This window comes from Muscardinus avellanarius (genome assembly GCF_963383645.1).
Source record: "Muscardinus avellanarius genome assembly, chromosome: 13".
NCBI classification, from domain to species: Eukaryota; Metazoa; Chordata; class Mammalia; order Rodentia; family Gliridae; genus Muscardinus; species Muscardinus avellanarius.
This window is the reverse complement of record NC_137799.1, coordinates 97,525,099-97,596,770: the sequence shown is the minus strand read 5'-3', so window position 1 is coordinate 97,596,770 and position 71,672 is coordinate 97,525,099. Positions and strand designations below refer to the sequence as shown.

At 46.8% G+C, this 71,672-nt stretch overlaps 2 protein-coding genes across 2 annotated transcripts; both read left to right on the top strand.

The window, feature by feature from the left end:
• Positions 1–17,676: 17,676 nt before the first annotated feature.
• On the top strand, positions 17,677–25,138 carry LOC308272289 (spermatogenesis-associated protein 31E1-like; the record flags this gene model as incomplete). Its single annotated transcript, XM_080709031.1, has 7 exons — positions 17,677–17,745; positions 18,414–18,638; positions 19,552–19,609; positions 19,666–19,814; positions 20,244–20,317; positions 20,464–24,203; positions 25,059–25,138. 7 exons carry the CDS (start codon positions 17,677–17,679, stop codon positions 25,136–25,138), a joined length of 4,395 nt encoding a protein of 1,464 aa, XP_080565157.1.
• Positions 25,139–42,093: 16,955 nt separating this feature from the next.
• LOC308272288 (spermatogenesis-associated protein 31E1-like) lies at positions 42,094–60,628 on the top strand (the record flags this gene model as incomplete). Its single annotated transcript, XM_080709030.1, has 8 exons — positions 42,094–42,237; positions 43,280–43,337; positions 43,394–43,542; positions 43,778–43,938; positions 44,183–47,964; positions 48,789–48,856; positions 58,565–58,808; positions 60,522–60,628. The coding sequence occupies 8 exons, from the start codon at positions 42,094–42,096 to the stop codon at positions 60,626–60,628; spliced, it is 4,713 nt and encodes a 1,570-aa protein (XP_080565156.1).
• Between the last annotated feature and the right edge of the window lie 11,044 nt (positions 60,629–71,672).

Genomic DNA, 71,672 nt, shown 5'->3' with positions numbered 1-71,672 from the left:
GCTTGTGGCCTGGCAGTTGCACGTGTGGCTTCTACCTCCAGTTGTAACAAAGCTCATCATAGAAGGAGTAAAATACAGCCCCGTGCTGTAAGTCTAGCCACGTGCTCACTTCATACGATGAGATTAGTAAAGGAAAAGGCAGAGGATGAATACTTGGACACATTGGTACTCTGATTTAGAAAACTTTTCTCTTTAAACAGAATTGTTTCTAGAAAACGAGAAGAAAAGGCATAAAAATGAACATTTAAATCTTCTTAGATGTAGAATAACAATGAGAAGATTAGTAAGGAAAATAGCATTTGCTGTTTTCTGGAAACCAGATCTGTACTATGATCAGAGGCGTGTATCAACGTGCTAGGCTCTCTTTAATAGACCACTTGCACACTCGATCAGAAGTAGTCATGTGAGCTATGCTGGCGGGGCCCAGAGTCCCATGCAGTTTCAGAGCTTCCCAATTTATTCTAATAGCTATCAGAATGTCAACCCTTTGGTGTATGCGTAGTGGTGTAAGCTGTCATTCCAATTACATGACAGGCCCTCAAAGCCTCTGAAATCAAAGCAGAACATGGAAGCCCAGGCTTCAGGGGAGTCGTGTGAATAGGAGAAGTGGAAGAAGAGAAGTAGCAATCCTGAAAGAAACGTGTTCATACACAGAACCGGCCACCACAGCCTCGCCCAAGGCCAGAGCAACCTGGGCGACCTTTCCCGCGAGCCAGGAAGACTGCGGGAGAAGTTCCCAAGCCCACATTTCTCAGCGAGCTTCTCTGTAGAGAAAGGCAGCAGGTTCTTAAAACTCAGGAGGAGCCGGGCATGGTGGAGCACGCTTGTAATCCTAGTATTGGGGAGGCTGAGACCTGGAGGATCGCTGTTCGCGGACAGCCTCAGCTACATGGTGAGGCCCTCTGCAACTCAGTGAGACCCGGTTTCAAAATAAAGAATAAAAAATAGGGCAGGGGGTGTAGCTCGGAGGTCAAATGCCCCTGGGTTCCATCCCCAGACCCGCAAAAAAAAAAAAAAAAAAAAAAAAAAATCCTGTCTCCAGGGGAGATTAAAAATAGCGACTGCAGGATGCAGCATATTTCAGTAGCTGTAACAAAATTCAACTACTGAGAAGGCAGAATATTGCCAAGGGAAAAAAAGCAGCAAAAGATATTCACAAACGGAAACACAAACGGAAACCACGGCGGAAGACAAATCCAGTACTCTGAATGTGAGATCCACCACCAAGAGCAGGGGTGTGTGACTGAGTACCTGCTGTGGCAGCCAGGGCGGCGCCATCTTGGCCGACAGCTCGAGTGGTGATTGCTGGCCTGGGCACCACAGCCCCAAGAAGGGCTGACAAGAAGTCCAAGAAACTGAAGTACAAAAAACAGTGGCAAGAAAATCAGTCCTTAAAGCCGGGCGCGGGCGCACGCATGTAATTCCTGCGCTTGGGAGGTGGAGACAGGTTTCCAAATAAAAATATAAAATAGGTCTGGGAGTGTAGCCTGGAGGTAGAAGGGCTTCCAGGAACCCCAGTGCCACACACACACACACACACACACACACACACACACACACTTCATTTGGAACAACAAAAATCCTAGAATAGCCAAAGCAGTTCTCAACAACAAAAACCATGCAGGAGGAATCACAATACCTGACTTTGAACTATACTACAAAGCCACTGTAATAAAAAGAGCATGGCACTGGCAAAAGAACAGATACATAGACCAATGGAGCAGAATAGAAGACCCAGAAACATATCCACACACTTTCAGCCAATGGATTTTTGACAAAGGGGCCAAAAACATACACTGGGAAAAAGCCTGTTTAACAAATGGTGTTGGCAAAACTGGTTAACCATATGCAGAAAAATGGAAATTAATCCCACTTTCTCACTCTGCACAAGAGTCAATTCAATATGGATCAAAGACTTGGAAATTAGACCAGAGACCTTGAGGCTCCTTGAAGAGGGCATAGGTCCAACACTGCAACACATAGGCACAGCTAAGAACTTACTCAACAAGACCCCAAAGGCACAGGAAACTAAAATGTGAATCAATACGTGGGATTGCATTAGACTAAAAAGTTTCTGTTCAGCAAAGGGAACTGTGAAGAACCTCAATCGAGAGCCAACAGAGTGGGGGAAGATTTTTGCCACCTACACCTCCGATAGAGGGCTAATATCTAGAATATACAGAGAACTCAAGAAACTCAGCACTAAGAAAACAAGTAACCCAATTCAAAATGGGCAAGTAAATTAAATAGACACTTCACGAAAGAAGAAATTCAAATGGCCAATAGATGCATGAAAAAATGCTCAACATCACTGGCCATCAGAGAGATGCAAATCAAAACTACCCTGAGATTTCACCTAACTCCAGCTAGAATGGCCATCATTCAAAACACAAACAACAACAGATGCTGGCGAGGATGTGGAGAAGTGGGAACTCTAAGACATTGTTGGTGGGATTGCAAATTAGTGCATATTAGGGATATGCACTAATATCCCTAATATGCTATTAGGGATACTTTCCCTAATAGGCGAAAGCTAAGGGGAAATGGGTAACAGGAGGAACTCTAGGTGAAGAAGGAGATCCTATAGAGGAGAGGATGAGAGGGGGGAAGAGAAAAACTCTCTAAAGCCTATGATGTACTTAACACACATATCAAAGTCAATCACTAAGCCAAGCGTGGGTAGGAGGGATGGGAGGGAATGGGGCGGGCATTGGGTAAGGGCTAATTGGGTGATGTGTGCATGTATGTCTCCACAAGTCTTTTATCCCATTAAGATGTACGACTACAATGCACCAATAAAAATATAAGAAAACAGTGGCAGAGCTCCAACATCTTAAGCAACCAGCAACATGCTTCACAGAGGCAGAAAAAGATCCCAAAGCCCATTTGCTCACTAGAGGCCGGCACCTGCAGCAGCACCCCTCAGGTCCTCAGCTCTGTGCTTTCTGGGTATGGGCAAGTGAAAGACATTGGAATATACTCCAGAATCTACCACAGTGAACAGACATACAGTTATTATATGAGCCCAGGGCCTATTTATATAAATTAGCAGGATTGCTGTTTTTTGTTTTTTCTTTCATACTATTGCTAGTTCTTTTCATTTATTTGTTTTGTTTTGTTTTGTTTTGTTGGTACTGGGTTTCCTGGAAGCCCTTCTACCTCCGGGCTACACTCCCAGACCTATTTTTATACTTTTTTATTTGGAAACAGGGTCTCTTAAGCCAGCGCGGCTGGCTTCGAACTTGCGCGATCCTCCTGTCTCTGCCTCCCAAGCATGGGGATTACAAGCGTGCGCCACCACACCTGGCGTAACATTCATTGCAACTTTAAGAGTATAACTCTGGAAAAATAACCTACATAAAATGATAGGACTAAATAAAATACTATCCATCCACCCACGTGACACAACTTTTTACCTTTGTCATGTTTGTTTGTTTGTTTGTGTGGTACTGGGAACTGAACTCAGAGGCATGCTATCTTCAAGCTACATCTCCAGCCAAATTTTTTTTTTCTTAGTTAGAAACAGGATCTCACTGGGTTGATGAGAATCTCACTTGCTGAGGCTGTCCTGGAACCTGCAATCCTCCTGTCTCAACCTCCCAAGTACTGGGATTACAGGCATGTTCAACCACACCCAGCTGGCATGATGTTTTAACATGAAAAGTCAATACTTTTTAGTTCTTCTATTATCTGTTATGTTTTACAAAAGCATAAGTATGGGATGATTGCTGTGGAAAAAAAAATTCCCTGTGACAGAGAGATGCATGTTGGAACTCAGATGAGCAATCTTTTGGTACCAACGCCATCTGGAAGGACCATCTCCCTTTTGATCGACAACATCAAATGTGGCCTGATGTGGTATGGGCTGGAGGGAGCTGGGCCTCTTCCTAGATAGAGCCTGTGGAAACCGAATCCTACTCTTTGAAGACCTGCCAAAGCCTGAGGCATGGGTCCTCATAGAGCTCTGGCAAGGCAGGTGGACCCGTGCTGCTCAGCACCAATGGAGTTCATGCTGCAGGAACCTGGTGGGCACAGCTGCTCAGGGGCAGAGAGGAGCTGGGGTTCCCATCCTGCAGCCTTGCAAGGGCTTGTGTGTGATCCCCGTGTGTTGCCTCCACAGGGCACAGCAGCTGTAGCCCCTGCATGTGCTGATTTCCTTGACAGCCAACTCTGATTACCATCTTCCCTTGGTAAAAAGAGACTGGTTCCAAGACCCCCAGATACCAAAATTTGTGTACACTCAAGTTTTTCATATGAAGTAACACGTTATTTACAAAAGACCTAATTACATCCTTCTGAATGCTTTAAATCCTCTCTTCGGTATCTATATCAACATCAGTGCTATGTAAGCAAGTCACTGCTTAGCAAATAAGGACAAGGAAAAAAAGTGTAAATGTTCAATACAGATGTGAGTTTTTTCCTAATATTTTTGTTGAATTCATGGATATGAAGGGCACAGTAGCTATTTAAGGGGACTTTCAGTTTCAAAAGAGTTAAAATATTAAATTCCAAAATAAATCTGAGTATTTTGAAATTTACATCAAAGTACATGCCTACTACAATAATTTTAAAGTTATTGTTTTGTTTTTCTTGCTTTTGTAATTAAACCCAAGTTTCCGGTCAGTTTCAGAATGAAGATTTGTCCTTTGTAGCATAACTAAATGATTTTTCTTTATTATTTTAAGTTTGTGAAACCTCTACTTTGATCATCAGTATGAACACTTTTAATGTGCATGTATCACCTATTTTTGATAAAATGATATCAGCTGCAGTCTTTGATTTTGCACAAGCATCAGTGTGGTCCTTGGAGACGATAATGTAGGGATGCTGCACTGACAAGGCTAAGGCGTTGCCGGGGAGCCCAAGAAGACGCAGCTCCCCGGCTAATTTACCACAATCTGAAGGTCACATACACAAGGCGGTGCTTGGGTACAAAGACATGATATATGAAAATGCAGTTTGATGACAGTCAAACTTGTATCGTATTGTCTAGCGCCATTCATTTTCCTGCAAATGACATATTTTTGTTGTCCCTTATGGCCGAGTAAAATTCCAGTTTGCACATGTACAGTTTTGTAACGCATTCATCTGTTGAAGGACACCTAGGCTGGTTCGCTCTTTGGGCTAGTGTGAATTGTGGTCCACAGTCCCTCCTGAGGGGGATGAGCCCACAGGTACCCCTGAGGGGGCTCCAGGTCTCCCTCCTGCATGATCCTAAGAGGACTCAGGAAACATCAGCATCCCTGTGGCCTAGAAGCCATTATGATAGATGAGATGGCCTAGGCAGGTACGTGCCGTGTAGGAAGTGTGCTGACCATGAAGTATCTGAGTATCTGTAGAAAGACAACGGAAGATAAAAGCTGATCAGATCTCAGCCTTCAAGCACAGCGCAAAGACCGGAAACCTGGGAAAGGTGCTGAAGGAGGGGCCGCATCAATCACTTCCACCTGTGGGATGCAGGAAGCTTCAAAGAGAACGGTTTCCAGGAAGTAAGGATGAGTGGTGTCCAATGTCACACTATTTCAAAGGACTCACTGCGTGTCATTCAAGAAAGCTGAGTGTCATCGTACATAAAACGGTTTCAGTGGAACAGCAGAGCAGAGACAGAGGGGACCCGAGGGGCAGAGAAGGGTGAGGTGCCAGCGTGGCTGTCTCTTCTCTGAGGACTGCACCCCTCTGCCACGGCAGGCGGTCTGCAGGCCTCGGATGGACCTCTCCCCAGGGCCCAGACCACCGGGCAAGTCTGAGCCCAGGCAGGGACGGCCACGCCCCGCTCACACACATCCCATACCTGGAGCCTCTTCTAAAGCACCTTTGCCTCACCTTTCTCTTCATAGATTCAGCTCACTAGGGGAGCTGAGCCTGGCCCACACTGTTGTTAGGATCGCAGGGAAACCAGTGTGTGTGTGTGTGTGTGTGTGTGTGTGTGTGTGTGTGTGACTAAGTTGCTGAAGCTGGCCTCAAATTTACTACTGATCCTCCCTTCTCAGCCTCCCAAGAACGTGGATCCCAGGCCTTCACCATACCCGGCATTCATCTGATTTCTAGTGATATGAAAAGGTTTATTTTATGGTCTTATGTTTTGTGACACTGCCCAAAAGAAAAGGAGGGGTGCTGCAATTAACTCACCACAAAGGTTTTGTAATCTAGGTAAAAAAAATTAGATTATTTTCTTTGCCTAAGAACATCTAATTCTTAAGATACATCTTCTCTCCGGAGGGTGAGGTCCTGACCTCCAAGAAAGTCCCTTAAGTAGTTCCTAGTCATGCCTGCTGGAGCGTAGCTAAGATCTCTGGAAGCCTGTGATGGTACAGGGTAAATAAGCTCATTAATCCACGTCCCAGGGGCCCTTGTCCTCATAGGGTCTGCTTTTCCATTCCATTCACTGAAATGTCCTGATTTCCATCTCAAGACCAGAGCAAGGTGGGGCCGGAGCTCTTCAATGCCCAAGAAGGTTAAGTTTAAAAACTGACTTTGAGGTATAAAATGAGATTTTAAGAATCATTATACGAAAAATAATGATTCATAAAAGCACAAAGGTTAATATGGTATACTGTTTACCCAGAAAGAAATTATTATTTTGCAATATTTGCTCCTATTTTAATAAAAAAAAATATCAATAATAAAGTTGAAATCTTTTCACTTGAGACACGAATATAATACATAACCTCCTTATTCATGGTTTAGTACATTTTATCTATACAACTGACTATAGAACAATGCTGGGGTTGAGGAGGCTGATTCACCCTCTACCAGCAGTCCAGAATTTGAATATAGCTTTGGACTTCCCCAGAATTAATGATTAATAGCCCACTATTGACCAAAAACCTATCAATAACACTGACAGTAGATTAATATGTATTTTTATATTAAGTGCATTAGATATGGTGAAAATGGCAAAGAATTGAGAGAGACCACTTTTTCCTGTGATAGATGATTCCCTGGGGAGCCAGGCCTGGTGACACACACTTGTAATCTCAGTACTTAGGAGGCTCAGACAGGAGGACGGCAGGTTTGCAGCTAGCCTTCGCTAGTTAGTGAGGCCCTCTGCAACTCAGTGAGACCCTGTTTCAAAATAAAGAATAAAAAATAGGGCTGAGAATGAAACTTGGAGGTAGAATGTCCCTGGTTTCAATCCCAAGTACCACAAAATAAAGAAAAAGATAATTCACTGGACAGATGAACAGCTCACTTGGAGATGGGTAGTGTCCCTCAGCATCTTAAGCAAATATTCAGATACTTGCAAAGACTTGAGTTCTTTGCAGCAGCTGAGGGAGGTGACTACAGTCTTACTGCAATAGTACAGCAAACACCACAGGCAGCGTTACGCACCTGACTCCACACTGCATCGTGACACTGCCTTACACTTCTCACTGCAGTAGCACTGTGTGCAGTATATGTGCTTGCACATAAATTGTGAGAAATATTAACTTTTTAACTATAATCTGTGTAGCAAATGATCAAATAGACTATTGCCTACATAAATGTTATACATTCATGACATACCTTTTTTTTGCGGGTCTGGGGATGGAACCAAGGGGCATTTGATCTCCAAACTACACCCCTTGCCCTGTTTTTTATTCTTTATTTTGAAACAGGGTCTCACTAAGTTGCAGAGAGCCTCACTAAGTAGCTGAGGCTGTCTGTGAAGCACGATCCTCTGGTCTCAGCCTCCCAAATGCTAGGATTACAAGCGTGTGCCACCATGCCCGGCATACCTTTCTTTCTTTCTTTCTTTTTTTTTTTTTGATGTTTATGGGATGTGTGTCTTATCTGCAAGTTTTTTTCAAATTGTTGAAAATCTAAAAAAAAAAAAACACAAAAAAACAAACAAAATAAACACAGGCATGGTAGCTCATTCCTGTAATTCTAGTACTCGTTACTTGGGAGGCTGAGATAGGAGGAACACAGGTTCAAGGCCAGCCTCAGCAACTTAGGAGTCTCTCAGCAACATAGTAAAACTGTGTTTCAAAATAAAAAGGCCTGGTGGTAGAGCTGTTCACCTCATGACACCTGAGAGGGAGAGGGAGGAGAGAGAGAAAGAGAAGGAGGAAGAGAGGGAGACAGGGAGAGAGGAAGAGAAGAAGAGAGAAGGAGAGAGAAAGAAAGAGGAGGAAGAAGATGAGAAGGAAGAGGAAAAAGAAAAAGGAGGAGAAGAAGAGAATAAAGGGAAGAGGAGGGGAGAAGAGAGGAGAGAGCAGAGAGTGCTGGGACCCAGTGGCCCCTCCAAGGGCGCGCTCCAGTAACCTAGCTTCCCGTCTCTAGACTCCACTTTTTAACGGTTCTGCCAGCTCTGACAGCCCCACAGGCCGGCAGCCACGCCTTCAGCACATGGACTTTGGGGAGATAGTCACGGAGCACAGCGCTGTTCTCACGGTGTAGCCTCTGATCCCCCACCCAAGTCTTCTTTGCTCTACAGAGGTTAGGCGTCTCTTTCATACCTTTGCAGGAAACAATTCTGATAGCTAAAATTGAACGTCCAGTTCTACACAGAACACTGTGGAGGATCCCCCAGAAGCAGGACTTGATTTACTGGTCAACGTTACAGAGCAGAGCGTGGCCAGTGCTGTTGGAGCTCAAGTGCCAGGAGTAGAAGGCCTGGGCCCCCAGGGCAGAAGGTGGGCCCCACACTGGCAGGAAAACAGCTGTGCACAGACAGGAGGAAGGAAGGGTGTGCTGAGTTCTCCTTGGGAGTGGAGCCGACTGCACTTAGACAAGGAAAACCGAAGCAAACATAGGACAGATGCCCAAGAGGCAGAGCGGTGACCAGGCCTGGTACCTTGAAGAGAACACAAGGAGCCAGGAACCAGGGCCGCTGGCCTCCGCCCAGGGCTGCCCTCTCACTCTCCCTCAGACACCGGGCTTCCTCCACCTTCTGCAACTTGGTGGGAATACTTCCTGAGTTCCTCCCAGAAGAGCTTTCTGCAAAACCACACCGACTTCTGGCTTATCTTCATATCCCGAGGAAAGTCCACAACTAAAGCCATGCAAACTATTTTAAAATATTTCTTTTTGGGATTAAGAAATATTCAGATAATGAGAATTTAAAACGCCTCATGATAACTCTTTCACTAACAAAATCATTGGTTTCTTCCCCAGGGGACAGCTGCTGATTCTGGAGCAGTTGCTGAGCTCTCGCTGTGTTTCTTTCTTCTGCTGCTGTTTTTTTTTGTTTTTTTTGTTTTTTACTTTTTTACTATTTCAACATGACATTTTTGGATTGGAGCTGCGGCTCAGTGGTAGAGCACTTGATTGGTATGCGCAGCGCCTTGGGCTCCATCCCCAGCACCACAATCCCATTCTCTCTCTATTCAGAGATTGCAGCGCCCAGGGAGACTCCCACACTGGCAGTCCAGAGTTGAGAGCCCATTTCAAGTGCCCCCTCCAGGATATGTGTGTGCAGTGTCCTCACAGAAGGCAGGAGATCAATCGAAACAGCTGTGAGTGCTCAGTGTAGTTCTGAAATCAAGTATAAAAAGCAGGTCTATACCACATTCTGCCCTAGGTCTTGTTCCAATTTAATCACATTCATAAGAACAATGATATTGATTTCTTTGAGCAGTTTGTAATAGCTGGAAGTACATACCATCAAGAGGAATTGCAAGGCTAAGCAACATTGTGCAGCTCGGAATGCCATCAGAGGCACACCGACACTCAAGAGAGGAGGTTATTTCTAACCACATGCGCCATACTTGCAGACCTACAGCAAATAACTGTACTGGTGTTAAACAGAAGCCATGCCTTCCTTTAAGTAAAGAGACGAGATTGAATCTCATGTCATATCTTAAGCAAAAGGCCAGTGTTTGAATCTAAAAAATTGTCATTTCTGCTTTTTTTAGAAAAGTCCCACAGTTTCTCACCCTGTGTTGCTATAGAAAGCAGAGTACTTGAGTCAGGGTGATCAGACATTCAAGGTCAGTCTCAGCAACTTAGAGAAACCCTCAACAACTTGGTAAGTGCCACCGCCTCGACTTCCTCGGCGTCTGCGCGCATGCGCCTGCATGCATGACGTGGCAATGCTTAAAGGAAGCAGCCCCGAGGGAGCGTGGTCCCTGGCCAGAGCACTCCTTGCTCTTAGATATTCTTTTATAAGCTTTTGTTCTTTTGGTAATGATTCTATACTTATGGCTCCAATGGTGTGAAACGAGTTCAAAAACCAGAACTTTGGGATAAATTTTCTGGTAAAATATGTCTGAGCCCTCAGACTTTCTCTGCCTTGCTCCAAGCTATAATAAAACAGTCAAAGTTTAGGAGCTGTATAAACAAATAGGCAGAAAGGGCTGCAAAGTTCCCTTCGGTCTCTGCCGCAGATCTGGCCCTGAGGGGGAGGCTGCAAATTTGTCCTGCCTCCAAACACAGGCTCCTACCTTTTGTTTCATCCCCCAAGAGGTGTGAAATTGTTTCTCTGGAATCTGGGCCATCTGCTTCTCTTTTAGAGATGCAGGAGGGCATGGACAAAGCCTAAGAAACGGAAGGCTCCGAAAGGGCTAAGGAAGATCCTAAAGGCTGAATGTGATTCCTGCCTTTCCGGACTCTGCCCCCTAGGGCTCATCTGTGAGGCCAGAAATCTGATCTCAATCACAAAGCCAAGGGGGCTGACTTTAATCACAAGGTTCCAGACAAATCTTAACCTGTGACGCCACAGGTCCTTCTTTTATCTTGCTTATCTTGTTTACACTTAATGCCTCACTATTGTTCTTTGGTGGTTACACTTTGCCACTGGGGATAAGGGTATAAATCTTGGTTATGGAAAATAAAACTCCGTCAGTTGCACGAGAGAGGAGGCAATTGTCCGTGTCAGTCATTTCAGATTTTTCCCGGAGAGGAATCTCCACTTTTAGCATCGTAAACAGAAACTTGAAGGAGTTTATTTAATAAAAAGGGAAAAATCGCTGCAGAGAAGCCTCTGCAGAACTACAGCCGAAGCCTTTGCCCCACCTTCCAGGAACCCTGGTCCCAAACGGATCTCAGCACTCCGACCGAGCTGGTCCGTCGCAGGTTAAGATGTTGTTTCAAAGTTAAAAAACAGAACTGGACTGGAGGTTTATCTCAGAGATGGAATGTCCCTGACTTGCAGTATCACAATCTTCTCTGCAGTCCTGACTTTATGATTGGGGAAGAAGATGTTGATGTCATGGGTGTGGCACTGATCGGCAGTTAGGAACCTTATCTTCTAAACATAGAGAAGAAACTAAGTCAACAGGAGAAGCGAGTCAGACAATTCTGATTTACGTTTGAAAATCCTGAAAGGCACGGCTTTGGCACCAAGATGGGGAGATTTAGAAAGGTATACTCAGACCCTACTAATAGACCACAGGGTTTGTTTTTGGCTAAACAGAATTCCTTATTCTTTTGCCAGAAAAAAAAAATGTTAAAAATACTTGCTTAACAAAGGGTAGGGGTGGGAGGAGTCTAAGGAGAGTGTTGGAAAAGTTTTGTGGGAGATATTCATTCATATACATAATATTAATGTATTTTCCTTTTTCACTTTAAGCCATGTTTTGCCTAATTTTATTGATGTACTTAAAAGGCTGTGCAATATGAAGGTTGTTCACCTTTGATTGGGTAGTTGTCCACTTAGGGAATGGGCAAATGAAGGACTCTGCAATTAAAAAACAAAACGAAATAAAGTAAATGCCCCCAGCTTAGTCACCAGTAAAGAAAAAAAAAAAAAAAAGCAAAACCAAAGACGAATTAGCTAGGTGTGGTGCTACATGCCTGGAATCTCAGTAGTTGGGAGGCAGAGTCAGGAGGATTGCAGGTTCAAGGTCAGCCTCTGCAACCTAGCAAGACCTTTAGCAACTTAGTGAGACTCTATTTCAAAATAAAAAGTAGAAAGGGCTAGGGTATAGCTTAGAGGTGTAATGCCTAATGGGTTCAATTCCCTAGACAAAAAAAAAAGAAAAAGAAAAAGAGGAAGTGAGGAGGGAGTGCCTGGGGCACGCCCTGAACATTTATTCTCTTGTGCCCAGCACCCCTCCCTGCACATAGCTGTCTTGAGCGGAGCAGCTCTCCTCCGCCATCCCCTTCCACCATGATGTTCTGCCTTGCCTCAGGCCCAGAAAAAGGGAGCCGCTGACCATGAGCTGAGACCTCCGAAACCATGAGCTTAAATAAATCTTCCTTCCTTTGTTTATGTCAGATATTTTGGTCATAGCAACAAAAAGCCGTCCAACACATGGCTGAGGAGGACCCCAAGGTAGGTATATACCGTGTTATGCTTGTTGGTTCACTTGTTGGTACACCACTGTGTGACGGGCCCCGCCCATCAGCCAATAAGTCCGAGAGCTAAGATGGCGCTGAGCGGAATTTCCCCAGAGCACTTAGGTGGTAAACAGCTTTCAGGAAGTGACGACAAGAGCATGAGATACACGGGAACACCGCATGCCATAGGGCAACAGCCAATGGACTGGCTGTTGCCATGAGTTGTGCACGTGAACAGTCTGCTGATTGGCTGTTGGGCTCTATATAAGGGGAAGATTTCTGGGGGGAGAAAATCGACGGGAGAAGATCTACGGGAAGAAGTTTTACGGGAACTGTACAAGAACCTGGGGTAATAAAACTGCTTGAGGAAGATCGTGTAAGAGTCGTCACTGCGCCCGACAAGTGGTGGCCCGTACGGGGACCTTCGCTTTGATCAGAACCTCGGCAGTCCAGGGCAGCCGGCTGGTAAGTACTCCTTGACTCCGAAAAGGGAGGAGGAGGCTCCGTTTACGGAGGGTTATTTTCCCCGATCAAAGGGGGCTCCATTAAGGAGGGCAGCTGGCTGGTAAGTACTCCTTGACTCCGAAAAGGGAGGAGGAGGCTCCGTTTACGGAGGGTTATTTTCCCCGATCAAAGGGGGCTCCATTAAGGAGGATATTTTTTAGTGTAAGCAAGTTAGAGAATCGGGCTGGTCCTGATTCGATTTTCTCGAGCAAATAGATAGGGTAGCGCCATGGTTTACAGTATCAGGGAATCTTTCTTTAGCAAGCTGGGATAAATTGGGAAGAGACATAGAACGCGCCGAAGAGCAAGGTATTGTTACAGGAGGGACTCGGCCGCTTTTTCGGCTGATTCGTGCCTGTTTGGAAGAAAGGCGCTTTAGAAAATTTGTGCAGGAGGGCCAGGCAGCTTTAGACGGTGTAAAAGAGGAACGTTCAACTTCCTCTAAAGTGGCCAGTGAGGAGGATTCAGAGTCAGAGGGGGAAGATGACTCTGAGGAGGAATTAGAGGCCATTTGTAAACAAGTGAAAGCTTTTGAACTGATTAAAGAAGAAATTTTGCCTCCTCCGTATAACCCTTCTGCGCCCGGAGCAGGAGAAGGTGTTTCTTTTAGTAGTCAGATGTGGAGAGATGCGGGAATTGGGTCGTCAGCTGCTTTCAATATAGCAATAATAGAGAGTTTACATCGCTATGCCATGACCCCAGGAGACTGGCAAAATTTAGTTAGGGCCACCTTAAATCCTGGCCAATACTTGGATTGATCCACAATGGGGGCTTCTGACTGCTTTTCCTTTTCCATTGCCTTTGAGTCATTCTGCTCAAGTTTTTCCCCGCTTAATCCTTTTACCTTTTCCCCTAAAATTGGCACAGGAGCAAATTCTACTTTTGCAGGCTATAATTTTACTTATCAGAGCCCGACCATGGCCTTTCATTTTAACCCATTTGATCTGTGGCTTCTTTGTGGGATAAATGGCAGTTGCACGGATTTAGCTCCCCTTGTCATGATTAATGATAACGCGTCTATTGCCGCTAATATTTCTTGCGAGCTTTCTGCATATCCTACAGATAACTGGTCATCGAAATTTGACAATTTGACAAAACAGTTGCGGTTGGAGATCATCAAAACCAATACTACTCGAGTTGACCCGGTGATGGCCCACACCTTGATGTCCTGGATCCAACAAGCAGCTCGTCATTTAAAAGAGTGGGCTGGACTGGGTGCTCTTGGCCTCTGTCTGGTCTTACTGTGTATCTTATGTCTCTATTGTCTTAGAAAACTAATCCGTCAGCGCGCTACAGATCAAGTGCTCATAGCTCAGGCATTTGCAGCCATGGAGTTGGGACAATCCCCTCAAATATGGCTTGCGGCGATGGGAAAGTCTTAATGACAGGATGCCAGCTAGGACTGCACTCGGGACCCCGGGAGGGTGCATCCCGAGGAGGGCATGCTCAACTGCATACGGGTTGCCACTGATTCTTGTCCCGTCCCTGGCAAAAGGTGGTGGGCCTAGAAGCCCCTTCCAAACATACAGGGGTTGAGTCCTCTGTCCTCTCCTGTCTGAAAAAACAAAAAAGGGGGAACTGTGACGGGCCCCGCCCATCAGCCAATAAGTCCGAGAGCTAAGATGGCGCTGAGCGGAATTTCCCCAGAGCACTTAGGTGGTAAACAGCTTTCAGGAAGTGACGACAAGAGCATGAGATACACGGGAACACCGCATGCCATAGGGCAACAGCCAATGGACTGGCTGTTGCCATGAGTTGTGCACGTGAACAGTCTGCTGATTGGCTGTTGGGCTCTATATAAGGGGAAGATTTCTGGGGGGAGAAAATCGACGGGAGAAGATCTACGGGAAGAAGTTTTACGGGAACTGTACAAGAACCTGGGGTAATAAAACTGCTTGAGGAAGATCGTGTAAGAGTCGTCACTGCGCCCGACACCACTGAGCTAATTTCAATATTTGACTATTGTAAAAAATTACTGTTAAGGACAATTGTGTCAAGGTGTTTTCCTGGACACAGGATTTCATTACATCTGGGAAAACACCTGAAAGCAGACTAGCTAGATTTGATGTTAATGAATCATTACTAGATTTTAAGGGAGCACCCAGCTGGTGTTTCTTCTTGTTAGCCATGTACATGAACTCCAGTTCCTCTGTATCTCTTTCAGTCTTTCAAATTTCAGCCATTCTAATAGTTGTGAGTAACTGAGATATCTCAGTATGGTTTTAATTTGTGTTTGCCCAAAGTCGAAGATTACAATTGACCTCTCCAAGGCACGATGACTATATTATAATAAATAACATAGAAGAATTAATAACCTTTGCTAATCTGCAGATTTTTAAATAAGATTATCCTGGATCATCCGGGCGGGCCTGGGTTATCCAAAGCATTCTTTAAGGTCAAAGGGGAAGGCAGAAGAGTACGTCAGCGTAACGAGTCACTGTGGAGAGAACAAGAGTCTACAAAGCTGGTAAACTGTGCCAGTATTGGGAACGGCCTGGAAAGATTTGGGAAAGCTCTGATTATTAATATATTTCAAAATAGTTGTGTCAAAATGGCGGCAGACATGGGTAAAGAAAGGACTTGATTCTGCCTAAAATAGGCAGCTATTCCAATGTAAATTAACCTAGCTCAAAGCAATTAACAAGTCAATAGGAGAGGAGAACTAGGTCTGTCTCTAAAGACAGATCTTAGTTGAGGAGAACTAGGCTTTATCTAAAGACAGATCTACATGATTGGATAAGCTAGCTAAGATGGTAGGAGGGGTCGACCTTCATGGAAGGAGACACCACCACACCTTGCTAGGGGAGGTACCTTACAGGGACATTCACTACGTCAGAGTTACGTAAACAAGATGGAGGTCATGGGTATAAAAGGCCAAGTTCACGTGTAATTCCTTTGGTGTATTCATTTCGAGTCACCCCCTCATGCCATTTTGGCATGGGGCTGTATTTCTATCTTTCTAATAAACTTCTTTAAATCTTCAGCAACTGTCCAAGCTATGCATATTTATTCTTAGCTTAGGACAAGAATCCACGTTTTTTTCTTCTGTTTGGGGTCATTTTGGGTTTGTTATGGGTTGGGGGAAAGTGTGTCCAGGAGCCTAGCAGGGGTCCCTGGGGAACGGTTTCCACAAACCATATTCTCCCAATCTGTAAAATAAACATTTCCCCTGGAGGCCCCAGGGAGACATGATTTGAGGGCCCCAGTGCGCGTACAATCTGCAAAACTGAAAGAAACTAAATTTGTGTTGTTTCAAGCCACTGAAATTTTCTAACTCATTACATGAGCAATACAAAACCAATACCGGTACTGAATATATTTTTAAGTGCTTATTTTTTATCCGTATGTCTTCATTGGTGAGGTTCCCTATTATATCTTTGGCCCATAGTTTTTATTGAGGTATACTACGTCAAACATTAAATGCACCCATTATAACTGTAAAAATCAATGACTTTAGTAAACATCTAGATTTGTGCCACCATCACGACAATCCAGTTGTATTTTCCTCATTCCCCAATAGTTCCTCCTGCCTTCTTGAGTCAATTCTTTTTTTTTTTTTTTTTTTTTGGTGGTACTGGGGTTCCTGGAGGCCCTTCTACATCCGGGATACACTCCCACACCTTTTTTTTTTAACTTTTTTATTTGGAAACAGGGTCTCTTAAGCCACCGCGGCTGGCTCCGAACCTCCTGTCTCCGCCTCCAAGCGCGGGGATTACAAGCGTGCGCCACCGCGCCCGGCTAACAAAGGTTTCGGTTCCTTTTCCAAGTTTCCAACTTCAGAGCTAGTTGGGACGGCATTTTCAGATTCAACCGCCCCTCTCCATCCTGGAGAGGACTCTTGTGAGGAAAAAAGGGTCTGAGGTTTTCCTCTGTCTGAATAGAAGGGTGGATTTTGGATATACTTTTTACATTGTTCTATTTATTTTTTAAATCAAGTTAGGGAGGGATATATGAAGGAGGTGAGGCCAAGCTTGTCTTAACATGTCTGTTCATCGAGTGTAAGAGATAATTCACCTTGGTCATTTTCTGGGGATGGGTGAGATTGAGTATTCTGGGTTATAAAGAGAGAACACATAATTAAGGGGATTCCATTTGGATCTTGTATGTTCTATTTTTCCCTGAATTTCACTTTGAGAAGAAACAAAACAATCGGCCCTTTCTACAGCAGAGAACATAATTTCTTCTTCGGTAACTGGGCTTTTATCATCATTAACATATTGGAAAAATAACTGTCAAATACCATCTTCATCAGACCTCAACGTAGGCCTAAATAATGATGAATTTAATATACATTATTAGGCCCTGATGAAACGGCAATATTCTATCAATCATTGCTTCTTTTTTTCCTTTTGCCCTAAGATTATCTCCCCAATATTGAAGCATGCATCCCAGGGAACTGTCTAGGCAAGTTCTGTCACAATTCCTTCTCCCTTCTCCCTGAATCCCACTTTTCCAAAGGAGAATGCCTATCACCAATTCTAATCTTATGATTTTATATTCTGAACCGAAGGCTCAATCCCCCCTTTTCACTGAAGGTTTATTATATCTATAGTCACTTTGTCCATCTCCAGCCATTTCCCAAAGAAATATGCAAAAAGAGGGACTTGTAGCTACGGGCAGGTTGATATAAAGCCCTGCCTTGGTCCAAAGAACTGTGCTATGCCATATGAAGTCATCAGAGAATATTAACAAATCCACAGATCAGGATTTTACATTCACATGATGTCCAGGGCACATCTTATCTACATAGATATGATCTCCAGAATGATCAATCCAACCACAAAGGAAATACTGGGCCACACCTTGAGATGTTTCTTAGGTTATACTGTGCATGAAGTTACCTGATTGCCACAGTGCTGGCTTGGCCTAGTCTGCATTGCTGGTCAACTTTCAACATCGAGTTCTTTGCCAGCGTGGGGGTGGCAGATGCTTCCTCATCCTCAGGCTGCCAAAACATGGCAACAGGACATGTCTCCTCTGGAGAGGTTCCCTAAGGACTGTCCTGGCAACTATTCTATCCTGGATGAGCCCCCAATTGTGAGAAAATGAAGTTGGTGATAAACACTAAAAAATTATCCAAAGGCAAAATTTACATTTACAAAACAGTGCCTGCTACAGAAAAAAAAAAATTAAAAAAGAAAAACCGGGTAGACAAGCACATTAAGCAGGAATCCCACCCAGCTGCCTACTTGATAAAATCCTCTCCATGGCCTGATTGGTGAGGGTCTGGATTTACAACCCTGCAATTGGCTATTTGGACCAAAGCATTACTAAATTTCTAACCTCATCAGCCTAGAGAGCTGGGGACTGAGAGTTTCAAGATTCTGAGAAATGGACAAAATAGGATGTCGTAAAATGGAATCAATACAAAATTGGGAAACAAAAGAATGTTAAAAAATGAAAGTTAATACAGGATGAGGACACACAGGATGTCATGAGATGGATAATACTAGTGGGCATGTCTTGTTTGGGCTTAAAGAAAAGATCTTTTATCTCTTACAAGTCTGCCTTTGACAGTTTGAGCAAGTAGAGTTGGGAGGAGGGGGCAGGAGGCCCAGCAGGGTGGAGGTGCAACTGGGCTGAAGGGCGGGGGAGGGGTGGCGGTGGCCTCTGCTCCTGGCCCTTCCCCCACTGCCAGGATCCTATTGTGATGAAAGGTGGCGGGTCTGTGGTGCTGGCCTGGGCCCCTCTCCCTGTTCCAAAAGCAACTCTCAGAGCTGTCTGTGGATGAGAGTGGGATTCAGACAATGGAGAATCCTCTCTTTCCTCTGAGAAGCACTAGTGCCATGTGGCTGAGCCCCGGTTCTGCAGCCTGGGCAGTGGATATGACCCTCGCCTTTGTGAGTGGACTGCTGCTCTTCCTCCTGATAACCCCTTATCTCCAGAGCAAACCTTCCTTCCCATCAGCTCAGAAACAGAACATCAGAAGGGTAAGGAACCTGTGGTCAAAACCCAACAATGATTCTGTTCTCTTTTTCTACTCTTTCCACTGTTCCAAACCAAGTACAGAAACTGCTGACAGGGGCCTTGTTCAGAGGCAGACCATCATTCTTCAGTGTCTGGCAGACAGGGCAGGGTGAGGGTGGGCACCTGGAGTTCTGTAGGCGACAGGGTGTGAAATCAGACACCTGGTTCAGAGGCCCAGCCCAGGACTTCTGAGAGTTGGAGACCTGGGTTGGCACAGGCCTGAGCAATGGCTGACCAGCCACCAACTCAGGGCCAGGGCCTCTGGGCCAGGCCTTTCCTCTGTGTTGGGCTTAAGGAGGCTGTGCTGAGTCTCTTTGGGCCCCTGTGGAAGGGTGGAGTCATGTCGGGTCTCAGAAAGCAGAACCCAAGCGGGAAGCTGAGTTTCAACTGTAGGAATTTGTCTGATTTCCTGAGCAGAGCATGTGACACAAGATATCGATGGCGAAGACTGTGCAGAAAATCCACTTTGAGATGAATGTGGTGGTACACAATTATAATCCTAGTACTCTCAAGTACTAGGAAAAAGTACTCTCAAGTACTAAAAAAGCAGGTTAAAGGCCAGCCTCACCAATTTAAGGAGACCTTGACAATTTTAGCAAGAACAAGCTAGAAAAGAAAAATAGAGATGGGAGTGTGGGTCAGAGATAGAATGGCAATAGATTCAATGCCCAGTACAAGAAAAAAAAAATTACTCCTTTTGTGATTTTTGAAAGAAAAATTAAAAAGAGAATTCTGCCACTTTAAAACTGAGCTCTGATAAAATGTGCTCTGATAGCTAAGTATAAAAGTTGTGTAACTGAGCAAAGAAGGATATCTAACTTGTCCAGGGGGAAGAAAGTGAGAACCGGCCCAGCTTCTCTTTCTCTCTTATCTCAGCATCAGATCGCAAAGAGAGGGCACAGCAAGATCAGGAAAACAAGTGGTGCTCACAAAGGTAAGGCTTTGCACGTCCACCCTGAGATGAACTGACCTCTCGCTTTTGTGCTGGAGGGACAACTGCCAGGTCCAGAGGATGTCTGTGGCAGAGCCCTGAGAGGAGGGCACCAGGGAAGTTCTATCCAAGACATGGATCAGGACAAAGCAGTGACGGGCAGGGAATGGATGGTGTCCAGCAGGGGCTGGTGTATGCCACCGTGAAGGTGTGAGGCTGGATTCAAAACTGGGAATCCTGGGTCCCACTCTGAACTGAACAAGCTGCCTGTTTGCTGAGGCAGGTTTCTCCTGGAGATGACATGCCTTTTCCCCCCACAGGGAGGTTGTGAGGACCTCCCAATCTTGAGGACCTTGAATTCGGGAGGCACCCTGACATAATAAAGTGCAGCTCCTCCCTGTAACTGGCATCGCCGTGAGGGGTCCTGGTCCTCCTCCAGGCTCTAATCCCCGACGTCTCCCCTCGAGGACCTTCCACTCAGGCTCCTGTAAGATCCAGAGCTCTTCTCTTCTCCACCACAACCCAGTCTCTATTTCCAGCTTGTAGAGAGTGCCTGAAGGAAGTACAGGAGGCATGGGACCTGACTTCCCTTCTTCACAGGTAAAGATGGTCCAATTCCCCCTGTCCTTCCTATCAGGATCTATATTGTTACCCCAAGGTCCAGGATGACCCAGGGCTGACCTGGGGGGAGACCCCGAGTTGGGAAGGGATGTGAGTGAAGCCCAGGGGGAGGGAGATCAATGGCTTTGTGAATTCAGGGCATGCTGCAGCGTGGAGTGAGCATGCGCCAGTTGCCAAGCTTGCCTTGTCTCTGGAATCCTTATGACAATGTAGTTCATGACTTTGATCTCCTGCAGGCATCTACAAAAGCTCTACAAGAAGAAATGTCATCAGCTGTTCCATGAAGGCAGCGCAGGTGAGACACTCCAACATGGGCCTGCTATGGCGCACCAGCCCCCTAGGCAGCATCAGGAAGAGCCTGCTCCAGCCACCTCGCCCCCACTGGCTTCTCTGGTTCCTGTGCCTGAGCACCCTCTGCCTCAGGCCTCATCCTTATCAGAGAAACCTAAAGAAATGCAGTCTGCCTTGAGCGGCGTCCCAGTGGGTGATGCTCCACAGAGGTCCCCTCTAGGTAACTCCTACCTGGCCTCGCTGATCACAGCCATCCCCGGCCTTGACCACCTCCACTGCTCCACTTCCTTCATCTCCTGGTGGTGGGCGACTGCCAAGGCCTTGTTTTTCTCCACTTGGGTACCTGGCAAACCCCAGCAAGGACATATTTCCCACAATCCACCAGAGGCATCATGCTGGGGAGACCCCAGGCACTGGCAGGTAGAGGCTGGGGGCGCCTCTTTCATCCGCCCTGATATCCAGAAGCTGCTGGAGATGCTGATCGCCAAAAGAGTAGAACTGAGAACGTGGAAGGAAAAGGAAGAGGGTGGGTCCTTTTTCAAACCCACGAGCCTAGAGTACGGCCTGGGTTCTTTGGGGAGCATGCTGAGGTCACTGGGTTTCAAGAGAGACACCACTGCACAGCCCTTCTGTAGCACGAAAGGGGGAACAGAGCAGCTTCCTGGTGCTCAGCAGCTACCGTACCCCGAGGAGTCGGGGGAACGTTTAGAGCCTAAGTACAGCCAGCTGTTGTGCTGGGGTCTGCCTTCCCTACACAGCGAGTCCCTCGTGGCCACTGCCTGGGTAGCCAAGCAGGCTTCCAAGAAACGAGCCTCTAAAGTTAGCTTCAATGAAGTTACCAAATCTTTTCCAATTGAAAATTATCTTGATGAATCTCCACAGCCATCCCTGAAGGAGCCCTTGCCCCAGGTTGTGGCCAAACCCCAGCCTGAGATCAAACCCCAGCCTGTGGTCAAACCCCAGCCTGTGACTGAAGACCTGCCCCCACCTGTGCTTCCCAATGCTCAGGTTCCATGCTGTCCTCCACCATCTCCACCCCCAATTAGTACATGCCGGGGAACTTGTCCAACCTCTAAGCAAAAGGCACAGTCTTTTATCCCAGTCAAAGAGCAGCATTTGGAATGGCCTCTGCAGAACAGAATGAAATGGAAGAAGACTTTACTGTCCAAGATAAAACAATCTCGTGAAGCCTACGGCCAACCCAGTCCCGATGCTCTCCAGGATATCTGGGGCTCCCAGATGACTACGCTCAGCCCTTCTTCTCCTGGGACTCCTAACAAGCCTCAAGGACAGCCAGAGCAAGGCAGTCAAAAGAGATTCCTCAGACATGCACCAACTCCAGACCCTCCCCTCAGATTCCAAGCATCTTGGGAGCCCAGGCCATCTTGGGGCCAATTCCTTGGGACTTGTTCCTCCCGGGCCAAAAAGAAGCATGGCCCGTCCCAGTTGGCCCAGCCCTCTGTTCTTGCTAGTGAAAACAACAAGGGCAAACTGAAGAAGGATTCTGATCAGCTTGAGAAAACTGGCAGGAAAGGCAAGGTAACATTCAAACTAGAGGACCCAAGCAAGGATATGGAGCGAGATCTGAAGAGGGAATTGGAGGATCTAAAATGGAGTTTAGGAAGAATCGCTGATAAGCAGGAAATGGAAGATACAAAAAGCAGCTTGAGGCGGCTCAGGAAAGGAGACTCAGGGCATCACTTAACCAGGGACAAGACACAGCTTGAAAAAATCCTGCAGCCCCATCTCGGGAAAAAGTTGGGGCAAATGAATGAAGGCTTGATTCCTGTGAGTTTACATCAATCCTGGAATATCCCCAGTCACACACGCCCCGAGCCCACAACTCACCCCCAACCCCTCAATCTAGAGTCCCTGAAGGGTCCCCGATCTTATATGAACATTTCCAACACACTTTCCTTCCTGAATCCCAGAATTTGTGAGCTCCTAGAATCGGATATCAGGTCTCGTGCAAGGAACAGGTGGCCACCCCCACAGACCCTTGACCCCATGGATCTCAACTTAAGGAAGGCTCCAAACTTGTCTTTTTCAAAACCTGCTCTTTTCTCATTGGGATCTAGAAAACTTAAAGCCAGCTCCATTGTGAAAGTGGCCCATTTCCTGGAAGAACTCCCTCAGAAAAGTCCAGGAGAGACTGTGATTAAAAAACTCTCAGTTCCTCCTTTGAGGAGTCCCCTCCCTGCCTCCTCGCCTGCAGAGGTGCAGAAGGCCTGGAGAGAAAAAGCATATGGTGGCAGCCAGGGGACCTCCGGGACCCCTCCACCTGCACAGGAGGGCCCCCTGTCATCTCAGCCACACAAATACAGTCTCTTGGAGAGAACCCAGCAGAGCAGGGTTATCAGAGGGTCTGGGAGATGTGGCCTGGAGCCCAGGGCAAGCGTGGCAATGGGCATTCAGAAGCTACAGGAGGAGAGGAGCCTCATGGCCTCAGTAGATCCCAGCGGCAGTCAGCCCAGGGCGGAGATCAAAATAGGAAGCCCATCTTCAACAGCTGGAGAGGCCAGGGAGACTGAGGTGGAGAAAGCCCCTGAGTGGGAGGTGACAGTGGGCGCCAGTGTGATGGCCAACCACCAAACCATCAATGTGAATCTGAGGAGCGTAGGGTCTGTGGTGAACAGCACAGGCCCCCCACCCTCTAGAATTTCCATTCCCAAGGAGTCAGGGGACCAAGGCCTGAAGGCACAGGTGGCTGGGGGGGTTGAGCTCAACCTGCAGGTGGGGTCACAGAAGCAGCCTCGGGACTCAGCCCTTGGCTTCCTGGAAGACACTGGCGCACCCCACACCACAGCCAGCTTGCCTTCTCAGGCCTCTCTGTGCAGCTGCCAGGGCGGGAGCATGCCAGCCGTACCATGTGAGCACCCCAGGCCTCTCTGTGAAGCTATTAATAGCAGGATGGCAGCCTCCCTGGGTCAAGACAAGGAACAGGAGCAGGAAGCACCCACAGAGAACGACAGCCCAGAAAGGAAGGACTGCAACATACTAGATCCAGGTGATGCTGTGGAGGACTATGAAACACCCAACCCAAGAGAGGAAGAAAGGATTGAAGAGGACAGAGCCTCCCCAACCATCGAGCTCAGCTCCCCAGCCGAGGTCAGTGAAATGGACGGTGAGGGGTCCTCCTCATGCCCTGCAGAGGGGCAGGCTCCCCCAGGAAGCCAGGTCAAGAAAACAATGACAGACTTTCTGCAGTGTCTTCAGCCCAGGAAGATAGGCAGAGGGCAGGTTTCCCCGCGGATTCCCCGTAAGTCCCCACCTGCCACTGCCCAGGTTCACGGCCCAAAGGCATACAGGCTCTGCAAAGAGAATGGGACCAACAAGGCTCAGGCACTCACAGCTGTTGTGGGACACGTCCTAGTGGGTAAACTGGGGCTTCGGAATGAAAATAACCAATTAGAATTAAGTAGGCACAAAAAAGACCAGGTCCTGCTGAGTAAGGAATCCTCCTGCCAAAGGGGTCCCTGCAATCCAGAGCAAAGTAGCTTGATAGGAGACAAGGTCTGTGGTCAGGAAGCCAGCCCCAAGGGCCAAAGCCAACATGTGTGTCCGGAGTCAAATCAGCCGTGGGTCAGAGACAAAGACTGCTATCCAGACGTGCCATTGAAGAGGCCTGTGGGTCTGGCCACACCCTACGTACAGAGGCCAGTGGGGGCCGGGATGGCCAGGCCCCGTCAGCATTATTCAACTTATTTGTTTCAGAAAGGTGTCCATGGTGGTCATCCGGATGGTGTCTCTCCTGAATATATTGAGGAGAGATTATTTTTGTAGAAAACATTCATGTAAAGAAGAAAAATGTTTTGTCTTATGTAAGCACATATATATGTGCTAATGATGGCTTCCTACTAGGTGACCAGTGCTTCCTAATACATGTTTGCTCTCATGTGTGGTAATGGCTTCCGTCTGTGCTGCACTGGACCATAGAGAAGGGGCCAATACCTGCTTTCCCCAGGGATGCATCCAGCAGGGACAGGGCAGGCAGGAAGTGAAGGGGGCCTTGACCGCCACACACCCAGACTCCCCACTGTAGCTGTGTTTATCGCTCAGGTCTTACAGAAGCAACAAGAGAAAGTCCTTGGGATCAGTCAGGACAAGGCTGCCCAGGAAGGCCCACCCTGGTCTGTCTCCACCCATCTTCCCCTGACTCTCTGTAGCTGGAACTCTGCAGCTGTGGTGGGAACACTGAGGCTCTGTGGGCCCACAGGCTTCGCATGTCACAGGAGAGCACAGGAGGGTGGCTGTGGCATGCTGGCTCTGTGATCGTCCGGTCCACCTGGATCTACTGATGGGCAGTAGCGGAGGCCTAAGCCCCAGTCCTTCTTCTGCTGGTGGAGCTGGCAAGGCCGTCTCCCTGCCAGCCCCTCTCAGCTCAGCCTTGAGGACAGCTCAAGTCATCCACCCACCCGGCCTTCCTCATCTCTAGGGTGCAACTTGCAGCTCTCCCTGTTCTCTCTGCCTGTGGGTGGGAGCCACAGGGTGGCTGCTGGGGACTGATGGCCCCTGCCAGTCACCTGCCTTGTCCTTGCAGAGACCTTCGACCTTGGGGCTCGTGGGTCTAGTGTGGTGTGGAGAAGAGCCAACAAGGTTGGAGCCAAGGTGGGAGGTTGAGTGGCACGGGGTCCCCGAGGGATCCAGACAGGGAGCCCTGCCCTCCCACTTCTGGAAACCAGCTGGGGTGGTGGGACATCAGGAGCCCAGCTGCTCACCTTGGTGCCACCTCCAGGCACCCTGCTCTGGCTCCCAGATGAAGGGTCTGGAGAAGCCCTCCAGCTCCCAGCTAGATTGGGGGAATCAGAGCCTTGAGACGGGGAGACTAAATTAGAAGGGCATGTGTAATCGGCCTGCATGTCATTGCTACTCGAGTTCCTGGAGATGTGCTGCCAAGTGCTGGAAGAGCCAGCACCTGGAGACTCTGGCTGGGACTCCAGTCTGGTGTCCGGTAGACACGCACAGGGCCCCAGCACTTTGCCCAGAAGAACAGTGAGACTCAAAAGGGCTGAGGGCTGCTCTGGGGTCGCACAATCTGCAGGCATCAGGAACCTGCTTGCTCATGGACGAAGAAGAGAAGCCATGAGACAGGATCTGAGCACACAGGGCAGTGACCTTCCAAGTGCAGGAGCTGACTGGGTGCAGACACAGGCCAGGCTTGGTCCCAGCTCTGCTTCCAGCACAAGCTCCTTCTTCCTAGTGGACAAGGGGTCCCAAGGCAGGGTGGGAGGAACCCATGTTGTGCCAGATACCCACATGGGGTGGGTCCTGGGCACCACTCGAGGGACCTGTGAATGCCCCGGTGTGGAAAGTCCTGAGCCAGGGGGACCACTGAAGCAGAGGACACAAGCACCCACATGTATGACCAGGGGTGTGGGTTCTGCAGGCCTGGTCCTGTCACCTGTGATGGACCGACAGCCTCCACAGTGGGGCCAGGCCCAGGAGGCACTAGAACAGAGCTGGGGTCTAGAGAAGGCCCGTTCCCCCCAGGACCCCAAGTGGCAAGTTTGAGTGCAAAGGAATCAGACCACAACCTCCGGTGTTTGGAGGGGACAGGCGTAGACTGCGGGAGCCTAAGAGCCAGAAGCAACGGGGACCCTGTGTTCTCCGGGTCTGGCCTTGTCCTCCATCAGAGGAAGGAAAGCCAGTGACAGGGAGACACCACAGGGACTCCTGAGGAGCACACAAGACCTCCACAGAACCCTAAGTACACCCAACATTGAGACTCCAGAGACCCACAAGACCTCAGAGATCCCAGTACACAATGCCAGAGACACATTGAAAAGGTCCCCGCAGAGCCCTCCACAGACACCCACATGAAGACCTCACACGGGGACTTCAGAGGCCACTGCAGAGACAACAAGCTGAGAAAGCACGGAGGCCCCCACACACTCTTAGAAGGCTGAGCAGGAACAGGTCCTCTGCAGGGGTGCGAACGTGCCCACCGCCCGCCCGCAATGCTCATGGACTTCGCCTTTTAAATGTCATCACGTTTTCTTAGGAAACATGCTTAGTTTCCACAGGCAATCCTGTAAAACCCTTTCTCAGATTTTCTTTTCTTTTTTTTTTAATTTAATTTTTTATTGGTGCACTGTATTCATACATCATAGTGGGATACATACTTTTGTAGACATACATGCACACAATGCCCAGTCAGCCCCCACCTGATCCCCACCCCATTCTCTCCCTATCCCTCCCTCCCATGCTTGGCTTAGTGGTTGACATCTAGTATTATAGCAATTTATCCAAAATTAAAAATGATAATCTCACATAACAGTTTCATTTGTCTGATACCAAGCTTTTGATGACTTGAAGATAACATTTCAATATTTCTTTTTGCTTTCTTTCTTACCAGAGAATATTTTTTTCTATTTTTTTAGGTGAAACTATCATATATTTATATATTTATTTTTCAGAAAAAAAGATCTATCCTAAAATGGAATATGGACTCTAGGTACCCAAAACGATCTTGAAAAAGAACAAAGCTAGAAGATATATATTTTCTGATTTCAAACCATATAAAGCTACAATAATTGAAACAGTGTAGTACTATTCTAAAGGCAGATATATAAACCATTGGAGTTAAATAAAAGCCTAGAGCTAAATTCTTCCCTATGTTGTCAAGTTATTTTTGACAAGGTTTCCACGAACATTTGGTGGTGGAAATAATAATCTTTTAACTAAATATTGTTGAAAAATACTAATTACATGGAAAAGAATAAAATTGGACCCTTACCTAATCCCATATACAAATATTAACTCAAAATAGATAAAAGACCTAAATATAAATCTTAAGACTATAAACTTTTAGGAGAAAATCTGGGTCATAAAACCTCACAACATTGAAATTGGCAGTGATTTCTTGGTTATGATTTCAATGGCACAGGCAACAGAAGAGTATACAAACTCCCTAAAAAATAAAAAAAATATTGTATATCCAAAGACAATGTAAACAGAGTTAACAGTTGCTAATAGAATGGGATAAATTATTTCCAAATGCTATATCTGAAGGTATATTAATGTTCCAACTAGAAATCCTAAAAATTAACAACAATAAAGGCAAACAATACCCTTTAGAGATAGGTAACAGACTAACATAAATAATGAATCTCCATAGATAACCAATCTTAGTTGTCTGTTGGATGGAAAATCTTGTTTCTCTAGTTCTGGAGTGTGTTACCTATTTCTTCTTTGTAGTTAATCTCTTTGAGTATTTTCTTTAGTGCTGGTTTTGAAGACATAAATTCCTTCAGTTGCTGTTTGTCATGGAAGCTTCTTATTTCTCCATCTAATTTGATAGAAAGTTTTGCTGGGTAGGAAATTTTTGGCTGGAAGTTGTTTTCTTTCAGAGTTTGGAATATGTTACTCCAAGCCCTTCTGGCTCTCATGACTTGGTTTGGGAAGTCTGGAGTGATTCTAATTGGTTTGCCTCTGAATGTCACTTGGCCCTTTGTTTTTGTTGCCTTTAAGATTCTCTGCTTGGCTTCCACATTGGTCATTTTGACAATTATGTGGCGTGGGGATCCTCTTCTCCGATCCTGTCTAAAGGGAGTTCTATAAGTTTCCTGGACCTGTGTATCGACCTCTTGCTCTATGTCTGGAAAATTTTCTGCTATTACTTCCTTGAAGAGATTGTTGATCCCTTTGGTTTCACTTTCTTTTCCCTCCTCTATTCCAATTATTCTTAGGTTAGCTCTCTTAAAATGGGCCCATATTTCTTCAATATCAGATTCCTGCTGTTGGATATTTTTTTCTAGATTAGAAACTATGCGTTCATTTTTGGAATGATCATCTTCTAAGAGCGAGATTCTGTTCTCCATGTGTTCTAATCGGTTGTTTGTGCTTTGAATTGAGGCCTTTACTTCATTAATTGCATCCTTTATCTCTTTTTGGCTCTCTCTGAGTTCTTTTCGAAGCACCTCTATTATTTCTACAGTTATTTTCCTGATTTGATCTTCTAGAAATCTTTGATTTTCTGTTTTATTGGGTTCTGATGTTGTGGGGTTGTGTGCATTTATTGCTCCAGTATTATTCCTCTTTCCCATGATTTCGGATGTTTGTGCCTTCTCTGGGTTCTTCCCTTGGGTCACTATGACTTCACTTAAGGTGTTCTGGATCTCGAGTCAGTAGTATCTCAGACCCCACTACTGCTTTACTGGGTTGTATCACAGAGTCTCCGACCCAGAGAGTCGATAGAGGCTGCTTTAGACTGTGGGGGGTGTGCCAGGTTGCCCGTTCTCCTATGGTGTGATATCTCTGCCACCGCCCCTCCCCCACTGGGTCAAGTCCCAGGGAGTACAGTACTGGGATTTCTCCTCTGTGGCCCGCAATTTGACTCACTGTTCTTGAGTACGCAGATGTAGCTGTACTGAATTCGGTGGCAATATGGCGCCGCTGCTACGCCCTCGGCTGTGGGGCTGGAGTTTTTCTTCTTGGTTTTGATTTCCACTCTGAATCCCTGCAGCGTGTGCTGAGCTCGGTCACTGGGAGCTTTAGGTGATGTCTGCGCCGAGAAATCCCGCCTGGCTGTTCCGCAGTGGCTCAACTCAGCTTGCTGTAGCCGTCCCGTGAATTTGCCGGTGCCGCCGGCAATATGGCGCTGCTGCCGCGTCTGCCGCGTCCTCGGGCACGAGGCCAGTGTATCTCCTCTGTGGCTCTGTTCTCAGTCCGCTTTCTCTCTGGAGCCTGGTGATTTTTTGTTTCACTGGTGATGGTGTTTTCTGGCTATGAAAGGTGCTGATTTTGTGGTAATGGAGATTTGTTGTTAGCGGGGCTCTTAAGCCCCGCTTTTCTCGGTCGCCATCTTCCCCCCTTTCTCAGATTTTCATCAGTGTCAGCTGTGACCCATATGTGCAGATTTTCACAAGCTGAAAATCAGGAGCAAAGTCTGCCCGCATTTAATGACGGAATATTGCTGATTGATGTGGGGAGCGCTGGGCATGGAACCCTGGGCCTCAGTCACACTAGGCAAGTGGTATATTGCTGACCTATACCCCAGCTCTCTCATGGATAGATCGTATTTGTGTAATTTGAGGAATCTTCCGTGCAAATGGCATCAGAAACCATATTTTTTGTTTTATTGGAGATAAGCGATAAAGTCCTTTCCTTTGGAAAATGGTGAACTGGGCCCTGGTCCAAAGGACTCTAGGAGCAAAATGACCCAGCAAAGAAAGACTGACCCTACCTCACTCCCAAAGTACTGTGCACTAGCAGAGTACCTGCTGTGTGACGGCTTCTCTTCATTGTGTTTACAGGAAACAAGCCACGTTAGCAAACACATGAAGCTGTTTCATAAGGGGTCAGATGTCTGGAAATAAGTCGCACGTCCTTTGTCCAAGTCATACAGAGTAAGAATATCCAATGGAAATGATGTGGTTTCCTTCTTTTCTGCTGCTGCAGCTTCTTTTATTTTTATTTTTATTTTCGATGTTGTGGGAATGGACCCCAGGGGCATTCGACATCCGAGCTACAACTCCTGTCCTTTTTTTATTCTCTTCATTTTGAAACAGGGTCTCACTGAGTTGCAGAGGGCCTCACTAAGTAGCTGAGGCTGTCCGGGAACAGCGATCCTCCAGTCTCAGCCTCCCAAATGCTGGGATTACAAGCTTGCGCCACCACGCCCAGCCCTCTTCTCTGCTTCTTAAAATGTGGTGATATCCTCACCTTTAGCTGCTGAGATCAATACTTAAGGAGGATTTGTTATAAAAACAATTCCAAGAAGTATCCATTTTCCAAGATTCAGGCATTCAAGCCCTGGATTACAGGGTGACAAAGAGAAGACACTGACTTGTTTTGAAGGCTAAGAAATCATATCACTTAATTGGCCCTTGACGTTCATACTGTCTCCATTACATTGGAGCTGGCCTTTCAGTATCTTCCAATCAGCTTTAGATAGTAATTATAGTAGCCACTGTCTCACTATATTCCAAATACTTTCCAGACACATTTAGCTGAGCCGCACATTTCTCACTGTTCTAAGAATGCGGCTGCCTGGGGTGGGAAGTCAAAAGGCGAGCAGACGTCCAGTGCGGGTCTCTAAGTTTTGAGCTCACGCAGTGAGATGACACCGTCTTGCCTCCTCCTCATGACAGGAGTGAGCAGGTAGGAGGGCCCTCTGCTTTCTTATGCTCCTTTAAGAAGAAAACCCTTTCAGACAGTAGTATAATTTACTAAATCCTAGCTAGACACTTTTTAAAAATTTGCTCACTGCCAGGCCCTCAGTTCAATGCCCAGCACTGAACAATAAAAGGGTTAAATATAAATAAAATAAAATTTAAAACATGTTAATTGAGAAATATATCAATCTACTTTGTATATGAATCATACCAGTGTAATGACATTTTTAAAGAAACCAATATCATATTTAAGACTAATCTGTAAATGCAAAAGAACATTAAAACTTCAATTTTAATGGTGCAAAGTCCAGATTATCACTTATTTTTCAGGTCAAATATTTTCTTGTACCTTCTGAAATGCTGCCATGTAAAATATCAGAGCTTACAGAATACAAATTAAAAAGCAATTTTGCTTTACCATATTCCTTTATTTACACTCATTTAAAAAACCATTGCCAAACGAGGTATTTCTTTAAAATAATTTAAATACGTTACTACGGCAGATCCATATCTTGTAAACCTATGGTTTGGAAAACAAGGAACAACTGTCTCTTGTTTTATCACCTAACAGGTACCACAGCTCTCATATTAATCTATTTGAATCTCTTTCCCATTTTTCCAAGTATTGGAGACTGGACCCAGAGGCATTCTATCTCTGTGTTATACCCCCAGCCCTATTTTATTTTTTATTTTGAAACAGGGTCTCATTAAGTTATAGAGAGCCTAAGTTTGCTGGGACTGGCCTCTAACCTGCAATTGTTCTGTCTCATTCTTCCAAGTGCTGGGATTACGGGTGTCCCCTACCATGCCTGGCTGAAATAGTCACTCAAGGAGTGAGTCTTAATAGAGGTCTTTCAGATAAGCCCCTCTCCTGGATGATCCAGGCCTCTGGAAAACAGCCACAAGATAATGTCAGATGAGAAACAAATTTTCAGCTGAGCCTGCCCAAATATGGGATTATGAGGAAACCTAATTGCTCTTTTCGGCCACCAAGTTTTGGTGTAGTTTGTTTTGCAGTGAAAGATAAAGCCATTTTCCTTAAAAAGTACTGATAATTAGGATTTTGCTCAATTTTCTCATAAAACTTCTATTTAACTAGCTATTTTTTTTATCAACCACAATGTTACATAGTTTTCAAGATACCTAAGTTGATGTTTTTACTTCATCTTCAAACACATGTGTGCGGTACTGGAGATTAAACTGAGGTGCATTCTACTTCTGAGCTACTGTTTTATTTTAAACTTTTATCAGGGTCTCGCTGTTTTGATAAGAGTCTCACTACTTGCTGAGCTTGTTCTTTTGAACTTTTTATCCTTCTCAGTTTCCCAAGTACTGAGATTGTCAGCATGAACCATCATGCATACATACATCAACAGTGTTGCAATATAGTCTCACATCCAAATGTAGCTCATAAAACTTGGTTTATAGACATGAAATAGTAAGTTAGATTTTTCCTAAAACACTGTTATACTTAATATATTAAGTAGTATTCCTTGTTTTGCACACAAGTTGCCTTGTATAGCTTGTATTAGCTGTGTACTCTGTTGTAGTTATGGTCCTGGAAATGAACTTCATATAATGAATGAAACTCATGTTACATAAAAAATGTAATTATTTGGCTATAAATATTACGAGTAACATAGAAACAACAGCAGTCATTCTTTAAGTTCACATTACTATCCAGAAAAGACCTACAAGCATATCTTACTGTATCAATCTGCAAAAGCAAGTGTTCATCGAAGCTTTTATAACCAAAAAGCATTTAATTTTGTCATCTGTGTCTTCTAGTCTTCCTGCTCATGTTTCTAAGCTTTTCTTTTCCTTTTTGTGGTGCTAAGGATGGAACACAGGGGAATTCTATGTCTGAGCTATACCCCCAGCCCTATTTTTTATTCTTTATTTTGAAACAGAGTCTCATTAAGTTGCGGAGGGCCTCAATAAATAGCTGAGGCTGGCCACAAACCTGGACCTTCCTGTCTCAGCCTTCCAGGTACTGGGATTATAAGTGTGCACCACCACACCTGGCTTAAGCTTTTGCAAAATGCAAAATTATTTATACTATCTACAGAAATTTATCAATATTCAGCTTTTTAAGCTGTGATGATATATAGAGGACTGGGGGTTATAGCTCAGTGGTAAAGCACTTGCTCGGCATGCACAAGGTCTTGAGTTTGATCCCCACCACCACCAAAGAGGCGGCGGGTGGGGGGGGGAGAGAAAGAGAGAGAGAGAGAGAGAGAGAGAGAGAGAGAGAGAGAGAGAGAGGGAGAGAGAGAGAGAGGAAGGAGAGGAAGAGAGAGAGGAAGGAGAGAGAATGGAGAAGACAGGGGAGAAGAGAGAGAGAAGAGAGAGAGAAGAGGAGAGATTTATGTGTGAAATGATAATGTAACAACCTATTTTGGGGAAAGCATACTGTGTACTAGGGGAGACAGAAGAGGATATAACATTTTATGAAAATAATCCATTTTCATCAGCAGCCTGCAGATGAAACTCCAAAGAACCAAGGGGCATCCAAACTGTCTCAGGAAAAACAAACATTGAGATGCCCAAGGTCCAGGCTCAGTTATACACAGAGACATACTTTTCAAAGAATCAGAGATTAAAAATTAAGAGCAGCATTAAGTCTTCCCTAGACATGAGATAATCTAAGGAGAAATCCTAGCACTTACTTTTGAACTTTTAAATAAAAAAGTGGGGTAGACATTCAAGAATATACAATACAAATTGATCCATCTTGAAAACATGCAAGTGGGTCTAACATCTTCCAGGCACAGAATGATGTCTTTCTAAAGTGGCCTGAATTTTCTCTAGGGAATATGGATTGGACATTTCTGGTTGTGAGGGGCAAGCGGGAGCCACAAGAAACTGACCTGCTTCCAGGTAGACGATTTCATCTTTCTCTATACAGGCAGGTTGGGCTGCCGACAGGCTATTGCCATGACGCCAAAGATAGTTAAAATAACACCGACTTGGTCTCCTGCCAGTAGACAAGCCCAGTGCTGTTCTGTTGCCATGGCAACAAGATGGGATACCAGGACACTGAGATCTAGAAAGTTACAGGCCATACTGGCCATCCTTCGCAAGATAAAAGACTAAAAGGGGATTTAAAGAAACATGCGTCCCCTTTGTAGATGCTGGTACAAAGCAGGCATAAAAAAATAGGCCAGCTAAACCTGCATTCAGTGAGCTGACCAAAGATAAAAAGCGGGCCAAGGTCTGTTGCCATGACAACTGGGGTAAACTAGACAAGATAAAGACCCTATTTAAGACCGGAGATTCCAGGAGATGAGCAGTGCCCTGGCCGTCCACTTAGGTCTATTAGAGGCCTGGCACTGCTGCGCTTTCTCTTTCTCTTTTTTCTGTAATAAAAATCCTGCTGTTTGCAACTGGAAGTTTTCAAGCTTCTTATTTCTATAATAGTGAGGAAAAGGACCCACGGTGATATCCAAAACTGTAATAGAAGTCACACTTTATCTTCATTAGAAATAGTAAAAAGCAAAAGGGGGCGGGGTAGAGAACAGAGGGAATTCGGTTTCAAATCTGGCTATTGGGGGCTGCAGAGTAGAAACCAGAGGAAAAAATGGGCTTTGGCTCCAAGCTATGACCAGCAACCGAACACTGCAAAAGACCAATACAAACACACCCCACACCAGGACATGCATGCGCGCCCCAGTCACCCTCCCCTGGGCACGTGCACCCACAGACTGCCCCAGTGGCCAGTGAGGGACCCAGGAGGTGGCCAGGAAAAATAAAATGACTAAGTGACCACCGAGTCCCCTCCACGGGCCAGCAGTGTCAGGTGCAGAAAGGGTGTCCCTCAGGTACTGATCGGAAGAGACAGGGAGAGGTGGGGGAACTCGAGGCTGGCAGGGCAGCTTCAGGAGATGGAAAGCTGGTTCTGGAGTGGGAGGCTTGCTGCAGGAGAGTGCAGGAGATGACGCAGAGTGGGGAACACCGCATGGCTTTCTGCCCCGGTACACTGCAGCCCGGGACTTCACACTCACCCCAAAGCTGTCACCCAGTAGCCACAGTGGCTGGCCCTGTTGACCACTAACCTAAACTCGTGGGCTCATGGTGGCCACATGCACCTGAGAAACGAAAACCTCACACTGGCCTTCCAAAGAAGTTAAGCCTGCCTCTCCATTGGCCTTCTGCCTCATGCTCACCCTGACCCAGATCCTCACCCACCATCAGCTAGGAGCCCCAAGATACTGGCTACTGGTGGAGGGACAGTGGCACAGCACTGCCAGAGCAAATGGGAGAAACTTCCATGCCTAACTGGAGAATGTCAATACAGGAGCAGAGTGGAGTGGCTTGAGGGCACACATGGTTTCCCTGTGATCTTTGCCTCAAATAACCATTAAAGTTTTTTGTTGTTTTCTTTTCTTTTTTTTTTTATTTTTTTTGGTGGTACTGGATATGGAACCCTTCTACCTCCGGGCTACACTCCCAGATTTTATATTTTTATTTGGAAACAGGGTCTCTTAAGCCAGCCAGGCTGGCTTAAACCTGCGTGATCCTCCTGTCTCTGCCTCCCAAGCATGGGGATTATAAGTGTGCGCCACCATGCCCGGCTAAAAATTGTTGTTTTTTAAAGAACTGTATGCTTGCAAACTTGGCTTCCATGAAATTTTCCACACTCCTATGAATTGAATGCTATCACTACACCTAACCTACATATGTGTTCTATGTAAAGACTTTTGAGCTGTATTTTCAGGAGGGTTGTCCTGCCCAGATAGGGATGAACACGGGACTCCCCACCTCTACACATACACACACGAAAAGGGACAGTCACTTGGACATCACCTAGACAGATTCAGAATTAGGCAAATAAAGCAGCCTAAGGTGCCCTAAGCCCAGCATTGAGCAGCGAGTCAAGTCCAGGGCAACTCAGACAGCCTAAAGGAAGCAAAGAAGACCTAAAATCCCAGAAGGCTTGAGCACGCTAAGAGTCATGCACGTGTCTAGAGCCGAAAATTCTTTCCTCTAATGCCTTCCTCAAAAAATATTATTTTACAACATCCCTTAAAAATGTCAAAAGCAACTATTGGTGTCTAGCTCTTGTAAATTGCCACTGAGCAAAAATGAGAGCATTATTGTGCATCACTTCTACCTGTCACCTGAGGACCTACAGGTCCTTTTACCCTGAAACTCTACAGTACGTTCCAAAGGACTGAACATCAGCATACTCTTGGTTTATTAATTACACGGTCACCTGTCTCTCAGCTGCTACAGTACATTAGTAGGCATGGTGCAACGTATTAGAAAGATGATATAAAATGCATCATACTTGCTCTAAAATATTTAGTCACTGAACTTGTCTCAAACCTGTGATCCTCCTGTTACAGTGTCCCAAGTTCTGGGATTATATTCATGTACCACCATGCCTGGTACTATTCAATATTTAGAATATGACCAAATAGAGCATTTTTAAATTTTTTTTTATTGTTGCATTCTAATCATACATCTTAACTGAATAAAAGATGGTAGAGACAAACATGCATACATCACTCAATTAGCCCTCACCCAATTCCCACCTCATTCCCTCCCCACCCCTCCTTCCCATGCTTGGCTTAGTGATTGACTTTGATATATTTAAGTACATCATGTGCTTTAGAGAGTTTCCCTCTTCCCCCTTCCCCTCCCCTCAGTTAAGTTGCCTTATTTGCTCCTCTATAGGGTCTCCTTTATCATCTAGAGTTCCTCCTGTTACCCATTTCTCCTTAGTTTTCACATGAGGGAAAGCAGTGATTCCTTATTTTTTGTGACTGACAAATCCCATTTAGCATAATGTCCTCCAGTTCCATCCATTTCCCTATAAATGATGTAACTGTTTTTTTTTAAGTCTGAGTAAAATTCCACTGTGTACATATCCCACAGTTTTGTAATCCATTCATCTGTTGATGGACATCTTGGCTGGTTCCATAGTTTGGCCATGGTGAGTTGTGCAGCTATGAATATAGACACACATGCATTCGTTTAGTAGTTTGGTTTCCTTTCTTTGGGGTAGATACCCAGAAGTGGTATTGCTGGATCAAATGTAAGTTCATTCCCATTTTTCTGAGAATTCTCCATACTGTTTTCCAAAGTGGTTGCACTAATTTGCAATCCCACCAATGTTTTATTTTATTTATGTATTTATGTATTTATTTATTTATTTATTGGTGGTACTGGGGTTCCTGGAAGCCCTTCTACCTCCGGGCTACACTCCCAGACCTATTTTATATTTTTGAAACAGGGTCTCTTACGCCAGCGCAGCTGGCTTCAAACCTGCACGATCCTCCTGTCTCTGCCTCCCAAGCGCGGGGATTACAAGCGTGCACCACCACGCCCGGCCCACCAATGTTTTAGAGTTCCCACTTCTCCACATCCTCACCAGCATTTGTTGTTGTTTGTTTCTTGAATGATTGACATTCTAATTGGAGTTAGGTGAAATCTCAGGTTAGTTTTGATTTGAATCTCTCTGATTGCCAATGATGTTGAGCATTTTTTTCATGCATTTATTGGCCATTTGAATTTCTTCTTTCATAAGGTGTCTAATTCACTTGCCCATTTTTTATTGGGTTATTTGTTTTCTTAGTGCTGAGTTTCTTTAGTTCTCTCTATATATATTCTAAATATTAGTCCTCTATTGGAGGAGTAGGTGGAAAAAATCTTCTCCTATTCTGTTGGCTCTTGATTGAAGTTCTTGGCAGTTTCCTTTGCTGTACAGAAGCTCTTCAATTTTATGCAATCCCACATATGGATTTGCATTTTAGTTTGTTGTGCCTTTGGGGTCTTGTCGAGAAAGTGTTTATCTGTGCCTATGTGTTGTAGTGTTGGACCTATGCCCTCTTCAAGTAACCTCAAGGTCTCTGGTCTAATTTCCAAGTCTTTGATCCATCTTGAATTGACTATTGTGCAGGGTAAGAAAATGGGATGTTTCCTTTTTTCTCAATATGGTTAACCAGTTATGCCAACACCATTTGTTGAACAGGCTATCTTTTTTTCCAGTGCATGTTTTTGGTCCCTTTGTCAAAAATCAGTTGGCTGTGTGTGGATTTGTTTCTGGGTCTTCTATTCTGCTCCATTGGTCTATGTATCTGTTTTTGTGCCAGTATCATGCTCTTTTTATTACAATGGCTTTGTAGTATACTTTAAAGCCAGGTATTGTGATTCCTCCTGCATGTTTTTTGTTGCTGAGAACTACCTTGGCTATTCTGGGATTTTTGTTGTTCCAAATGAATTTAAGGACTGATTTTTTCTATGTCTGTGATCTTGGTAATTTAATAGACATTGCATTCAATCTGTAGATCACTTCTGGAAGTATAGCCATTTTGATGATATTTATCCCGCCTATCCATGAACATAGGAGATCTTTCCATTTTCTAAGATGTTCTTCAATTTCTCTTTTTCAATGTTTTTTCAATTAGAAAAAAATTTCTAATTTTTTTTTGTAGAAATCTTTTACCTCCTTGGTTAAGTTTATTCCTAAGTATTTTATTTCTTTTTATGGGAAAATCCTGAGTGGAAGTATTTTCTGAATTTCTTTTTCAGTGGATTTATTTTTGGTGCACAGAAAAGCTTCTGATTTTTTAAGATTGATTTTGTGTCTAGACACTTTGCTGAATTTGTTGATCAGGCCTATAAGCCTTTTGGTTGAGTCTGTTGGGTCTTCTTAGTATCATGTCATCTGCGAATAGTGAAAGTTTGAGTTCTTCGTTTCCTATTTGTACTCCTTTGATTTTCTTTTCTTGCCTTATTTCTCTGGCTAGAGTCTCAAGTACTATATTGAAGAGAAGTGATGATAATGGAATCCTTGTCTTGTTCCTGTTTTTAGGGGAATTCCCAAAGATTTTCCCCATTTAATATACTGTTGGCTGTGGGCTTATTGCAGATTGACTTTATGATGTTGAGATATGTTCCTTCCATTCTGATTCTCTGCAGTAATTTTATCATAAATGGATGTTGGATATTGTCAATGCTTTTTTAGTGTCTTATTAAAATGATCATGTGAGTTTTGTCTTTGGTTTGTTTATATGATGGATTACATGGATTGATTTTCATATGTTGAAGCAGCCTTGCATCCCTGGGATGAGGCCTACCTGGTCATGGTGTATAATTTTTTTGATGTGGTTTTGAATGCGTGTTGCTAGTATTTTGTTTAGCAGTTTTGCATCTAAGTTCATCAAAGATATAGGCCTGTAGTTTTCCTTCCTTGAACTGTCTTTATTTGGTTTTGGAGAGTTGAAGCCATTTACATTCAGTGTGATTATTGAGAGATGATTTTTAATTCCTAACATGTTGAGATTTTACTTCTGTTTAAAATACTGTTTGTTCTTCTTTGCTTTGTTGTCAGTTGGACAAAAATTTTTGTTTCTATGGTTCTGGCATGTATTACTTATTTTTTCTTTGTAGTTAATCTCTTTGAGTATTTGCTCTAGCGCTGGTTTTGAAGACATAAATTCCTTCAGCTTCTGTTTGTCATGGAAGATTTTTGTTTCCCATCTAAATTGTTTTCTCTTTTTTTTGTGGTACTGGGGGTGGAACCCAGAGGCTTTCTACCTCGGGGCTATACTCCCAGACCTGTTTTATATTTTATTTGGAAACAAGGTCTCAGTTGCTGAGAGCCTCACTAAGTAGCTGAAGCTGGCTTTGAACCTATGCGACCCTCCTGCCTCAGCTTCCCCAGTGCGGGGATTACAAGCGTGCACCACCACGCCTGGCTCCCCATCCAATTTAAGTTTTGCTGGGTAGGAAATTTTGGGCTCCAAGCTATTTTCTTTCAGAGTTCGGAATATGTTACTCCAGGCCCTTCTGGTTTTCATGACTTGGTTTGGGAAGTCTGGAGTGATTCTAATTGGTTTCCCTCAGAATGGCACTTGGTATTTTGTTTTTGTTGCCTTTAAGATTCTCTCCTTGGCTTCTACATTGGTCATTTTGACTACTGTGTGGTGTGGGGAAACCTTTTCTCTGATCTTCTAGATGGAGTTCTATAAGTATTTTGTACCTGTGTATTAACCCCTTGCTCTATGTTTGAAAGTTTTTCTGCTATTACTTTGTTGAAAAGATTGTTGATCCCTTTGGTTTCACCTTCTTTTCCCTCTTTATGCCAATTGATGGGCCCATATTTCTTCAATGTCAAATTCCTGCTGTTGAATTGTTTTTCCTAAATTATAAACTATGCATTCATTTTTGGAGTGATCATCTTCTCGGAGTGAGATTCTATTCTCCATGTGGTCTAATCGATTGTTTATAGTTCGAATTGATGCCTTTACTTCAGTGATTGCATCCTTTATTTATTTCGCTGTCTCTTAATTCTTTTCAGAAGTCCTATATTATTCTACAGTTATATTCCTGATTTGATCTTCCGGATATTTCTGGAATTCTGTATTATCATGTTCTGTTATTGTGGAGTTGTGGGAGCTCATTGTTTCCTTGTTATTCCTCCTTCTCATGATTTAAGAAGTTTGTATCTGTTGTTTTTGATAGATTTCACTCAGTCTCTTGGTGTCAGGTGGTATATCTAAGGGCAAGTTGTACTGTATTCAACAGTGAAGGTTGGGTAAAGAAGGAAGTAAAGGAGTAAATGGAAGAATGGAGTAAAGTCTCAGGGTCAAATAGAATGAGAGAATGAGTTTGGTAAGGTAGTACATACCAGAGATTAGAGATAGTAAAAATGTAGTAGTGTTCTAGTAACCAATGTAGAGTTTCTGGCATAGTGATATGAAGTTGATTTAATACAAGACAAGGGAGAGATAAAAAGAAGAAAAAAGACAGAAAATGGATAGAGAGAAGAGAGTAGGTATGTGCAAGAGAGGAAGCTTGGGAGAGGTTTTGGGAAAAGGGTAAAAAAAAAAACAGGCATACACACTCACACACACAAAAAGAACAAAAAACCAAAACAACCCCAACAAATTAATGCAACTCTACAACACCGATCAGAGGCTAAGTTTGTCTGAGCCTCTGCTATATCCAACAGCAGACCTTACTCCCACCTTCTCCACTTATACCACAAAGTCTCAGACCCAGCGAGTTTATCAGGGCTGCATGAGTCTGAGAGTTTAGGACTTCTGCTGGGACATTTTCCTCAGTCTAGCAGGCTGCTGCTTGAAGAACATGGTGCCTTAAATCAGTATTGAAAAGAACCAGGAGAAGTTGGCAACAATCAGGCCAGGTAGGGCTGTGCATTGGAAAGATGGATTGGAGGAGGTCAGCTAGGGCTGTGGTTTTCAGTAAAAAGAGAGTATGTTTCCAATTTAGGAGATTAGTTGTAGTAAAGGGCTGGCATACAAGTATTGGTTGACCTAGCTGCAACTGTTCATGTCCATCCATGGTCAGTGATCCCTGAACTTGCTTCAGAGGGAACTGGTCACCATACGGCACTAGGGTTTCATGAACAGGGAAATGATAAAACAATAGTTTAAATTTTTGTGTCAGTTGGTCTGAGTGAAGATAGGACAAGTAAATATAAATAATAATAATTGAACTATTAAATTAAATAAGTATAAAATAAGTTAAATTCCACTTCTGCATGAATGAAAGTGAAAGCTTAACATATGGGGAAATTGTGAGAATAGAAGAGACTGACAGCAAAAATACCTGGAAAGTACTCAGAAACCCTACAAGACCTCCAGGCTTCCAAAGAGAGTGAACTTGATGGACTCAAGCCAAGACTCCAAAGGCTAAAGGAAATCAGATACTGTTTGAGTTCAGAGGAAAAAAACAGAAAATGGACCTAGGTCCATGGGAAAATAAGAGTTAGTGATAGAAATAAACACTCTAAAGTTACGCAAAGGGGCAAAAATTTACTTTTGCAAAAGGATGTCTGCCCAAAGGGAAAAAAATCTGGTAAGCAAGTACAGTGAGGGGGAATTCTGCTTAAACTTCATCCCTGATGCAGTTCTGCCCAATGTCTGATTATTAAGATTGGCTAGTTTAAACTGGCCTATTATTAACTTGCTAACCCCATCAAGTTACAAGATCTGTGGGGTGAGTTTCCAGATGCTGGAAGACCAAACAGGATGTGACAAAAACTGACTTTAGTAAAAACAAGGACAAATAGGATATGATAAAATGGAAGTTACTACAAAATGGGGAAAAGAGGATGTCATCAAATGAGAGTTAACACTGGATGAGGACACACAGAATGTCATGAGATGGATGTTAATACAAAGTGGACATGATTTGTTTGGGGCTTAAAGAAAAGATCTTTTATCTCCTACATGTCTGCCTATGATAGGTTGAGCAAGTAGAGTTGGGAGGAGGGGTCAGGAGGCCCAGCAGGGTGGAGGAGCTGCTGGGATGAAGGGGGAGGGGTGGCAATGGTCCCTGCTCATGACCCCATTATGACAGGTCTGTGATGCTGGCCCTGGCTTTCTCCCTGTTCCAAAAGGAACTCTCAGGGCTCAGTAGTCTGAGGGCAACAGTGAGATTCAAATAATGGAGAATCCTCTCTTTCCTCTGAAAAGCACTAGTGCCATGTGGCTGAGCCCCAGTTCTGCAGCCTGGGCCATGGATATGACCCTCGCCTTTGTGAGTGGACTGCTGCTGTTCTTCGTGTTAAGCCCCTACCTCCAGAGCAATCCTTCCTTCCCATCAACTCAGAAACAGAAAATCAGAGGGGTAAGGTACCTGCATTCAAAACCCAACAATGATTCTCTTCTCTCTTTTTCTACTCTTTCCACTTTTCCAAACCAAGTACAGAAACTGCTGAGAGGGGCCTTGTTGGGAGGCAGACCATCATTTATTTGGGTCAGGAAGGACAGTGCAGGGTGAGGTCTTCCTGAGGTTCCCAGGGCATCTGTATGATGCTCTGCAGGTGCCAGGGTGTAAAATCAGACCCTGACGTGGAGGCCCAGGATAAATCCTGAGAGTCGGGAAACGGGGTGCAGGCCTGAGCACTGGCTCATGCTGCCTTCACATGGCTGGGGCCTCTGCGTTGGGCTGGGGAGGGCTGAGGTGAGTCCATGAAGACTCCTGTGTCAGGCTGGAGTCAGGGTGGGTCTCAGGAAGCAGAACCCAACCAGGCAGCTGAGATACAGCTGTAGGAATGAGTCTTTTTGTCCTTAGCAGAGGATGTGACACAAATTATCCATGGTAGAGCCTATGTAGAAAATCCACTTTTGAGCCAGGAATGGTAAAAAAAAACAAATACCTAAATCCCAGTACTTGAAAGAATGAGACAGGAGGATTGCAAGTTCAAGGCCAACCTCAGAAATTAGGAGACCTGAACAATTTAGCAAGACCCTGCTTCTAAACAAAAAAATGAAATAGGGCTAGGGTATGAGTGGGAGGTAGAACAGTCCTGGATCAATGCCCAGTACCACAAAGAAAAAAATGCCTTTAATGTCCTGCAGAGAAAAAAATAAAGGAATTTGCCACTTTAAAACTCAGCTCTGCAGGGCATGGTAGCACACGCTTGTAATCCCACTACTTGGCAAACTGAGATGGGAGGATCCAGGTTCGGGGCCAGCCTTAGCTAAAGTAGACCCAACTTACTGGGAACCTATTTCAAAATAAAGAATATAAAAAAAATTGAGCTCTAATAAAATGGGCTCTGATAGGTAAGTATAAAAGCTATATTACTCCACAAACAAGGATATCTAACTTGTCCAGGGTAAGAAAAGTGAGAACCGGCCCCGCTCCTCTTTCTCTCTTATCTCAGCATCAGATCGCAAAGAGGAGGCACAGCAAGATCAGGAAAACAAGTGGTGCTCACAAAGGTAAGGCTTTGCATGTCCACCCTGAGATGAACTGACCTCTCGCTTTTGTGCTGGAGGGACCACTGCCAGGTCCAGAGGATGTCTGTGGCAGAGCCCTGAGAGGAGGGCACCAGGGAAGTTCTATCCAAGACATGGATCAGGACAAAGCAGTGACGGGCAGGGAATGGATGGTGTCCAGCAGGGGCTGGTGTATGCCACCGTGAAGGTGTGAGGCTGGATTCAAAACTGGGAATCCTGGGTCCCACTCTGAACTGAACAAGCTGCCTGTTTGCTGAGGCAGGTTTCTCCTGGAGATGACATGCCTTTCCCCCCCCCCCACAGGGAGGTTGTGAGGACCCCCCTCTCTTGAGGACCTTGAATTCGGGAGGCACCCTGATATAATAAAGTGCAGCTCCTCCCTGTAACTGGCATCGCCGTGAGGGGTCCTGGTCCTCCTCCAGGCTCTAATCCCCAACGTCTCCCCTCGAGGACCTTCCACTCAGGCTCCTGTAAGATCCAGAGCTCTTCTCTTCTCCACCACAACCCAGTCTCTATTTCCAGCTTGTAGAGAGTGCCTGAAGGAAGTACAGGAGGCATGGGACCTGACTTCCCTTCTTCACAGGTAAAGACGGTCCACTTCCCCGTCCTTCTTCCTATCAGGATCTATGTTGTTACCCCAAGGTCCAGGATGACCCAGGGCTGACCTGGGGGGAGACCCCGAGTTGGGAAGGGATGTGAGTGAAGCCCAGGGGGAGGGAGATCAATGGCTTTGTGAAGACAGTGGTGGGAGCACGGGCCCCAGGAGGGTCGGCCCGGCCGCTGGACCGTATGTCCCTGGCTTAGCTCGTGTCTGCTGTCTCCTGTAGTCACCTACAGGTGCTTCATGACAAGTATGGATGTCATCTGCTGTTCCATGAAAGCAGCGCAGGTGAGACACTCCAACATGGGCCTGCTATGGCGCACCAGCCCCCTAGGCAGCATCAGGAAGAGCCTGCTCCAGCCACCTCGCCCCCACTGGCTTCTCTGGTTCCTGTGCCTGAGCACCCTCTGCCTCAGGCCTCATCCTTATCAGAGAAACCTAAAGAAATGCAGTCTGCCTTGAGCGGCGTCCCAGTGGGTGATGCTCCACAGAGGTCCCCTCTAGGTAACTCCTACCTGGCCTCGCTGATCACAGCCATCCCCGGCCTTGACCACCTCCACTGCTCCACTTCCTTCATCTCCTGGTGGTGGGCGACTGCCAAGGCCTTGTTTTTCTCCACTTGGGTACCTGGCAAACCCCAGCAAGGACATATTTCCCACAATCCACCAGAGGCATCATGCTGGGGAGACCCCAGGCACTGGCAGGTAGAGGCTGGGGGCGCCTCTTTCATCCGCCCTGATATCCAGAAGCTGCTGGAGATGCTGATCGCCAAAAGAGTAGAACTGAGAACGTGGAAGGAAAAGGAAGAGGGTGGGTCCTTTTTCAAACCCACGAGCCTAGAGTACGGCCTGGGTTCTTTGGGGAGCATGCTGAGGTCACTGGGTTTCAAGAGAGACACCACTGCACAGCCCTTCTGTAGCACGAAAGGGGGAACAGAGCAGCTTCCTGGTGCTCAGCAGCTACCGTACCCCGAGGAGTCGGGGGAACGTTTAGAGCCTAAGTACAGCCAGCTGTTGTGCTGGGGTCTGCCTTCCCTGCACAGCGAGTCCCTCGTGGCCACTGCCTGGGTAGCCAAGCAGGCTTCCAAGAAACGAGCCTCTAGAGTTAGCTTCAATGATGTTACCAAATCTTTTCCTATTGAAAATCATCTTGATGAATCTCCACAGCCATCCCTGAAGGAGCCCTTGCCCCAGGATGTGGCCAAACCCCAGCCTGAGATCAAAACCCAGCCTGAGATCAAACCCCAGCCTGTGACTGAAGACCTGCCCCCACCTGTGCTTCCCAATGCTCAGGTTCCATGCTGTCCTCCACCATCTCCACCCCCAATTAGTACATGCCGGGGAACTTGTCCAACCTCTAAGCAAAAGGCACAGTCTTTTATCCCAGTCAAAGAGCAGCATTTGGAATGGCCTCTGCAGAACAGAATGAAATGGAAGAAGACTTTACTGTCCAAGATAAAACAATCTCGTGAAGCCTACGGCCAACCCAGTCCCGATGCTCTCCAGGATATCTGGGGCTCCCAGATGACTATGCTCAGCCCTTCTCCTCCTGGGACTCCTAACAAGCCTCAAGGACAGCCAGAGCAAGGCAGTCAAAAGAGATTCCTCAGACATGCACCAACTCCAGACCCTCCCCTCAGATTCCAAGCATCTTGGGAGCCCAGGCCATCTTGGGGCCAATCCCTAGGTACTTTTCCCTACCAGGCCAACGATGAGCATGGCCCGTCCCAGTTGGCCCAGCCCTCTGTTCTTGCTAGTGAAAACAACAAGGGCAAGCTGAAGAAGGATTCTGATCAGCTGCAGAAAACTGGCAGGAAAGGCAAGGTAACATTCAAACTAGAGGACCCAAGCAAGGATATGGAGCGAGATCTGAAAAGGGGATTGGAGCATCTAAAATGGAGTTTAGGAAGAACTGCTGAGAAGCAGGAAATGGAGGATACAAAAAGCAGCTTGAGGCGGCTCAGGAAAGGAGACTCAGGGTGTCACTTATCCAGAAACAGGAAAAAATTTGAAAAAATCCTGCAGCCCCATCTGGGCAAAAAGTCAGGGCAGATCAACAAGGGCTTGATCCCTTTGTGTGTACGTCGATCCTGGCTTACCACCAGTCATACTCACCCCAAGCCTAGTACTCTCCCCAAACCCCTCAATCTCGAGTCCCTGAAGGGTCCCCGATCCTATGTGAACACCTCTAAGGAGCTTTCCTTCCTGGATATGGGAATATGCAAGCTCCTGGAATCGGATATCAGGTCTCGGGCAAGGAACAGGTGGCCACCCCCACAGACCCTTGACCCCATGGATCTCAACTTAAGGAAGGCTCCAAACTTGTCTTTTTCAAAACCTGCTCTTTTCTCATTGGGATCTAGAAAACTTAAAGCCAGCTCCATTGTGAAAGTGGCCCATTTCCTGGAAGAACTCCCTCAGAAAAGTCCAGGAGAGACTGTGATTAAAAAACTCTCAGTTCCTCCTTTGAGGAGTCCCCTCCCTGCCTCCTCGCCTGCAGAGGTGCAGAAGGCCTGGAGAGAAAAAGCATATGGTGGCAGCCAGGGGACCTCCGGGACCCCTCCACCTGCACAGGAGGGCCCCCTGTCATCTCAGCCACACAAATACAGTCTCTTGGAGAGAACCCAGCAGAGCAGGGTTATCAGAGGGTCTGGGAGATGTGGCCTGGAGCCCAGGGCAAGCGTGGCAATGGGCATTCAGAAGCTACAGGAGGAGAGTAGCCTCATGGCCTCAGTAGATCCCAGCGGCAGTCAGGCCAGGGTGGAGATCAAAATAGGAAGCCCATCTTCAACAGCTGGAGAGGCCAGGGAGACTGAGGTGGAGAAAGCCCCTGAGTGGGAGGTGACAGTGGGCGCCAGTGTGATGGCCAACCACCAAACCATCAATGTGAATCTGAGGAGCGTAGGGTCTGTGGTGAACAGCACAGGCCCCCCACCCTCTAGAATTTCCATTCCCAAGGAGTCAGGGGACCAAGGCCTGAAGGCACAGGTGGCTGGGGGGGTTGAGCTCAACCTGCAGGTGGGGTCACAGAAGCAGCCTCGGGACTCAGCCCTTGGCTTCCTGGAAGACACTGGCGCACCCCACACCACAGCCAGCTTGCCTTCTCAGGCCTCTCTGTGCAGCTGCCAGGGCGGGAGCATGCCAGCCATACCATGTGAGCACCCCAGGCCTCTCTGCGAAGCTATTAATAGCAGGATGGCAGCCTCCCTGGGTCAAGACAAGGAACAGGAGCAGGAAGCACCCACAGAGAACGACAGCCCAGAAAGGAAGGAAATCAAGATACTCTACCCAAGAGACGCAGTGGAGGGCTATGAGATGCTCAACCTGGAAGAGGAAGAAAGGCCTGAAGAGGACAGAGCCTTCTCACCAATCTGGCTAAGCTCCCCAGCCAAGGTCAGGAAGATACACAGCAGAGAGAGGGTGTCCTCCTCATGCCCTGCAGAGGAGCAGGCTCCTCCAGGAAGCCAGGTCAAGAAAAGGGTGAAGGACTTTCTGCAGTGTCTTCAGCCCCGGAAGAAAGGCAGAGGGCAGGAGGATTCCCTGCAGATTCCCCCCAAGCTCCCACCAACTACTGTCCAGAGCCAGGTATCAATGGCAAGCATGCTGTCCGCAGACAGTGGGGAGGCTGAGGCCCAGGCGCTCATGGCTGCTGTGGGACAGATACTGGTAGACAAGCTGAAGCTTCACTTTGGAAATAGCCAATCAGAACTGAGTGGGCACAAAAAGGAAGCCCGAGTCCCACTGAGTAGGGAATCCTCCTGCCACAGGGGTTACTACGACCCAGAGCAAAGTAGCTTGATAGAAGACATGGCCTGTGGTCAGGAAGACAGCTCCAGGAGCCAGAGCCAACATGTAGATCAAGAGTGGACTCAGCCGTGGGTCAGAGACAGACACTGTGATCAGGACTTGCCGTTGAGGAGGCCTGTGGGTCTGGCCACTCCACAGAGGCCAGTGGGGGCCGGGATGGCCGGGCACCTTCACCATTATTCAACATACTTTTTTCAGAAAGGTGTCCTGTATGGTCATCCAGATCATGTCTCTCATGAATATACTGATGAGAGAAGTCTTCATTCACAAAATAGTCACATAAAGAGGAAAACTGTTTTGTCTCATGTGAGGGCATCGTACCATCATTGTTAATATTGGCTTCCGACTAGGTGACCAGTGCTTCCTAATACATGTTTGCTCTCATGCGTGCTAATGGCTTCTGTCTGTGCTGCACTGGACCATAGACAAGGGGCCAATACCTGCTCTCCCCAGGGATGCGTCCAGCAGGGACAGGGCAGGCAGGAAGTGAAGGGGGCCTTGACCACACACACCCAGACTCCCCACTGTAGCTGTGTTCATCGCTCAGGTCTTACAGAAGCAACAAGGGAAAGCCCTTGGGATTAGTCAGGACAAGGCTGCCAAGGAAGGCCCACCCCGGTCTGTCTCCACCCACCTTCCCCTGAATCTCTGTAGCTGGAACTCTGCAGCTGTGGTGGGAGCACTGAGGCTCTGTGGGCCCACAGGCTTCGCATGTCACAGGAGGGCACAGGAGGGTGGCTGTGGCCTGCTGGCTCCGTGATCGTCCGGTCCACCTGGATCTACTGATGGGCAGTAGCGGAGGCCTAAGCCCCAGTCCTTCTTCTGCTATTGGAGCTGGCAAGGCCATCTCCCTGCCAGCCCCTCTCAGCTCAGCCTTGAGGATAGGTCAAATCACCCACCCACCCGGCCTTCCTCATCTCTAGGGTACAACTTGCAGCTCTCCCTGTTCTCTGCCTGTGGGTGGGAGCCACAGGGTGGCTGCTGGGGACTGATGGCCCCTGCCAGTCACCTGCCTTGTCCTTGCAGAGACCTTCGACCTTGGGGCTCGAGGGTCTAGTGTGGTGTGGAGAAGAGCCAACAAGGTTGGAGCCAAGGTGGGAGGTTGAGTGGCACAGGATCCCCGAGGGATCCAGACAGGGAGCCCTGCCCTCCCACTTCTGGAAACCAGCTGGGGTGGTGGGACATCAGGAGCCCAGCTGCTCACCTTGGTGCCACCTCCAGGCACCCTGCTCTGGCTCCCAGATGAAGGGTCTGGAGAAGCCCTCCAGCTCCGAGCTAGACTGGGGAAATCAGAGCCTTGAGACGGGGAGACTAAATTAGAAGGGCATGTGTAATCGGCCTGCATGTCATTGCTACTCGAGTTCCTGGAAATGTGCTGCCAAGTGCTTGGAAGAGCCAGCACCTGGAGACTCTGGCTGGGACTCCAGTCTGGTGTCCGGTAGACACGCACAGGGCCCCAGCACTTTGCCCAGAAGAACAGTGAGACTCAAAAGGGCTGAGGGCTGCTCTCGGGTCACACAGTCTGCAGGCATCAGGAACCTGCTTGCTCATGGACAAAGAAGAGAAGCCATGAGACAGGATCTGAGCACACAGGGCAGTGACCTTCCAAGTGCAGGAGCTGACTGGGTGCAGACACAGGCCAGGCTTGGTCCCAGCTCTGCTTCCAGCACAAGCTCCTTCTTCCTAGTGGACAAGGGGTCCCAAGGCAGGGTGGGAGGAACCCATGTTGTGCCAGATACCCACATGGGGTGGGCCTGGGCACCACTCGAGGGGCCTTGTGATGCCCTGGTGTGGAAAGTCCTGAGCCAGGGGGACCACTGAAGCAGAGGACACAAGCACCCACATGTATGACCAGGGGTGTGGGTTCTGCAGGCCTGGTCCTGTCTCCTGTGATGGACCGACAGCCTCCACAGTGGGGCCTGGCCCAGGAGGCACTAGAACAGAGCTGGGGTCTAGAGAAGGCCCGTTACCCTCAGGACCCCAAGTGGCAAGTTTGAGTGCAAAGGAATCAGACAACAACCTCCGGTGTTTGGAGGGGACAGGCGTAGACTGCGGGAGCCTAAGAGCCAGAAGCAACGGGGACCAAGGCCCTGTGTTCTCCGGGTCTGGCCTTGTCCTCCATCAGAGGAAGGAAAGCCAGTGACAGGGAGACACCACAGGGACTCCTGAGGAGTACACAAGACCTCCACAGAACCCTAAGTACACCCAACATTGAGACTCCAGAGACCCACAAGACCTCAGAAATCCCAGTACACAATGCCAGAGACACACTGAAAAGGTCCCCGCAGAGCCCTCCACAGACACCCACATGAAGACCTCACACGGGGACTTCAGAGGCCACTGCAGAGACAAGAAGCTGAGAAAGCACGGAGGCCCCCACACACTCTTAGAAGGCTGAGCAGGAACAGGTCCTCTGCAGGGGTCCGAACGTGCCCACCGCCCGCCCGCAATGCTCATGGACTTCGCCTCTTAAATGTCATCACGTTTTCTTAGGAAACATGCTTAGTTTCCACAGGCAATCCTGTAAAACCCTTTCTCAGATTTTCATCAGTGTCAGCTGTGACCCATATGTGCAGATTTTCACAAGCTGAAAATCAGGAGCAAAGTCTGCCCGCATTTAATGACGGAATATTGCTGATTGATGTGGGGAGCGCTGGGCATGGAGCCCTGGGCCTCAGTCACACTAGGCAAGTGGTATATTGCTGACCTATACCCCAGCTCTCTGATGGATAGATCTTATTTGTGTAATTTGAGGAATCTTCCGTGCAAATGGCATCAGAAACCATATTTTTTGTTTTATTGGAGATAAACGATGAAGTCCTTTCCTTTGGAAAATGGTGAACTGGGCCCTGGTCCAAAGGACTCTAGGAGCAAAATGACCCAGCAAAGGAAGACTGACCCTGCCTCACTCCCAAAGTTCTGTGCACTAGCAGAGTACCTGCTGTGTGATGGCTTCTCTTCATTGTGTTTACAGGAAACAAGCCACGTTAGCAAACACATGAAGCTGTTTCATAAGGGGTCAGATGTCTGGAAATATGTCGCACGTCCTTTGTCCAAGTAATACAGAGTAAGAATATCCAATGGAAATGATGTGGTTTCCTTCTTTTCTGCTGCTGCAGCTTCTTTTATTTTTATTTTTATTTTCGAGTTTCTGGGAATGGACCCCAGGGGCATTCGACATCCGAGCTACAACTCCTGTCCTTTTTTTATTCTCTTCATTTTGAAACAGGGTCTCACTGAGTTGCAGAGGGCCTCACTAAGTAGCTGAGGCTGTCCGGGAACAGCGATCCTCCAGTCTCAGCCTCCCAAATGCTGGGATTACAAGCTTGCGCCACCACGCCCAGCCCTCTTCTCTGCTTCTTAAAATGTGGTGATATCCTCACCTTTAGCTGCTGAGATCAATACTTAAGGAGGATTTGTTATAAAAACAATTCCAAGAAGTATCCATTTTCCAAGATTCAGGCATTCAAGCCCTGGATTACAGGGTTACATAGAGAAGACACTGACTTGTTTTGAAGGCTAAGAAATCATATCACTTAATTGGCCCTTGACGTTCATACTGTCTCCATTACATTGGAGCTGGCCTTTCAGTATCTTCCAATCAGCTTTAGATAGTAATTATAGTAGCCACTGTCTCACTATATTCCAAACACTTCCCAGACACATTTAGCTGAGCCGCCCATTTCTCACTGTTGTAAGAATGCGGCTGCCTGGGGTGGGAAGTCAAAAGGCGAGCAGACGTCCAGTGCGGGTCTCTAAGTTTTGAGCTCACGCAGTGAGATGACACCGTCTTGCCTCCTCCTCATGACAGGAGTGAGCAGGTAGGAGGGCCCTCTGCTTTCTTATGCTCCTTTAAATGTGAGATTATCAATGTTAATATTGTATAAATTGCTATAATACTAGATGTCAACCACTAAGCCAAGCGTGGGAAGGAGGGATGGGGAGGGAATGGGGTGGGGATCGGGTAGGGGCTAACTGGGCGATGTGTGCATGTATGTCTACAAAAGTATCTTATTTATACCACTATGATGTATGAATACATTGCACCAATAAAAAATAAATTAAAAAAAAAAAAAAAAAAAAAAAAAAAAAGAAGAAAACCCTTTCAGACAGTAGTGTAATTTACTAAATCCTAGCTAGACACTTTTTAAAAATTTGCTCACTGCCAGGCCCTCAGTTCAATGCCCTGCACTGAACAATAAAAGGAATAAAAAAAAAAATTTAAAAACATGTCACTTGATGGATCTAAGAATTTACTTTGTGTATGAATCACAGCAGTATAACAACTCTTTTAAAGTAGACGATATCATGTTTAAGACTAATCTATAAATACAAAATAACATTAAAACTTCCAATTTAATGGTGCGAAGTCCAAATTGTCACTTATTTTTCAGGTCAAATATTGTTCTTTAAGCTTTTGAAATGCTGCCATGTAAAATATGAGTGCTTACAGAATACAAGAAGAAGTTTTGCTTTACTGTATTCCCCTATTTATGTACATTTAAAAACTTATTACCAAATGAGATATTTATAATAATTTAAATATGAAAAATATGGCAGATCCATATCTTGTGAATCTATTCTTCTCAAAAACAAGGAACAACTGTCTCTTAAATTCTAACTTGCTAAAAAGTCTGGAGAACCCTGTTGCTAATTATCCGTCCTATGTAAAAGAGGGTAGTGATAAATAACTGCAGGCATTGTTGTTTGAATAGTATTTATGAATTATTGAAAATGTCTCAAAACATTTTTTGAAATATATCTAAAAAAGAGAGTAGGAAAAATATGTCTGCATTCTCACTGCCTAACAATTCAACTTCCATGGCTCAGATAAGTGTGCATGTGTGAATTCATGTGTATATACACATATACACAAATGCGTGTTCTGTTATCAGTAGGTTTGTATTACCTAATTCTTATTTTTCCTGGAAAATACTGTTTTCATCATTCTATAAAACATGGTACATCATAATCAGCAAATTTGTAGGCTGAGTTAAGTCTTACCTCTCCTCAAGTTGCCTCCAGGTCTGCCTATCCTCAGTTATGGAGGGATACCCTTTGTTCATTCATACTTGCGGCATCTCTAGCTCGCTGGTTCTCATTATCTACCACTAATACTAAGAAATATTTATGAACATTAAGAGAGTTTTCCTCTCATGAGCACTGATGGCTGTACTTCTGATCTATTTGCTAATATTGAATAATCAATCATGTGACTCGTTGATCCTGGAAGGGCACATTGAATGTTTTCCTCCTTTTCAGAATAAAGGAAGGTAAACATTGATCTCTTACTGAAAAAATTTGCATTAAAAGGTACTTGTAAAAAAAAGAACTAAGAATCCAGATATGGCAGCAGACTCCCATAATCCTAATACTTCGGAGACTGAGACTAGGGGATCAGAGATTCAAGGACACAGAAATTTACCAAGGTCCTTAGGAAGTTGGTGAGACCCTGTTTCAAAATTTTAAAGGGGAGTGCTTAAAATTTTAGAAGGTAATGTGCTCTAGAAGTAGACTGACTCTGGGCCAATCTCCAGTACTGCAAACAAATAAACTAACAAACAAAAAACACAAAGCTAAGAAATCTTTGTCTAGTCCTAGATCTTGAACATTTTCTACTAAGGAATTTTTAATATTTTAGAGTATTAAATTTTATATTTAGATTTTTTATTTGTTTTGAGTTAATTAGTATGTAAGATGTGAGGTCCATATTGAGAATATTTAGCCTTTAGATTTTTTTCCAGTATCATCAACACTTCCTTCTTTCCCAACACTAACTCCCAATACTGAGCTATCTAGAAAAAGAAGCCAAAGGGAAGTTCAGAAGAGCCCAACAGTCTCTCTAAAAGTGTTGATGAACCGGGCGTGGTGGCGCACGCTTGTCATCCCCGCACTTGGGAGACAGAGACAGGAGGATCGCACAGGTTCGAAGCCAGCCGTGCTGGCTTAAGAGACCCTGTTTCCAAATTTTAAAAAAAGTATAAAAATAGGTCTGGGAGTATAGCCCGGAGGCAGAAGGGTTTCCAGGAACCCCAAAAATAACCACCAAAAAATTAAAAAAATAAAAGTGCTGATGAATATGTTTTGGGAGGACTGAATTAAGTGTGTTTTATAATAAACATTTGGGTTACGAAGGGTATAATATTAACAAGGCTAATATTTGAAAATAGAGTATAACAGTAATTGTAGACCTTGCCAAATCATCCTGCTTCAGCTTCTCAGTACAGTGTCCCACTCCCTTCAGCTTTCTGATGCTTCAAAGTAGTCCCCAAACATCATTCTTGTATTATGTGAATGTGGTTAAGGGAGGGGTAATAGTAAACTGAAACTGCAAGTCTTCTAGACTTGGTGTTTTCTTCTGGGAAACCAGGATGGGGTTACACAGGGTCATTATTTTTAAAGGGAAATAGAATGATTAACACATACATAAGAGATGTTTAAAACAAACTCGTGTGTACTGAAAAGAAAATCTTAGCACAGCACATGCATAGAATATTCCACAAAGGGACTCCTATCTTTAAAGTATTTTTCCTACCCTAGTTGGCTCAAAGGCAGTTACCAGGGAAACAATGTCCAGCAAGTTTGAAGCAGATTATCTATTGCATGCCTGTCAACTGTTTTTTATTAAGCAGAAGCCTTTGCTACGTTGAAAAGACTTTATATGACATTACTGCAAAATGACTCTCAATGTTATAAATTGTCCCATATAGCCTCAATTTATTCAGGAAAAGACTTCTACATTGATGATTATAAAATACTAAAGACAGAAACTGAAGATCTTAGAAAATGAAAAGATCTCCCACGCTCTTGGTTAGGCAAAATTAATACCAAGATGTCCATTCTACCAAAAGTGCTCTATAGATCCAGTGCAATTCCTGCTATAATACCAATGTAATTCTTTACAGAGCTAGAAGTATCAGTCCTAAAATTCATATTGAAGCCTCATGTGTCGATGCACGTTTGTAATTCCAGTACTTGGGAAGCTGAGACAGAAGGATCTCAGGGTTACAGGTGTACATAACTGCACCTGGCTTATCTCGCAGTTAAAAAAAATAGTCTTGAAGACTTGAATTCTAACTGCAGGAAGCCCCTGAGAAACAGACACAAAAAATCAGAACATCAGGATCATATGTACAAGGTCCTGTGTGAACTTCAGATACAGTTCCTCTGCTAAACAGTGGTGCTGAGAATTTTAGAAGCCAGCATCATCACAGTTTGCCTCAACCCAAGGAGTGAGCTGTTACTACATTCTAAGGATCCCCGTGGACTGAATGGACAGCCCTAGGTCCCCGTGGACTGAATGGATAGCCCTCGGTCCCCGTGGACTGAATGGATAGCCCTAGGTCCCCGTGGACTGAATGGACAGCCCTAGGTCCCCGTGGACTGAATGGACAGCCCTAGGTCCCCGTGGACTGAATGGACAGCCCTAGGTCCCCGTGGACTGCATGGACAGCCCTAGGTCCCCGTGGACTGAATGGACAGCCCTAGGTCCCCGTGGACTGCATGGACAGCCCTAGGTCCCCGTGGACTGAATGGACAGCCCTAGGTCCCCGTGGACTGAATGGACAGCCCTAGGTCCCCGTGGACTGAATGGACAGCCCTAGGTCCCCGTGGACTGAATGGACAGCCCTAGGTCCCCGTGGACTGAATGGACAGCCCTAGGTCCCCGTGGACTGAATGGACAGCCCTAGGTCCCCGTGGACTGAATGGACAGCCCTCGGTCCCCGTGGACTGCATGGATAGCCCAAGGTCCCCGTGGACTGAATGGATAGCCCTCGGTCCCCGTGGACTGCATGGATAGCCCTAGGTCCCCGTGGACTGAATGGATAGCCCTAGGTCCCCGTGGACTGCATGGACAGCCCTAGGTCCCCGTGGACTGAATGGACAGCCCTAGGTCCCCGTGGACTGAATGGATAGCCCTAGGTCCCCGTGGACTGAATGGACAGCCCTAGGTCCCCGTGGACTGAATGGACAGCCCTAGGTCCCCGTGGACTGAATGGACAGCCCTAGGTCCCCGTGGACTGAATGGACAGCCCTAGGTCCCCGTGGACTGAATGGACAGCCCTAGGTCCCCGTGGACTGAATGGACAGCCCTAGGTCCCCGTGGACTGAATGGACAGCCCTAGGTCCCCGTGGACTGAATGGACAGCCCTAGGTCCCCGTGGACTGAATGGACAGCCCTAGGTCCCCGTGGACTGAATGGACAGCCCTAGGTCCCCGTGGACTGAATGGACAGCCCTAGGTCCCCGTGGACTGAATGGACAGCCCTAGGTCCCCGTGGACTGAATGGACAGCCCTAGATACTATGCTCTGTGGATCTTGGGTTTGTGACTGAGCTACAAATACTTCAGGATTCTTCTGTCACTTGTGGAAATCCCTGAAATAAAACACAGAAAGTGTAACTGCTATTCAGGGAGAGAATGGGGCAGGAAGGTCCCCAAATTCAGTATTCCTGGCTTCATAAGAGGCTGTGATTTGTAAGATTAACAATATTCTAAAATAGATGCCAATTTCAGAAGGTTCGGAGGGAACTGAATGAAAGCCTAACCAATGAGTGTCACTGCCTTAGAGGTTTGGGCCATTTTGTGTCGAGGCCAAGGTGGGGCAATGGTGTCAGAGGCAGGAGCCAACAGGAATGGGCCAGGGTTCCTTCGCACCCTTGCTCCCCAATGCCATAATGCGCGTGGCCCCTCTTACAACCCAGACACAGTGACTCTGCATGTAAACAGTCAATGTGTGTATCAGGTCTTGGTTCCAAACTGTGCCTCTTATCCCTTAGGTAGGTAGGAAGGAAGTTTCAATTTTCCCAGGCACTGCCTCCGGCTGCAGTGTCCTCTGATGACCGAATGCCTCCCACGGGCCACAGTGTCTGCTCATCACTGGATCCCGTGCTTTTTCTGAGCCCTCCATCCACAGAGGTCCACCACCCTCCATGTGGATCCTAGCACTGAGGGCAGGTCTGGGAGCCAGAACCGGACAGAACTGGCTGAGGGGCTACCTGCTTGCTTAGTGGCAGCAGACACAGTGAACCTTGCCAGGGCTATGTCCTAGCCCGTTTTCCATTGTTATGAATGAATATCGCAGACAGGATAAGTTATCAAGGAAAGAAGTGCGTATACATCATGATTCTGGAGGCTGGAATACTAAGATTGGTTGTTTCTAAAAACAAGGAAGAAAGACAAAGGACAAACACATAGAAAAGTACACGAAGAATAGACACAAAGAACCCTGATTTCTGGCAGGAGAGCCCCAGGAGCTGCACTGAAAGTTTCAGATCTGAGATGATCTAATGCTCAAGCAACTCAGACCCCAATGGCTTGTAACAGATCTTTTATTTTGTGTATCTCTGAGTATGACATATTTCCTGCACAGGAGAGGTACAACAGAAGGAAAACAGGAGACTTCGGTTTTCTAAGAGACTAGCCACTCCTCGTGCCTGTACCGTCCTTCCAGGATGGAACAACAGGAGTTGGTATGGATGTGGAAAATCTAAACCTTTGTCCACTGTTGGTGGGAACATACAATAGTGTAATCTCTGTAGACAACAGGTCAATGGTCCCTCAAAAAGTGAAACATAGACTTACCATTCTTCAGGCTCTGTAGCCCCAAACAACTAAAAAAAGACAGGTAAATACTTTCACGTAGATATTTATAGCAACACTAGTCAAAATCGCCAAAAAGTTGAAACAACCCAAATGTCCATCAACAGATGAGTGGATAAACAAATGTATATCCACACTGTGGAATACTATTCAGCTATCAATATGAGGAATGCATGATACCACGTGGATGAATGTTGAAAACACCACTCTGATAGAAAGAAGCCAGTCATAAAGCAGAGCACATTATATGGTTCAACTTATATGGAGTATGCATATTAGGAAAATGCAAATTGAGGAAGTTTGTTAGTGCTTCCTTAGGGTTAGGGGTAAAGCATTGAAATGTATAAAGTTTCACTGTACCATGATGAAAATGCTCTAAAATTGACTGGTGGTTACTGCCTGTGGATTATTCACATATTGAAATCAGATATATATGGATTCATGATTGTACAGTTCATTATCACCTAATGCATATGTGGGAATCATATGTAAGTGAACTATATATCAGTGAAATTGTATTTTTAAAAGTGAGACTATGCTGTTAGAAATCAGGTGAGGTTTTCCTTTAAAAGGCACAGGTCAGTCATGAAGGATGCTTCTGGGATGTCGATTACCTTGTTTTGTATTGTGCACAATGGTTATACACATGTATTAACTCTGAAAATTTATTTTACTTAAACACTAGAGGACTAGTACTTTTTGTTACATAAATTAGACTTCAGAATATAACTGTGCTAATATTTTAAAAGAATCACTTGCCTGCCTCCTAAATGAGGTCTCCCCTCCCTAAGTAGCTGAGGCTGGCACCAAAGTCATGATCCTCCTATCTCAGCCTCCCAAGCACTGGAATTACAAGCATGCACCACCACGCCTGGCTTTTAATACACTTCTTAATGAGTGTGTTAAGGCATGCAGTGTAGACTATAAGACACATCCAGGTCCACCATGGCAGGTGAACAGACCATTTGCTGTAGAAATACGATTTTTCCTGCCTGATTCCTTCAGTCATGAGAAGATGAACAAATATAACAAACTAAAACAAACTAACCACCTGTAGAAATCACTAACATGCCTTCTGCTGAATACACAATCAACTGTGAAACAGAGAAGGAGAAACAAAAGGCTGAAACAAGTGATCTACGAGACAGTCTTTCACTTAGATGGGAAAATGGAAGGCCATCTGTGTCTTGACATCTTCAGTATACAACGGGTCTAGAAATAAAAATCAGGAACATCGCGACATTGAATTCCAGGAGTTACCTTCACGTCAGCATCCTCAAGAGTGATGTAGCAGGTCCCTCAGCATCCTCATTCCCGCCTTACCAGGCGTCTCCCCATCCTTTGACAGCCATGCTCAGCAGCTGGCAGGAGAGTGGCTTAGGAGCAGCTCTGAGAGCTGGCCACCACTGCTGTCAGGACAGTTTGCATCTCTGTCCCACAGAAGGCAAAGAGATCATGGGGCCCCTAGCCAAGCCATGCATTTGTACCTAGGAAAGCTCTTTAGTTCACAGTATGGACTCTGGGTCTGGATTATAGGAAGGCAAGGGACCCAATTATCCTGATAAAATGGGGCTCCCGTACTTGGTTGAGGACAGAACTACTCTTTGTTAAGCGAGTGACAGCTCCTAATACACCTCAGCTCCCATCTAAGACAGGCTTCCTCCTGCTCTTTAAAAGATCTGAAATTGGAGAGAGAGTTCCCAGGCAGGAGACAGACTTGGTATTTAATGGCTATCCATCCAATACATGTTTGCAGACTTGGGTTAAATTCTACAAGTTAAATGTTGGGAAGGATAATTATAATTATTATTATTATTATTATTATTATTATTAGTAGTAGTAGTAGTAGTAGTATTTGCAGTGGTAGGGATGACACCCAGGGACATTCTACCTCTGAGCTACACCTCCAGCCCTATTTTTTATTCTTTATTTTGAAACAGGGTCTCACTGAGTTGCAGAGGGCCTCACTAAGTAGCTGAGGCTGGCCGCGAACCGCAATCCTCCTGTCTCAGCCTCCTGAAGGCTGGGATTACAAACGTGGGCCACCACGGCCAGTGGGAAGGATTATTTTTAATATCAGACAAAAGCAAGTATCTGTGAGATTTGGGATTCTGGTTTCCTACCAGCATCACATGGAACCTTCCAAGTGTCTGAAAATGATGCTTAGCCCCTGAGCACATATTGAAATAGAGGCATTCAGCAAGCTTTAATTCAATTGGTTTTGTTTTTGTTTCTGTTGTTTTGATTTTTTTGTTTTGTTTTTGGTGGTACTGGGGATGGAACCCTTCTACCTCCGGGCTATACTCCCAGACCTATTTTATATTTTATTTAGAAACAGGGTCTCTTAAGCCAGCGAGGCTGACTTCGAACCTGTGCAATCTTCCTGCCTATGCCTCCCAAGAACAGGGATTACAAGCCTGCCTCCATGCCCGGCAAATTCAATTGTTATTGCTGACACTTGGACCTCACTGTCTACATAATCCAGCAATGTATTTTATTTATGCCCAGGGTCAGAGTGAGCAGGAATGTATCACCATTCCATTGTCTGGGCTGGCCCGTCTTCAGGACTCTGTCTCTGGCCCAGTGCTCATGATTTGTGTGTATGGCCTCCAGACTTTAATGTGGACACCAGATATGTGATCCCCCTGAGAACATCTGCTCAAGATTCTCACTAAATCTCCACCACCAACCCCATTTCTAGCCATGCCAAAGATCCAATGGAGAAGTCACAGGACTCATGAGAGGCACATGGACTGAGCATATGTCGCCCATCAGACACTGTCCTTTCTTCTCCAAAGCAGAGGGTTCTTTGATCACGTTGGAGAATATCATAAGAAATCCAGCAAAGCTGAGGGGAGTTTGCTGAGCACAGCAGGACAGCGTCTAGGACCCTAGACTCTAGACTCCCGTCCCCACTGCTTGGCTGGGGGGCACCGTGTTCCCACATGTGCTGCAGAGGTTTTCCAGTCCCTGCCAGCACCTCACAGTGGTTCTCTTCATAGTCACCTCTTTTAGTAAGGGCAGGAGGAAGAAGAATAACTTATTATAGGAAGGGCTTGTTTGCAATGCATGCACTAGTGTGAATATTTGTAGAAATCGTTGATTTTAAAGGAAAACTGACCCGTCCTGGGTGATGAGGCCTCTCTTCTCACTGCAGAGTGTGGCCAGCCCTTGGCGGTCATGCCGCCATTTAACTTGCAGAGAGGCCTGAGTCAGAATTTTATGCAAAGTGATGGATTCACTCTGGACTTTCGGCTCCCATGAAAATGAAACCATTAAAAAAAAGAAAGGCGGATAGATCTGAATACGCTAATATTTATCTCATTATAGTTCTACAACAGAAAAGACTTCTTGCAAGTTAAATTGGGGAGACAGAAACAGGGATGCTAGCGGAATTCCTCGACGTACCTTACAGCCATGTGAACACACCACTTGTCCTCTTTATAGAAACAAACAGGCCAGCTGGGTGTGGGTAAGTGGACGCACTAAACATCAGGGGTGTCTGTTTCCTGGCTGTGCACGTGGGGCACTTGGCTGGGATGAGGGAGACCCTGACAGTGCAGGGTTCACATCTGGGTCAACTACAGCCCACTTTTACACATCCGTGCCTAATATAAGATGCCTGCAAGCTGTCCAGGACGGCCTCTACCGACGCCGATAGTCTGTGTACCCACAGCCAACAGTTAGCATCGGATCTCGTGGTTAGACTGCGTGTGCTGTCCTTAGGCTGGCTTTACCTGTCTCTTCTTCCCCTGTCCTGCACTGGCTCTCAAGCGCGCCCCGGGCTCACCGTAGATGGGGTGGCCCTCGCCTTGGACACATCCATCTCTGCATCTCTAGGGTGGAGGTTCCGCCGGAGACCCGGAAATGACCCGCCCCGCACAGCTCCTGCTTGCAGCCCACACAGTGGTCCCTGTCCGCGACTAAGCATGGCGGCGGGCGACAAAGGCTAACTCACCTCAGTGTGGAGGGATCTGGAAGACCCAAGGCGGCCCTGACAGGGCGGTGGTGAGCTTCCTGCAGGCCCTGCGCCCCGCCCGGGCCAGGGCTCCGTCTGCGCACGCGCGCCGCCCCCTGCTGGCCGGCCCGGGGAAGGCTGGCCCCTGCGGACCCTGCTGGGGACCTGGGGAAGGGTGGCACCTGCGGACCCTGCTGGGGGCCTGGGGAAGGCTGGCACCTGCGGACCCTGCTGGGGGCCTGGGGAAGGCTGGCACCTGCGGACCCTGCTGGGGGCCTGGGGAAAGCTGACCCCTGCGGACCCTGCTGGGGACCTGAGGGAAGGCTGGCCCCTGCGGACCCTGCTGGGGGCCTGGGGGAAGGCTGGCACCTGCCGTCCCCTGTTGGCCGGCCTGGGGGAAGGCTGACCCCTGAGGACCCTGCTGGGGACCTGGGGGAAGGCTGACCCCTGCCGCCCCCTGCTGGCAGGCCTGGGGAAAGCTGACCCCTGCGGACCCTGCTGGGGGCCTGGGGGAAGGCTGGCACCTGCGGACCCTGCTGGGGGCCTGGGGGAAGGCTGGCCCCTGCGGACCCTGCTGGCAGGCCTGGGGAAAGCTGACCCCTGCGGACCCTGCTGGGGACCTGGGGGAAGGCTGGCCCCTGCGGACCCTGCTGGGGGCCTGGGGGAAGGCTGGCCCCTGCGGACCCTGCTGGCAGGCCTGGGGAAAGCTGACCCCTGCGGACCCTGCTGGGGACCTGGGGGAAGGCTGGCCCCTGCGGACCCTGCTGGGGGCCTGGGGGAAGGCTGGCCCCTGCGGACCCTGCTGGGGGCCTGGGGGAAGGCTGGCACCTGCGGACCCTGCTGGGGGCCTGGGGGAAGGCTGGCACCTGCGGACCCTGCTGGGGGCCTGGGGGAAGGCTGGCACCTGCGGACCCTGCTGGCTGGCCTGGGGAAGGTTGGCACCTGCGGACCCTGCTGGGGGCCTGGGGGAAGGCTGGCACCTGCGGACCCTGCTGGGGGCCTGGGGAAAGCTGACCCCTGCGGACCCTGCTGGGGACCTGGGGGAAGGCTGGCCCCTGTGGACCCTGCTGGGGGCCTGGGGGAAGGCTGGCCCCTGCGGACCCTGCTGGCAGGCCTGGGGAAAGCTGACCCCTGCGGACCCTGCTGGGGACCTGGGGGAAGGCTGGCCCCTGCGGACCCTGCTGGGGGCCTGGGGGAAGGCTGGCCCCTGCGGACCCTGCTGGGGGCCTGGGGGAAGGCTGGCACCTGCGGACCCTGCTGGGGGCCTGGGGGAAGGCTGGCACCTGCGGACCCTGCTGGGGGCCTGGGGGAAGGCTGGCACCTGCGGACCCTGCTGGCTGGCCTGGGGAAGGTTGGCACCTGCGGACCCTGCTGGGGGCCTGGGGGAAGGCTGGCACCTGCGGACCCTGCTGGGGGCCTGGGGAAAGCTGACCCCTGCGGACCCTGCTGGGGACCTGAGGGAAGGCTGGCCCCTGTGGACCCTGCTGGGGGCCTGGGGGAAGGCTGGCACCTGCGGACACTGCTGGGGGCCTGGGGAAGGCTGGCCCCTGCCGTCCCCTGTTGGCCGGCCTGGGGGAAGGCTGGCCCCTGCCGTCCCCTGTTGGCCGGCCTGGGGGAAGGCTGGCCCCTGCGGACCCTGCTGCAGGCCGCAGGCTCTAGGCCCAGGAGCAGCACCGTGGCGTCGCCCTTTGCTTCTGGGATAGGACAGGGGCGACCTGGAGCCCCGCGGGTAGGGTCCCCAAGCCGAAGGCAGCGCCAGCACGCAATGCAGCGGAGGGCGAGGGGGAGCAGAGGCCCTGGCCCGCGGGGCAGCTGTCTAGCCTCTGTCTTGTGAAGACTGTTTGCTGTCAATACTGCCATCCCCCTGCCTTTGGCGGGCCAAAGGACTCCTGCGGGAATCCACAAGCCAGCCCCTTCGCGGCCGGTGCTGAGGTGTGGGGAAGGGCCACCCCCCGTGATGCGGGCCAGCTCTAGGAACCTCGGTCCTCTGTCTGTCCCACCAGTGTGACAAAATGTTGACACTTTTTTCTATTAGGTTTACAATTTCAGGTCTTACGGTTGTCTTTTTTTTTTTTTTTTTTGGTGGTGGTGGTACTGGGGATGGAACCCTTCTACCTCCGGGATATACTCCCAGACCTATTTTATATTTTTATTTGGAAACAGGGTCTCTGAAGCCAGCGAGGCTGGCTTCGAACCTGCGTGATCTTCCTGTCTCCACCTCCCAAGAGCAGGGATTATGAGCCTGCACCACCACGCCCGGCTACCTTTAAGTCTTTTAATTCTTTTAGCCATCGTGTGTTCTTGGCAGCTTTGTGGCAAAATCTGCTCTTGGCTGTAAGTGTGAGGATTTCTCTCTGGCTTCTCTGTGCTGTTCCACTGTTTTATCAATTTTTATGCTGGTGCCACACTATTTTGTTGACTAAACCTTCGTAGGAAGTCGACGCCACGCCTCCAGCGTTTCTGTGTTCTAGATATTTGTTGACATACACTTATAGTAGGCTTTACATTTAACCTAAATATTTATTCATTTATTCATTTATTGCAGTCCTGGGGATGGAACCCAGGGGCATTCGACCTCTGAGCTACATCCCCTGTCCTATTTTGTGTTCTTTATTTTGAAACAGGGTCTCACTGAGTTGCAGAGGGCCTCATTGAGTACCTGAGGCTGTCCGCGAACCATGATGCTCTCAGCCTCCTGAATGCTGGGATTACAAGCGTGCGCCACCACACCTGGCTTGGCTTTTTTTTTTTTTTTTTTTTTTTTAAGCAAAACACTAATGTTTTCTCGAATTCTGGGCTTTTGCCTACTCTTGCCTTAGTTTATTTGTCCTTTCTGAACCAGCAGGTTCTTTCTAAGGACTTCATTGATCACTCTGTTTGATTTCTTTCTCTCTTTTCTCTCTCTCTTTTTTATTTTTTAAAAATTTACCCTGTTATAGAACCTAAGGGCTTTTTTTTTTTTTTTTTACCTCTGAGCTACATCTTTAGGCCATTTCTTTCCTTCTTTCTTTCTTTCTTTCTTTCTTTCTTTCTTTCTTCCTTTCTTTCGTTCTTTGTATTGGAGATTAAATCCAGGGGCGTTCCTTTATTTTTTCTTTTGAAACAGAGCCTCAGTATGTTGCTCAGAATCTCACTACATTGCTAGGGCCCTCCTCACACCTAGGTCCTTCCGTCCCAGCCTCCCAGGTGCTGGGATTACAGGCATGTGCCACCACACCCAGCTGTCTGGTGTTTCTTAAATCGATATCACTGTAGACATGCTTTAGAACCATGGTGCCAATGGTTCGGTGGATATAGCCAGGTATTTTGAATGCAACTTAGATGCGTCTCGCTGTGACCCTCTGCTGCCCCTTCTTCTCGCTGTCCAGTCTCAGCCTGTAACACCAGCCTCCCCTGCTGCTCACACGACCTCTCTAGGCAGTCGCCTAAGCGATTGGGGTTTCTGTCATGGATTGGTTTCCTGGCCTTGATGCTCAGTACTTCGTATTAGTATAAGTAAGCTGATTTTAAATCAGGTTTGCTGCTTAAGACATTCTCTGTTGCTCTTCAAGAGCTTTCCTTAAAAAAAAAAAAATAACGTGGGCATTGGGGGTGGTGGCGCACACTTGTAATCCCCGCGCTTGGGAGGTGGAGACAGGAGGATCGTGCAGGTTCGAAGCCAGCCTTGCTGGCTTAAGAGACCCTGTTTCCAAATAAAAATATGAAAAATAGGTGTCTGGGAGCCTGGAGGTATAAGGGCTTCCAGGAACCCCAGTACCACCAATAATAATAAAATAATAATAATAATGTGGCCGGTCATGTGGACATGTGTCGGGGCCCACTCGGCTGGACCGAGATGGCACCCAGGCTTGTTGCCAGCGTGGACTCAAGATGGCGCCTAGGCATGTTGCCAAGTCACGAGGCTCACGAGGCTGGCGGTGCCCTGAGCCTGCGCAGTGAGCCCTATCAGACGTCCTACAGATGATTAGTGACGCAGTGCCTCGTGCTACCACCAGCCCGCCTATGAGAGGGTTAGAAATGCGCATGCCCTAGCTGTGGGAAGCTTGGGGTTGGTGGAGTGATGAGGGAGGGGTTTTGAGACTGATATATTTGCCTGCTGTGCGCATTGAGAAAAAATGCCGGGGAACTCAGGGGGACGCCGGGGAAGCATCGTCAACAGACTCGGCGTTTGTGTCTTCTTTCTTGGGGCTCTGTGGGCCGGAGCCCTAGGGACGCGACAGACATGTCCAGGACCTACCGTGTATCTCCACTGGTTCTCTATTAGCCCAGCAGAGAACTCCACATGCCAGTGGGAGAGATGTCCCCTAGGGAGTGTTCAGGACAGCTTATTGAAATATAGGCTAAAATATAGGATGCTTATTCTTGATAACTTTATCTAAAGAGAAACCCACCAAGCTTAGAGTGCTGGCCTAGCACATTTGAGGACGTTGATTCCAACCCCAGCACTGCAATTAAAAATAATAAGGAAATGAACTGACTTCATAAATATCAAATTGACTGCTAGTATGGTCACATAAATTTGTGCGTAATTACAGATCGGTCAAGGCACGAGACACGGGAACCCCACATAGAAGACAATGGTAGGGACACGGTGGGCTTCCTCTGTTAACACTTTGTGTTATGCTCTCAGCAATAAACATGATGGAATTCACTCCTAAGTCGGTTTCCACGCCACTTGTTTCTGAAATAGGGCTGGGGGTGTTTCAATGCCCCTGGATTCAATCCTCAGTCACACACACACACACACACACACACACACACACACACACATAGATTAACATACCCATCATCTTGGAGAAAAAAACAGAGGCCAGTCGACACTCAACACATGGTGATGAGAAGAGGGGAGCTTTACTTGGGTGGGAAACCAAGAAGAAGGAATAGATAAAAACTCTGAAGAGTGCCCTGAGGCTAAGAAGCAGGGGGAGGGCGCTTAGGGGCAGGAGGAGGCCCTGTCCACTTCTGTCTCCTGGGGATCATGGAGGGGGCACTGCTGCAGCCCCTGAAATGGCCTGGTTCTCACAGTCACCTAGACTGGAGCTGGCCTGCTCAGTGGAAGCTCAGGGGGCCACGGGCTGCTCCTGGCCAGCAGCAGACCCCCCCGTCAGAGTGCAGGTGACCAGGATTGGGGCTAGGGAACTGCCAGCTGGGACTGTCAGCAGGAAAGCCCATGATGTTCAGGTGTGAGTAGGTGGACACACCTGCGCTCTCCTAAAGGAACTGAACCTGGAAAAGCCCCTTCCTCATCCAATGTCCTTCCAGCGCCCTCTGGTGACAGAGATTCACATCGCACCTGCTGGAGTGTGGCCAACCCCATCCTTTTAGAGCAAGGCCAGGGGATGGATTGAGAATCGAGTCCTAATTCAACCGTAGCATGATTGTAAATGGAAAACCAAGATGCAGGACGGTGTCCACAGAGCTCCGTTATATGTGCAAAAGGCTGGGAGATAGGCATGTCCAGTGTTGATTAAATTTGCAAGAGGAAACAATGGTCTGAGGGCCTATGGAGGCCAGAAAAGATTAGTATAACACAGAAAGGTGGAGGGGTGCTGATAAAATGAGATTTTTAAAGTCTCCCTTTTCATGCAGGTTATGCTTTTGAACCATGACTGTTTTTCATGTACCAAAAGTGGAATTACACCAAAAAAAAAAAAAAAGGACGTGCAAAGAGAAAAGAAGACCCATTTCGCCACCTTTTTAGCATCAACAAGTACAGCCATAATAGCTAGAGGGGGGTGGGTTCCTGCACACTCCACTCCAGAGCCAATTCAAGACACTGCCTTGAAAGGACAGGGCCCTGTCAACAGGATGATGTCATCAGCCAGGACCACTCCTCTGCACTGGAGACAGGGTTCCATGGAGAGAGACAGAGGTGAGGCTGCTCTCGCAGGACACCTTGGGACCCCAATCCCAGCATCAGTGGGCTCCGCTTTGGTGGTCTTGGTTCTAAGATCTTCCAGCAGGAAGATGAGTGGCTCCACTGAATTTCAGAATAAAACTTTCATCTGAGCATTCCGGGCTCCATATGCCACAGAAGCACCGATAATAAAACATGTTTACTTTTCTGGCTGCGCATTGATGATCCCAACAACCAAGGCTGCTGCTGCTCAGGGGAGCCAAGAAGAATTATGTCTGACCCCAGGGCATTATCTGGCACCCCTTTTAGTACTTTTATACTCCATGGTCAAGTTTAATGGGACGTTCGAGCAGCTGGAAAAGGCAGGAGAAAGGAGCTTTAGACCAGTGAGGACTGGGGATCGGAGCGCAGCCCCCAGATACAAAGCCGAGCATCTGTTGCTTTGTCTGAGGGGAAGTTTGCGTGGGTCTCTGAGAGGGGATCTTGGGATTCACTGAATCATAGTATCAGTTAGAAAAAGATGGCGCTAGCTGTGCTCATGCTCTCTTTCCTTGTTATATGTACGTGCTTGTCGGTGTATAGTACTTCTTTCTTTATCTCCTATGGATGGCATTTTAAGGGGAGTTTACTGATTAGTCCTGAGGTGACAGAATATTTGGAAGAGCCGTGACTGTATTTAATGAGTCATTCAGATAGTCCATCATACACAACAGTGATTCCTGGGACGGTGCGTCACATTGTGGGGAGACTGTGAGAAATTTCTGCGCCTGTCTGAAGGGTACCTATATCTTGTCAGGTGGAAACGAATTGCTTTGTTGTTCAGAGTTTCAGACATGAGTAAAAGTGTGCCTGAAAGCTAAGAAGCCAAAGGAAGAGACATTTGTGTCTCAGCGCCAAACCCAGGGATCATCCATGTCTGTTTTCTGATGTGTGTGGATGGCATTCACTCTTGCTCCACTGAGTTAAATGCTGGCTTTTGGACTCGGTGTACAAACTGTAACATGCTAAGAAACGGTTCCTATTGTCTAATTTATCATGAACGGGTTAAGAGTTTTGTTGAAAGTGTTTTGACAGCCACAGGGAGAATTTTGGAATATTTCTTCTCTTTTCAGTGAAATTGATCAATAATGTTGATTATTGCATTTGTGAGGTAAGCCTCTATTTGTTCACAAATTTCGGTAGTTTACATTTAATTTCCTGTTAAATATTTGCAATAATTTGATTTACAGTATTGCACTGATGGCCTGAAGTTCTGTATTTATGCAATTTTAATAAGGTGTAGACAACCCTGTTGTACTAAATTCATAAAAAGAACTTGGAAGTTCTTTCCTTTGCTGTGACCAGAAACAATTTAAGTAGAATTGAGACTATATTCTTTTTGAAAGTTTAGAATTCCTCTAATGGCTTCAGATGGGCCTGACGAGTGGATTGCTTTTCCATTTCTTTTATTAGGATTTACTTAAAACTTCTTTGTCTTCTGGGGATTTGGGGCTAATTATCAATTTCTTCTAGATTTTCACATTTATTTTTGTAACGTGGCACAAAATAGCATCACTTTAAAACTTTCCTCCATTCCAGTGGCCCCCACCCTCCCACGTGGGAGCTGTGTGCTCTCTCTCTTCATCTCGATTTGGTTAGCTCTAGGTTTTTCGAGAATCAGGTTTTGATTAATAATGTCTACGACTTTTGTTTTCCGTTTCTTGTTGATTTTTCCTGCCTTTTGTTGACTTTCCGCTGGAGCCTGGTGTTCCTTTCCATTCTCTCATATCTGATGCAGCCTTCTTTGGGTCATTGTTTTATTTTATTGCACATTGTAACCCAAGGGATCAGAATCTTAGAACACATTCTGCGTGTGGTATTTTTCCTTTTATTTTGACTCAATAGTCATAGGAACATTTCCAATTGGAAGGGGAATGTCTTGGTTTTTTTATTATTAATTTCTAGTTTTACTGCCTGGTGATTAGAGAATGTTTGAACTCTGTCTTCTGAAATTTTCTGAAGTTTTTATTGTGCCTTAATACAGGTTAGTTTTCACAGACGTCCTGTTTTCTTGAAAAGGGTTTCTCTTATTGTAGTATAAATTCGGGACCATAACCATAAGAAACTAAGGCTTATATAAATTTAATTGCTTTCCGCCCGTGTGATTCCGGGTGGTGTGGTGGCGCGCTCTAACGTTACCGTTTCGTCTTGCCTTTCATAGAGCTTTGGAGGGTTGCTGCCATGTTCCCTGCTGCACGGGGAGTCACAACCATTATGCCTTCGACGGGGGTTGTCGCTCTGAGCTTGAAGCTACGTTACCTTACATGTTGTTTTTAAGGCTGCTTTCTACATGGCCAGACATTAGGAAAGCCACTGATTCTACACTCTTTTTGGTCTTCCTTCCTGTACACATCTTCCTTTTCTGAAGCTTTGTCTTCTGTGTCCCTCAAGAGTATTGACAGAGTTGTTTGGTTTGGGCTTTGCGACCTGGAGTGGACTGAGTGTAGTAAATTCCATTCCCTTTCTATGACTTCATGGAGGCGGGGTGTGTTTTTCAACCCTTTGGCTTTGAGCTGGGACAGGCTTGAGTTGGCCAGTGGGACTTTGGGTCGACATGGGGTGAGTGAAAGTTTAAAACATGCTTGCATGGTCAGCTCACCCGCCTGTACCCTGGCCTTTTGCCAGAGTGGGCACGTGGATCTTTGGGCTGTGGCTGTCTCTGGCACAGTACTGCTATCCAGCCACGTGTAGCACAGTGTTGGCTCAGGGGTGAGCACTGGCCAGGGTCACCGCTGACCAGAGGCACCGCCGGGACTAGATCTCTGCTCACCGACTTCTCGCCCCAGCCTCACCCCATCTACCTCTCTCCTGCCTAGGCCTCAGGCTTGCTGTCCCAGCTAAGGGGTTTTCCTGACTTGTTTAATGTGCGGTTTCTCATCCTCAAGGAGATTATTGATCGCAAACCACAGCCAGAACACTGGATACGTGGGTCCTAAGACATTGCTCCAGTCCCGTGGTCTTATTGATGTTTATGACGTTGTGTGCCAAGAATCACACTATCTTGTGCAGGAGTGCTACATGAGCACGCGAAAGGTGCCACGGGTGGACCGGTTGGCTTAAATAACAATTTACGGTCTCATGTGTTGGGTGCTGGAAGCGTGAGGTCAATGTGTTGGCGGACGGGTTCCTTCAGAGGAACTTAAGAGATGGTTTTTCTTTGTCTTCCTCCTACCCTCTCCTGGGTTGCTGGTAGTCTTTGGCATCACTCCAGCCTCCACCTGGGTCTCAATCCCGAAAGATCTACAAGCCGTTCTCTACTCCATTAATATGCCTGGAGCCCAAAAGACCTTCTGGTATACTAACACTAACCTGTGGGTAGACGGTGCCATTAACTTGTTCGTTGGTAAGTTATGAGTGGTAATGTATTGTATTGCGACCAGGCAGGAAGTACATTCAAAAACGCTGAGTGTGGGAAGCCGTGTGTTATCTTTTAGAAACCTTTATTAAAAAAAAAAAAAGTATACTTCTCAGAGGCCAAAAATCAAGTGTAAAACACGAGTCTCAGACGTCACCATTTTTCAGAGTGAAAAACATTGGTCATTTACTGTGCTCAGTGCTCGTGTGAGAAATACTCCGTCTTCACAAATGCCCTGCGAGCTAAGTGGTAATCCATTCAACTCGACAGATGAGGAAACAGCTTGGCAAAGTAGTAGAACAGTCTATCAGGACACCTAGAAATCATGCCTTGCCATGTTTCTAACATCTTAGATGTTTTGAAAATATGGACCACTGGATTTTTAACTTGATCTAAGGAGACCTTACATTGAACAGGCTCTGACATATCAGATCACTTAAATGACCTGACTACATTGTGTGTGTGTGTGTGTGTGTGTGTGTGTGTGTGTGTGTGTGGTACTGGGAATGGAACTCAGGGGCATTCTATCTCCGAGCTACACCCCAGCCCTATTTTTTATTCTTTATTTTGAAACAGGGTCTCACTGAGTTGCAAAGGGCCTCGCTAAGTAGCTGCGGCTGGCCTCCAACCGCGATCATCCTGTCTCAGCCTCCTGAATGCTGGAATTACAAATGTGCGCCACCACGCTGGGCACCCGACTACATTTGTTTTGGTGAAATATACAACAGCTCAGGTTTGACACATAATATATTCTTAAAACTTGTTTTGCTGCTGGGGTTAATTCACAAAGCAGTTTTTCACAAATGTGCCTTTTGAAGTTAGATGTCAAAATGCAAGAGTGACCAGAGATGACAAAACAACTTGAACAGGCGACAAGGCCATGGTAGGCAGGGACCTCGGCTAGAGAGGGAGGAGGCATTCTTCCCGGAGAAGGCCGGCTCAAGAGTCCCAGATGGGTCTCGTCCAGGGCATGGTGGTCTGGGCAGTCAAGAGCTGCTGGCCCTCCTTCCTGGGTCCTGGGAATCTAATGTGCAAGTGGTCACTATCAATAGGAGTCCCTTGTGCCAACAAGGGGGGAGAGTATGTAAAGTCGGGCTAT